The sequence below is a fragment of the Oncorhynchus keta genome, chromosome 11, assembly GCF_023373465.1.
Source record: "Oncorhynchus keta strain PuntledgeMale-10-30-2019 chromosome 11, Oket_V2, whole genome shotgun sequence".
NCBI classification, from domain to species: domain Eukaryota; kingdom Metazoa; phylum Chordata; class Actinopteri; order Salmoniformes; family Salmonidae; genus Oncorhynchus; species Oncorhynchus keta.
Window position 1 is genome coordinate 37960423 of NC_068431.1, and position 60948 is coordinate 38021370.

A 60948-nucleotide genomic window follows, 5' to 3' on the forward strand; every position below is an offset into this window, starting at 1 on the left:
ACCAAGACGCTTCCTAAAGCTGGCCACCCAGCCAAACTGAGCAATCAGGGGAGAAGGGCCCTGGTCAGGGAGGTGACCAACAATCCAATGCTCACGGAGATGGGAGAACCTTCCAAAAGGACAACAATCTCTGCAGCACTCAAATAATCAGGCCTTTATGGTAGAGTGGCCAGACTGAAGCCACATGATAGCCAAAAGGCACCTAAAAACTCTGACCATGAAAAACAAAATTCTCTGGTCTGATGAAACCAAGATTGACCTCTTCGGCCTGAATGCCTAGCGTCACCTCTGGAGGAAATCTGGCACCATCCCTACGGTGAAGCATGGTGTGAAGCATCATGCTGTGGGGGTGTTTTTCAGTGGCAGGGACTGAGAGACTAGTCAGGATCGAGGCAAAGATGAACGGAGCAAAGTACAGAGAGATCCTTGATGAAAACCTGCTCCATAGGGCTCAGGACCTGGGGCGAAGGTCCACCTTCCAACAGGACATCAACCGTAAACACACAGCCAAGACAACGCAGGATTGGCTTCGGGACAAGTCTCTGAATATCCTTGAGTGACTGCGCCAGAGCCCGGACTTGAACACGATCAAACATCTCTGGAGAGACCTGAAAATAGCTGTGCAGCGACGCTCCCCATCGAACCTGACAGAGTTTGATAGGATCTGCAGAGAAGAATGGGAGAAACTCCCCTAATACAGGTGTGCCAAGGTTGTAGCGTCATACCCAAGAAGACTCGAGGCTGTAATTGCTGCCAAAAGGTGCTTCAACAAAGTACTGAGTAAAGGGTTCAGTTTATTTGTAATAAATTTGCAAAAATATCTAAAAACCTGTTTTTGCTTTGTCATTATGGGGTATTGTTTAATAATTTAATCAATTTTAGAATAAGGCTAACTAGTCCAACGCAATTTATTTTTAATTTTTATTATTATTATTATTTTTTTTACCCTTATTTAACTAGGCAAGTCAGTTAAGAACACATTCTTATTTTCAATGACAGCCTAGGAACGGTGGGTTAACTGCCTCGTTCAGGGGCAGAAAGACAGATTTTCACCTTGTCAGCTCGGGGGATCCAATCTTGCAACCTTACAGTTAACTAGTCCAACGCAATTTATTTTTAATTTTTATTATTATTTTTTTTTAACCTTTATTTAACTAGGCAAGTCAGTTATTATTATTATTTATATAGTTAAGAACACATTCTTATTTTCAATGACGGCCTAGGAACCGTGGGTTAACTGCCTGTTCAGGGGCAGAACGACAGAATTGTACCTTGTCAGCTCGGGGATTTGAACTTGCAACTTTCCGGTTACTAGTCCAACACTCTAACCACTAGGCTAACGACCTGCCTCTCTCTCAATGCACTCCACAAGGAGACGCCTGTTACGCAAATGCAGTAAGCAAAGGTCAGTTGCTAGCTAGCATTCAACTTATCTTATAAAAAACAATCAATCATAATCACTAGTTAACCTCACATGGTTGATGATATTACTAGATATTATCTAGCGTGTCCTGCGTTGCATATAATCTGACTGAGCGGTGTTAGGCAGAAACAGGCGCGTAAACATTAATTCAAACAGCACTTTGTGTTTTGCCAGCAGCTCTTCGTTGTGCGTCAAGCATTGCGCTGTTTATGACTTCAAGCCTATCAACTCCCGAGATGAGGCTGGTGTAACTGAAGTGAAATGGCTAGCTAGTTAGGGCGCGCTAATAGCGTTTCAAACGTCACTCGCTCTGAGCCTTCTAGTAGTTGTTCCCCTTGCTCTGCATGTGTAATGCTGCTTCGATGGTGGCTGTTGTCGTTGTGTTGCTGGTTCGAGCCCAGGGAGGAGCGAGGAGAGGGACGGAAGCTATACTGTTACCCTGGCAATACTAAAGTGCCTATAAGAACATCTAATAGTCAAAGGTTAATGAAATACAAATGGTATAGAGGGAAAGGGTCCTATAACTCCTATAATAACTACAACCTAAAACTTCTTACCTGGGAATATTGAAGACTCGTGTTAAAAGGAACCACCGAATTTCATATGTTCTTACATAGCACATATTGCACTTTACTTTCTTCTCCAACACTTTGTTTTTGCATTATTTAAACCAAATTGAAAATGTTTCATTATTTATTTGAGGCTAAATTGATTTTATTGATGTATTATATTAAGTTAAAATAAGTGTTCATTCAGTATTGTTGTAATTGTCATTATTACAAATGAATGAATAAATATGGCCCCCACCCAGGCAGTGGCAGTGCTGGCAACACTAGCTGCAGTAACCCATGGGCAGGGGGTCACTCGGACATTCAGAGGGGGCATATTATTGTGGCCATGGTGGCACAAAATCAAAGGTCTGACTGCACAGAGATGCTTGAGAATATGGTCACAACGGGGGACCATGTGTGGCTGTTTCAGGGGAACGGGGTGTATCTGACCTCCATCACCTAGGACGTGACAATGGTTAATCAAATCAACTCATTTTTGCCTACTTTTTGCTCAGTTTTGCCTGCCTTCTCAAACAGCTGCAACTCTATATGCATTCGTAAATCACTACCTTTCTTGAGTTAGGCTCTGGGATGGTGCAACTGTTGAGAATCTGAGACTATGTTTGGTAGTGTGTGTGGGTGGTGCGTGTGTGCCACAACTGTTGCGAGGGAGTAAAAGATGTTAGGGACAATATAGGATGAATCACAATAATTGCTTGCCATAATGTAATTTTGGTAATGGTGAGACTGGTGGGAGGTAAAAATCCTTTGCATAAACCGCCTACATTACTACAAATATTAATTGCTAATTATGGAAAATAACAGGATTTTTAAAAATACATATATTTTTTCATGGCTCTATATAAAATCCAAATCGAGGTGAGGGTGATGGAAGTGCGTTTGATCTGCTTCTGTTCTGTGGGTGGCACTGTGTGCTCGTTTCGAAGGATGGGTTCCAGTCTCTCCGGGGCCCTGGGATCCGGGGTGGTCTGCCGGGCATTGGGATGACAACCCAACTCGGGATGATGAGTGGTTTTAGTGGGTGGAATAATGGGGACCAATTGGAGATTTACTTAGTAGCAACGCAAATATCATGGTACAGCTATATAGACACTCAATCATCATGTTACTTTTTAATGGTACGTTTACAAACATATATCATGATAAATAGAATTGAAACTTGTGTCTCATTATGGTAATTAGTGAAATAAGTATAGCCAGTTATAATTGTAATGGCTTAGCAGACGATAAGAGAGGACAATTTGACCTGGCTACAAGAGACATTTACAGGAAACTCATTCAACAATTTTAGATAAAGTTTTGTGGGAAAAGGACTGGGGGGGATAATATATTTCTCCCATGGGTAAAGAAATTCAAAAGTGGTGATGATATTAATTAACAGTAATTTTGATCCAAATGAGCAAATTGTCCAAACAGATCCTCAAGGTAGTGGATGATTTTAAATATGTTATTAGAACATAAACAGATATGGCTTACGGTCCGAATAATGATCCAAGCTTCTTTGAAAATATATAATAATTTATCAACTATACCAAGCAACACCAAATCAAATAAAAATGTATTTGTCACATGCGCTGAATACAATAGGTGAAACAGTGAAATGCTTACTTACAAAACCCTAACCAACAATGCAGTTTTAAAAAATAGGGATAAGAATAAAGAGATAAAAGTAACAAGTAACTAAAAAGCAGAAGTAAAATAACAAGAGACACACTATATACAGGGGCTACCGATACAGAGTCAATGTGCGGGAGCACCGATTCGTTGAGGTAGTATGTACACTAGACTTTATTATGGTGGGAGATTTTAATATGTTTGTAAATACCTCCACGGCCTGTAAAGGAAATTACATTAAACTATCCCCCTCACGCACTTAAGGAATTCATTAATGTCATGGATATATTGGAATTAGTGGATATACAGAGGCTTAAATACCCTGACCTAGTGAGATATACATGGCAGGGGCTTAACTTGTTATGGCTGGGGACAGTATTGAGTAGCTTGGATGAATAAGGTTCCCAGAGTAAACTGTCTGCTACTCAGGCCCAATTGCTAATATATGCATATCATCAGTAGATTTGGATAGAAAACAATCTGAAGTTTCTAAAACTGTTTGAATTATGTCTGTGAGTATAACAGAACTCATATGGCAGGCAAAAACCTGAGAAAAAAATCCAACCAGGATGTGGGAAATCTGAGGTTGGTCGTTTTTCAACTCATTCCCTATTAAAGATACAGTGGGATATTGGTAATGTTGCACTTCCTAAGGCTTCCACTAGATGTCAACAGTCTTTAGAACCTTGTTTGATGCTTCTACTTTGAAGTGGGGCCGAATGAGAGGGGAATGAGTCAGAGGTCTGCCAGAATGCCTTGCACTCGTGACGCACGTTCACGTGAGAGCGAGCTCTGTTCCATCGCAATTCTACAGACAAAGGAATTCTCCAGTTGGAACATTATTGAAGATTTATGTTAAAATTATCCTAAAGATTGATTCTATACATCGTTTGAGATGTTTCTACGGACTGTAACGGAACTCATTGACTTTTCGTCTGCTCTTAGTGATCGCGCGTCATGATTTTGGATTACTGGGCTAAATGCGCAAACAAAAAGGAGGTATTTGGACATAAATTATGGACATTATCGAACAAAACAAACATTTATTGTGGAACTGGGATTCCTGGGAGTGCATTCTGATGAAGATCAAAGGTAAGTGAATATTTATAATGCTATTTTTGACTTCTGTTGACTACACAACATGGTGGATATTCCTCTGGCTGTTTTGGGTTCTGAGCGCCGTTATCAGATTATGCTTTTTCCGTAATAAAAATAAAAAAATCTGACACAGCGGTTGCATTAAGGAGAAGTTTATCTTTAATTCTGTGAATAACACTTGTATCTTTTATCAATGTTTATTATAAGTATTTCTGCAAAATCACTGGATGTTTTGGAATCAAAACATTACTGCACGTAAGGTGCCAATGTAAACTGAGATTTTTGGATATAAATATGCACATTATCGAACAAAACATACATGTATTATGAAACATGATGTCCTATGAGTGTCATCTAATGAAGATTATCAAAGGTTAGTGATGAATTTTATCTATATTTCTGCTTTTTGTGACACATATCTTTGGCTGGAAATGGCTGTGTTTTTTCGACTTGGCTATGATCTAACATAATCATATGTGGTGCTGTCGTTGTAAAGCATTTTTGAAATTGAACACGATGGGTAGATTAACAAGATGTTTATCTTTCATTTGCTGTATTGGACTTGTTAATGTGTGAAATGTACATTTCTAAAAAATATTTTTGAATTTTGCGCGCTGCCTTTTCAGAGGAATGTTGTCGAGGGGTTCCGCTAGAAAGGTTAAAGTTATGTATAGTAACCCTAGGTGTAAAATAGTAAATAACGGCTACATCTAAGAAAGTTTTAAACTGTCAAGATGAGTAAAACAAGGTTGTACACTATTGGCATATCTATTTGTTATTGCCATTGAAATGTTAGCTGTTACAATTTGATCCAACAATAATATTAAGGGATTAGAAATCCATGGCTTAAAAACAAAAAGGTGTCATTGTACGCTCATGATTCATGTTTTCTTTTAAAACCACAATTAGAATCCCTCCACAGCCTCAGAGGATCTAGATACTTTTTCTAACCTCTCTGGATTAAAACCAAATTATGATAAGTATTACGTATTGGATCACAAAGAAAATGCTACTTTTACAATACCGTGTAGTTTACCAATAGAATGGTCTGACAGGGATGTGGTCGGTATACATATCCCGAAAGAAAGACATTTTTATAGAAAGTTAACAAAAATAGATCTTGCTACTGTGGAAAGGAAAATATTTCTCCATTTGTGGAAAAATCTCCCTGATTAACTCTTTAGTCATATCACAGTTTACCTATTTGCTTATGGTTTTGTCTACACCTAGTGACCTGCTTTTGAAATTATGTGATCAAACAATCGTCAATTTAATTTGGAATGGCAAGCCAGACAAAATTAAAAGGGCCTATTTATATAACAAATATGTCCTCTCACTAAAGGCATCAGTCATACAAAAGTTATACTTAAATGCGAAATGATTCTCTCGTAAATTCGTATGAATGTCTCACCCCATGTTCAAGAATGGCCGTTTTCCCTTTATCAGATTACAACTGCTCACTTTCGTTTATTTGAAAATAAATCATATCCAAAATATCGTTATTTTTTAAACAAGCATTGGATTGTTGGATACAATTTCAGTTTAAACCACATGAAAACACAGAACAAATTATACAACAAATATTTTGGTTAAACTCCAATATACTAATGGATAAAAAAAAACATATGTATATATATATTTTTTTAAAGGGTAAAAATCTTTGTAAATTATATCATAAATAGGACTGGTGGAGTTGTCACACATGCAGCTAACACAGACATATGGAAATGTCTGCTCTACCCAAAATTACAACCAACTAATTCCAGCATTACCACAAAAATGGAAGAGAAAAGTAGAAGGGGAGAAAAGCAAGGAACTTGTCTGTTGGCCCTGCATTATCGTCCAAAAATGGTTAAAGAAAATTGTGATAAACAAAAATATATACCAGTTTCATTTAAGGACCAAAAAATGGACAGTTGTGCCGTATAAATTGCAAAATAGTTTGATGGACCAAATGGCGTGGCGAGAATCTGTCTCCTCACCACGCGCCCTCACCACTGGTGTCCCCCAGGGCTCTGTTCTAGGCCCTCTCTTATTCTCGCTATACACCAAGTCACTTGGCTCTGTCATAACCTCACATGGTCTCTCCTATCATTGCTATGCAGACGACACACAATTAATCTTCTCCTTTCCCCCTTCTGATGACCAGGTGGCGAATCGCATCTCTGCATGTCTGGCAGACATATCAGTGTGGATGACGGATCACCACCTCAAGCTGAACCTCAGCAAGACGGAGCTCCTCTTCCTCCCGGGGAAGGACTGCCCGTTCCATGATCTCGCCATCACGGTTGACAACTCCATTGTGTCCTCCTCCCAGAGCGCTAAGAACCTTGGCGTGATCCTGGACAACACCCTGTCGTTCTCAACTAACATCAAGGCGGTGTCCCGTTCCTGTAGGTTCATGCTCTACAACATCCGCAGAGTACGACCCTGCCTCACACAGGAAGCGGCGCAGGTCCTAATCCAGGCACTTGTCATCTCCCGTCTTGATTACTGCAACTCGCTGTTGGCTGGGCTCCCTGCCTGTGCCATTAAACCCCTACAACTCATCCAGAACGCCGCAGCCCGTCTGGTGTTCAACCTTCCCAAGTTCTCTCACGTCACCCCGCTCCTCCGCTCTCTCCACTGGCTTCCAGTTGAAGCTCGCATCCGCTACAAGACCATGGTGCTTGCCTACGGAGCTGTGAGGGGAACGGCACCTCAGTACCTCCAGGCTCTGATCAGGCCCTACACCCAAACAAGGGCACTGCGTTCATCCACCTCTGGCCTGCTCGCCTCCCTACCACTGAGGAAGTACAGTTCCCGCTCAGCCCAGTCAAAACTGTTCGCTGCTCTGGCCCCCAATGGTGGAACAAACTCCCTCACGACGCCAGGACAGCGGAGTCAATCACCACCTTCCGGAGACACCTGAAACCCCACCTCTTCAAGGAATACCTAGGATAGGGTAAGTAATCCTTCTCACCCCCCTAAAAGATTTAGATGCACTATTGTAAGTGGCTGTTCCACTGGATGTCATAAGGTGTATGCACCAATTTGTAAGTCGCTCTGGATAAGAGCGTCTGCTAAATGACTTAAATGTAAATGTAAATGTAATTCCATGGCACGTGGTTTATGAATTGACAAGCAAAACGACGCAAGAGTCAAAACGGTGCATTTTTCTATTTTAATTATACAAAATTCTTGCAACATATAGAATGTTATATATATAGGGGATACAACCTTCCCAGCTCTGCAGATTTTGCTGCAAGGAGGCAGAGTCATTAGATAAATTATTTTGGTATTGTCATATGTAGCTCGTTTTTGGTCACAGGTCCAAGAATGGCAACATTTACCTAGAACTAACGCTGCAGATAACAATGCTGGGTTATTTGAAAAGTCATAGTCATAATCAATAATATAATTACTATATTTTACTATTTTAGCAAAAATGTTTCTTTAATTTACAGTCTGTAGTAGCTATGAGAATAGAAAGGTTCAGTACTTTTGTGAAGCATCACAGCACAGTTGAAAAATATATGGCAAATAGAAATCCAAAATGGATGGTGTTCAGAGATAGATGGGAGGGGTTGAACAGAGCTGAAGGGTGTGACTAATAACAATAAGATAAAAGGAAACAAAGGTTCAGACATTTTGTGAAATAGCATAGTTACAAATAGATAAACTGGATCGACATCAGAAATAGAGGAAGGCCAGGACTAAAAACTAAAAATACAACTATTGTAAAATAGACTGTGTCTGTAAAATGTGTATAGTATGTATAAACTAAAGGTAGAAGCCTAAGTGTTATTGTTTATTAGTTTACTCCAATTGGGGGAAAAGTTGTAGGGTTTGCGGGGAATAATAAAAAGGTATATTAAAAAAAATGCAAACATGCATGTACAGTTGAAGTCAGAAGTTTACATACACCTTAGCTAAATACATTTAAACTTTCATAATTCCTGACATTTAATCTTATAAAAATCAGTTAGGATCACCACTTCATTTTAAGAATGTGAAATGTCAGAATAACAGTAGAGGGAATGATTTATTTCAGCTTTTATTTCTTTCATCACATTCCCAGTGGATCAGAAGTTTACATACACTCAATTAGTATTTGGTAGCATTGCCTTTAAATTGTTTAACTTGGGTCAAACGTTTTGGGTAGCCTACAATTTTGGCCCATTCCTCCTGACAGAGCTGATGAAACTGAGTCAGGTTTGTAGGCCTCCTTGTTCTCACACACTTTTTTATAGTTCTGCCCACAAACCTTCTATGGGATTGAGGTCAGGGCTTTGCGATGGCCACTCCAATACCTTGACTTTGTTGTTCTTAAGCCATTTTACAAGTATGCTTGGGGTCATTGTCCATTTGGAAGACCCATTTGCAACCAAGCTTTAACTTCCTGACTGAGGTCTTGAGATGTTGCTTGAATATATCCACATAATTTTCCATCCTCATAATGCCATCTATTTTGTGAAGTGAATCAGTCCCTCCCGCAGCAAAGCACCCCCACAACATGATGCTGCCACCCCCGTGCTTCACGGTTGGGATGGTGTTCTTTTGCTTGCAAGCCTCCCCCTTTTTCCTCCAAACACAACGATGGTCATTATGGCCAAACAGTTCCATTTTTGTTTTATCAGATCAGAGAACATTTCTCCAAAAAGTACGATCTTTGTCCCCATGTGCAGTTGCAAACCGTAGTCCCGCTTTTTTATGGCGGTTTTGGAGCAGTGGCTTCTTCCTTGCTGAGCAGCTTTTCAGGTTATGTCGATATAGGATTCGTTTTACTGTGGATATAGATTATTTTGTACCCGTTTCCTCCAGCATCTTCACAGGGTCCTTTGCTGTTGTTCTGGGATTGACTTTCACCTTTTCTCTAGGAGACAGAACGCGTCTCCTTCCTGAACGGTATGACGGCTGCGTGGTACCATGGTGTTTATACTTGCGTACTATTGTTTGTACAGGTGTTTGGAAAGTCCCAGGGATGAACCAGACTTGTGGAGGTCTACAATTTTTTTTCTGAAGTATTGGCTGATTTCTTTTCATTTTCCCATGATGTCAACCAAAGTGGCACTGAGTTTGAAGGTAGGCCTTGAAATACATCCACAGGTACACCTCCAATTGACTCAAATGATGTCAATTTGCCTATCAAAAGCTTCTAAAGCCATGACACCATTTTCTGGAATTTTCCAAGCTGTTTAAAGGCACAGTCAACTTATTCTATGTAAACGTCTGACCCACTGGAATTGTGATACAGGGAAATATAAGTGAAATAATCTGTCTGTATTGTTGGGAAAATTACTTGTGTCATGCACAAAGTAGATGTCCTATCGGACTTGGCAAAACTTGTTTGTTAACAAAACATTGGTGGAGTGGTTGAAAAATGTGTTTTAATGACTCCAACCTAAGTGCATGTAAACTTACAACTTCAACTGTACACACACACATACCCCAAAAATATATGGGGGATTGGAAATGATGCAGACAATTACATTGATGGAAGCAACAATCTACTAAAGCTGGTCCATCCCATATATATATATTTTTTAATTATTAAAAAATATATATATTAAAACAAATATATATATATATATATATATATATATATTTTTAAATATATATATTTTTTAATAATTAAAATTTAGAACAAGGCTGTAACATAGCATTTTGAAAAAGTCAAGTGGTATGATTACTTTCCGAAGGCACTGTATATCTAGAAAAACAAGACAGATGCTGATTCTGTATAGTGCATCTTTACTAACCAGAAAATAAGAACTACATACACATCACTCCAGATACTGTGCGAGTCTATGTTTTCACTAAAAGGACTATTGTATAGGCCACAAAATCCTCAAAACGCATGGCAGGTTTTCTGGGATGACAGACATTGCAGACAATGAGAGGACTTCAACAAGGCCATACATACCATCATGTCACTGAGGACGCTAGCAGCGAGGTCCAGCTTGAAGTTCCCTTGTACGACATGCCAGCAGAGTTCATACAAAGCAGCCTGTATATCTACAGAATGAAGGGATGAGGCAAACGGGAAGAGAATTATTCCCAATACAATGTGTCAGTTTTAGACCTACTCACAAACAGTCAACCGTAGAGTTGTTGAGATATAAGCTTGGTATGATGCTATAAGAACATTAGATGACACGTGACATAGCGAGAACCCATCATTGAATGAATAGTACATCTTAATTTCACGTAGCAATTGTACTCAATTGTATCAAAACTAACATGCATACTGTTCTTTCAAATATCACAGAGCGGTACATACCTTTTATTATGCTGTCATGATTGGTTTTGTCTGCAAGATTCTTACATAGTTGTACACTGAACAGAGAAGGGGAAAAGGTGACTTTATATTAGCTAGTTTATTTTCAGTGACTAGTTATCTAAATGATCATAGCTGGTACAGTTAGTAGTAGTGTACGGTAGTATATACATAATGTGTAGTGTATTGCAGACAGCTTAATGTCAGCCTCTAATAATAACACTGCATATAATACTGTAACTAACAGACGTTATTGTTTTATGAGGACGCCATTCTGAGCATTGTTTCATATGGCAATTTAAAACATTGTCAAAACTGGAATGTCCAGTTACTAGAGAGCTTGAAGACTAAATACTTACCAATGCCAACTGGTGTGCCCTTGAGCAAAACACTTAACCCTAACTGTTCCTGTAAGTAAATTATTAAATCAATCGAAATCGCCCCCATACAAGCTAACTCAGTCGACGACATGTTTTCAATTCAGTACCGTTAGCTACCTAGCTAGTTAGGGATTACCATAAAAATTACCATGATGATAGAAAATGTGTAGACAAAGTGATAACTGCCTGGGAACCATGTATTACCTAAAATATCAGAAGCGTGCTCGTTAATCCATACAGGTGGTGGCTATTCTAAACAAAGTGGCTAACGAGCTAGCTTGCTAATGTTTTCGTGTAGCAAGAATCAGAATGAGGTGCCAGCATAATCAGCTTGCTGGGTGTGCGTCGCTAGCTAGTTAGCTTATTATGTGATCACCAATTGCACGTTGTGTGATGCAGTAGCTAGCTCACTGTTCATGAAGTTATCTTACCAACTAGCTAGTTAGCTACATTGGGTAACTACTAGCTAACGTTATAATGTACAGGGTCAACTACCAGGCTAACCTGCATCATTAGCTGCTTAGCTAACGTTAACTAGCTAGCCTACTGGCTTTCACAGCAATACGCAACTGTAGCTAGTTGCTTCGGGGGACTGGCGGCGGACTCGAAAGTTAGCTAACTAATTAGTTCGTATCGAATGACCCAGGCCAACTGTGTTAAATTAATTGTTATATCAATTCCATAAGGAATCTGTCGAATTCTGTTCCAAACTATAATTTCTAACAACATTATTGAACCCCAGCAACGGTATCTTGCTATTGTGAAATGGCCTCACTGTTTGAAGTAGGGTTAGCTAGTTAGCATGCTAGGTTTGCTAATTCACATTGCCCAGGTCTCGTACGAGGATAACGATGGGAACTGGTTGCATGGCTCAACAACCCTTATGGAAAACGAAACAAGACATTCGTCTTCACAATTTAACAATATAGTACAACTTACAACTCGTGTTTTCCAGATTTTTCCCAGTTTTTGATCCAATCAGCAGGCAGGATAAGTGTCGCCATCTTCCCCAAAATACCACACATAGCCCGGATGTCTAGCTGAATGCCGGGTCAAAGAATGCAAACCAGTGCATCGTGGGACGCCAAATACATTTCAGGTCTTCCAGTCAAATTTAACCACAAATAACTGTTGGAAGCCTAAAATGACAATGCTACAATAAAAAAAAGATATAATATGACGTATACTAACTAGTGTAAGGATAACAAATGATGCTGTACAGCTCCACTGGGTTGTAGGCTTTCTTGAGCTTCTCTATCACTTCAGAGCATATGACATGTGTTGAATACATGTGATGATTATGGGATGCTGGGAGCTTCTCAATTTCAGTGTATCAACAAATTCGGGGCAGTGAAGGTCAAATCCAGTTGTTAACGTATCACATTGCCTATCATGTCTCCATGGAGGATGTGTGTATGTGCATACATAGAAGTCTCACAACACCTCAAATATGACCCATATCCCCATTATTGTAACATTGGCTTCCTTACTCTTTAAAAAGACCCACATTCATCCTTTAGTGATCTCCATGATCACCATCCCAGTGCTGACACCAGTGTAGCAACCCCTGAGGCAGGTGATTCAAACCAGGGTTACACAACCAGTGACGACTATACTGCACTCGTCCCGTAGTAATTTAAGTGTAAGAGAGAAATAGTAATGTCTTTTTGTAGGCACTAACTACGCCATGGTTCTTTGGACAAAGCCTATAGAGAAAATATTTTTGTATGTTTTTTTTGTATGGGTTTTAGATTAACGCAGAAAATAAGGTCTGTGGTAAACAGGCTTAGGAGATCTTATACATTTAGTTCTATAAGATAATCTTCATGAGCTAATGTCACATTGTGAATTTTGAATGATGTTATTAGAAACAACAAAGGCTGCATAATTAAAGTGGATGTTGAATGCTATTATCTTATAAAACAAAACGGATAAGATCTCCTAAACCTGTGTTAACCTCAGACTTTATTTCCTGTGTATATTCCAAAACCCTGTTATTTTTTCCCATAGGGAAGGCTGAACAAACTAGAGTTAACTCATTTCTGGGTTTTGGGAATACCAGCTGGTGAGCTCTATAGACCTACTAAAAACTGATAACACTCAAATCATCACACAATTGCAGGGGGTTTATTTTGTTCAAAAAGTTACTGTCTCCAGACATAAATACAAACCATAAATGGTACAGTGGACACTTTGTAAATAGAATAAAAAACACATATGTATATACATTTGAATATATATATCTATGTGTGTATACATACACATACAGACGTATGCACACTTTCAGCAGTTCAATGCAAGGACAACAGAAAGGAAAATATCAAAATGACAGTATGACGCATACATCAAATTTAAGTGAAATTATGCATTTCAATTATTTATTTATTTACTGTCTAACCTTGCTACAATCTAAATAATGAAAAATATGAAACTCTGGTTTGTAGTTTCGTATTTAGATTTTGATGTGACATTTTTGCTTTTAAAAAGGAGGCTGTGTTTTAAGCTGTTTATAAAACTATAATTTACAATATTCATGATTACAATTGTATTCCTCCAAAAAAGCTTGTTGGGAACCACAAACCAACCTAATGTACATAGAGGTAAAGAAAAGTTATTCAAACAAGAATCCTTAGAAAAGAGAAAACAAAACCATACAAATACAAAGGTAAATTCTTATACATAACTGCACATTAGTTAGGTTAATTTAAACCAGTTTACATTCTATTGAACCTTTTCCTAAATTGGATTTCAAATTAACAAAAACTGAACTAATATAAAATGAGCACCGATTCACAATATATTACACATTTTTATAACTGTATAATATGTAATTATATATTTACTTATATATAATAATATATTATGATACCATGATAGCTAATCCAAACTCTTAAATGTTGTGTTTTAGAAACATTCTATAACAAGCTTTCTCTCTACAGACAACAGAGAACATTTCGACCGCTCTTTTATACAACCCCTCTGCACAGTATACGTTTGTACCACTCTTCAAAAAGTCACACAGCATTCAAATCATCAAACCTTTAAAAGCAAATCAGAATTCAAACTAAGCCTGTCAATTGGTCAAATGGCATTTGGGCATTATCAGTTCATCAAGAGGTCTCATCTATAACACTGGAAAAAAAGAAATAAACTGCAGGCCACATCTGTTGTCACCCACCAGAAATTCCATTACAAAGGTCATTTCTGTACTCTCTATGAGTAATAACATGATTATAAAGTACTGATTTACATCTGATTGTCATTACAAAATATCTATAAATCAAAGTATTCTATATGTTATAAAAGCAGAACAGATTAACCTTTAAAAAAACACCATGACTGGTATTTCATATTTGCAGTAAGGAGTTCCAACAATATTTGCGGTAAGGCCTTCCAACAATATGAAGACATTTCACATTTTCTCTTACTGTATATGTTTTAATATATGGCTACATGCCATGCCAGATTTTATCTTTTAAAAGTATGTCAGACACTACGTATTTACATGACACAAAAACCTTGACAAAAGTAAAGGTGAAATTCAAACATGATGTCGAAAGGGCATCCATTGCTGCCTCACAAGCAAATAGTCCCATGAGCTTATCTTAAAGCAGTTCTCTACAGAGAATACTTCTTGTCATCAAAAAGGTTTTCGGTGACAACAGTGTCCTCTTCATGCAGATCAGCTTAGAACATTGAAACATTGAGGACCTAAAAGGAAGGAAAATCCATTTTAGTTTTTAAATTACTTGCTGTATATTATGGAAAAGTGAATTGAAGAATATGAATATAGCGTTTCCATGAGCATATGTATCCCAAAGACACTAACTAGGTATCAACATGGCCACTATTATTGTAAATCATATGGTTTGTTGTACATTATCTTTGACAATGTAGATATCATTTTACTCTCAATAACAAACCAATACCCACCGAATCATCCATGATGGAAGAAGGGTCAAAGTAGTCAGGCTTCAGCTCCGATCTCTCTCTACGATTTTTCGATGGTGGCTAAACAATAACAGCAGAGTAAGAAGAAACACCAAAGCAGTAATATTCATAAATGCACTAGTAGTGAGAAAATAAACATAATTGAGTGTATTTTACCAGATCAATATCCATAGTGTCGAAATCCATGCCCTCGTTGAGATCTTCCAAACGGTCCTCTGATGACATCATTACATCTTCTACTATTGGCTCCTCATCGTCCTCCATGAGTCCTGAACTGCGGCGGCTAGAGGGTCAAAGACATGGCCACGAATAACTAAATACATTACACATGGCAGCAAATGACTATGTACTACACTGGGGTTGAAACACCACTGTGGTCTGGAAGAGAAATGCCGTTTTACATTGCATGCTGCATGTGGCTTCTCATCTTGGCATACTGCATGCTGGCTCGCTCCTGCTGCTGCCGGGCCTCTGCCTGCTGTCTCTGGGCTAGCATCCAGGTCACCTGGGTACTGAAAACAGAGACCGAAGCATTAATACAGACAGTCATACTTATTCAAACAAGAGGTGAACTTCAGCGGTTTCATTGAATATATCATTAATTGTGATAACATCGCATACGTAGATAAGTAACATTACAATGGCTAGGGTGTCCAATCAAAAATGCATCTTTTGGGGAAAAAAGCTAGCAAGAAAAAAAAATATGGAAAATTGCATCGCGTAAAAAATAGGTTGGATTCTATGCAAAAATGAAGGCTACTGGCTACCTGACAGGCTCACTTTCCCGTTGAACTCCTCATCTTTCTTCTCGAATCCGCAGGACATAAAACAATATAGAGGTAAAATGGATATCGATATTCAGATGTGACATGTAGTATTTTCATATTTTAGAATACGATTTTCATATTAATAAAAATTCCTGTTAATTTTAGAAGATTTCTCACAAAAACAAGCGTCTCTGAAATGTCAACGGAGCACTGAGCCTATACCTAGCCATTTATTTACAAAGCCTTTTACATTTAATTCAGCTCGTGTCATGCTAATTTAGCTTTTTGTGACCCTTCGGAAACAACATTGAAGACGACGACCACAAAAAGTTAAATCCTCAAAATTTGTTATGAGAAACCTGCACTGCTATGTCAACAGAGCTCAGTGCTTATTATCAGATGTATTAGGTTATAAAATCAGAGTTTTTGTATATAACGCTAATGAACATGAACAATCATATGTCTTGGTAAAACGTATTTTATAACTAACATAAGAAAAGAAATGTAATCATCAAAGCGCATTTCACCCACTCTGGACAGAGTGGACACCCTACAATGAATAGCCAAAGATACTCATGAGAATCAAAAGGTGTTGAGCCATAGAAAGGTGTTCCGTACTTGTAGTCCATGGGGGTCTGATGGTGCTGCTGCTGGGGGGGCAGCGGTTGTTGCTGCTGCTCGGATGTTATGCTGTAGACGCCCATGTAACTCTCCTCCGGCCTCATTTTCTTGGGGTCCCTCAGCACAGTGGAGCTGAGATGCGGCGAGGGCATCATCACTGGCGTTTGCACATTCTGCTCCCGGTTCATCCACACAGCGTCTGTGCTGCAGCTGCTACTCTCCTCTGTTGCAATAGCAAGGGTTTCATAGGGTTTAATGAGGTTGTTATACAGTGGGCGGACTACTCAATGCTCAGATCGAGACATCTTAGAGACATATTTGGCTCGTGGGTGGTTTTATTTGGCCACCCCAAGTTTTCTGAGCAAAATATATATTTTTGTTGTTGGACAGACTAAAAACACTAGGAAATCAGCTCCAAGTGATCTTAATTTAAGATATCTGTTCCCAAGTAATCCCATTCATAATAGAGAGAAACGTGATTGTATACAAATGTAGATCTGTTTGGGCTTCTTGCGGTCAATTTGCTGCCAAAAAATTATTTGTAATTATGTTCCTGCCCCTGACCATCCGCTCAGAATGAAAAAAAATAATAATTGCCCCGCGGCTGAATCTAGTTGATGATCCCCATCTTAACGGACTGGCTTTTTATAATGCCAACATCTCATAACGTCTAGCAAACACTCACCTCAATTCATAAATATCTCATTTCCATTCAACAAGTTATTCCCAAGTGAAAATCTAATTGATCATTTGGCTAGATTTATTGTATTGCTTGGACAGGCTTTTAGCATCTGTTTGTCCCTGATCAATGATCTGACATTGTGCTGCAGGTGCCAGATTCAGGAACACAAGTTGTTGTGTATTTCATATCACTAAACATTGAGCTTTCAGGTTTAAATGCCTGTGTGTCATAGTATGTTGCCTGTGCTGTGGCTCTGTGTCGTACCCTCACCTTCAGGCAGTTTCCTCTTCCCGGTGCTGGCTGGCTTAGCCTTCTTGCTCCTGATGCTGGAACCTCGGCTGCTGTAGCCGCTGATGACGGACATGGTGTCGTCGTCCCCTCCGGCCTGCAGGGAGTTCCTGTAGGAGATGAGGGGCAGCCAGCAGTCCTCTCGCTGCAAGGCCATCTGGAAGGTCATAAACCGCTCCAGGTAGAGGTGACTGCAGGGGACAGAGGACCACAACTCAACATCCATCATCTATTGCAGTGGTAGTCACCAATATCTCAGAGGGAGCCACTCTTGTAAAACAAAATCACGGTGCAAGCTCCCATACCCATCGGAGGATGGGGGTTGGGAGGTTCCAAAGTCAAATGGATTCATACTTGATATTAAATAGATTTATACATGATATTTAAGATACTATTAACATGGACCATCAAGCTATTTGATTATCTAATTCTCTATTTTAGGACAATTGGTGAATGTTTAGATTCTGACCTTATCGCTATTATCTCAATAAAAGTTATAGTAGAAGATATGTCAAAACGGGTAATGGCAAATTTCAGTCTGAATGAAGTATTCTTTGGAGTGATCATCATAAAAGTATTGGAAAGTTATTTCAATATGCCCTAGAAACTGATTTTACAGCTCCATTTGTCCCAGTTGCTAATAAGGTAATTCATGTAACCATGGTTCCATGAACTAAGCAGCACATTCAGCTGAATGAGGAAAAAACAACTAAATGTTTTTACATTATTGCCACAAGCCGCCAATTAAGTCGCAGAGAGACACATGTGGCTCGTGAGCTGCGCAATGACTATGCCTGATCTAGTATAGCTGTGGTCTGTCTGGCTTCGGATAAGACAGTCACTGACTGCACAGAAAAATAAGTAGAACAGTTTCCTCTGACTTACACAGTCTTCTTGTCCTGACGCAGCAGTTTAGAGGAGAACTCGCTGAGAATGTCCAGGAAGGCTAGGTTGAGAGGAGGGTTTCCCTCTCCCTGGGGACTGGGCTCCTTGAAGGCAAACTCGATTCCATCCCTGCAGCAAGTGTAGCACAAGACAACATGTTTAGGAAGGAATTGATTGAAGTATTGAGCTGTAAATACTTTAATAGTTCTGGGATGTTGAGAAGCCTCAAATTAAAGCATGCCTACAGAACTGTTAAACCTTTGGGCCTATTGATTTCTACTCAGAGGATGACTTTTACATTTTCTGCAGGCTTACTTGTGTAACATGGCGATAGCCTCTCTGGTCTTCAGCTGATCCAGGCCAAAGGTCAACGAGAAACGTCGGGCCAGTTCTTTAATGCCGCAGAAGGACGACGATGAGCGGTCAAAGTTGCAGCCGAGGTCAGATAACATCTCATTGAAAAGCTGAAAGAGAAAAGTGTTGCAACTTTAAAATTGATCATCCAAACACTCACAATGTATAAAATGAAGACAATACTTTAAATGAACGTTAATGTCTCCAAGGCTCTTACCTGCTGCAAACTCAGAATGAGGGTCTTGGCACACTGGATCTTGTCAATTTGTCTTGTTTTACTCATCGTTTCCTTGATGATATCTCCATAGTCGTTGTAGTACTAGAGAGAAAAACACATGTAATCGATTGGGAATAGCACATGAATGGTTTTGTTAAGGGATAAATATTGTAGGAGGCCAGACATACCCTCATGTACTGCTTGAAGATATCAGCTCCAGTGTTCATCTCCACTACATTGTAAATTATCAGTTTGCAGTACGCTGCCAGCAGGTTCCGCCTCTTGTGTAAAGCCTCGATTTTACTGGCTTCATCATCATGCTGCCCATCTGATAAAATTAAGAAAACCAAAATCACACATTTTTTTAATTATTTTTTTATTTCACCTTTATTTAACCAGGTAGGCCAGTTGAGAACAAGTTCTCATTTACAACTGCGATAACTAACCCCTTGCAAAATGTCATCATTCAGGTCTCCATATAAGGTGTTCGCTTCAACTCAGAAAGAGCTCTGGTGTTCTACTACATATTTAAGACGTGTGTTCACATTAAAAGCCCTTCTCAGCTGTCTCCTTGTGTTGTGACTAGCTGCCAGGTGGGCTGAGTTGATGTCTGACTTGTGCTGCCTGAGGGTGGGCTGTTTGGCCTGTATGGTGACTGTCTGAGGGTGGGATATGTCTGGCCTGTATGGTGACTGTCTGAGGGTGGGCTGTTTGGCCTGTACGGTGACTGTCTGAGGGTGGGATATGTCTGGCCTGTATGGTGACTGTCTGAGGGTGGGCTGTTTGGCCTATACGGTGACTGTCTGAGGGTGGGATATGTCTGGCCTGTATGGTGACTGTCTGAGGGTGGGCTGTTTGTCCTATATGGTGACTGTTTTGAGGGTGGGATATGTCTGGCCTGTATGGTGACTGTCTGAGGGTGGGCTGTTTGGCCTGTATGGTGACTGTCTGAGGGTGGGATATGTCTGGCCTGTATGGTGACTGTCTGAGGGTGGGCTGTTTGGCCTGTATGGTGACTGTCTGAGGGTGGGCTGTTTGGCCTGTATGGTGACTGTCTGAGGGTGGGATATGTCTGGCCTGTATGGTGACTGTCTGAGGGTGGGCTGTTTGGCCTATACAGTGACTGTCTGAGGGTGGGATATGTCTGGCCTATACGGTGACTGTCTGAGGGTGGGCTGTTTGGCCTATACGGTGACTGTCTGAGGGTGGGATATGTCTGGCCTGTATGGTGACTGTCTGAGGGTGGGATATGTCTGGCCTGTATGGTGACTGTCTGAGGGTGGGATATGTCTGGCCTGTATGGTGACTGTCTGAGGGTGGGATATGTCTGGCCTGTATGGTGACTGTCTGAGGGTGGGCTGTTTGGCCTATACGGTGACTGTCTGAGGGTGGGATATGTCTGCCCTGTATGGTGACTGTCTGAGGGTGGGCACTGTCTGGCCTGTATGGTGACTGTCTGAGGGTGGGATATGTCTGCCCTGTATGGTCACTGTCTGCCAAGGGGCTGTGTGACGGTGGGGGCTGTCTGGCCTATATGGTGACTGTCTGCCAGGGGACTGTGTCTGACCTGTATGGTGACTGTCTGAAAGGGGACTGTGTCTGACCTGTGCTGTTGTTGTCGTCGTCCTGGTCGATGAAGACGTGGTCCAGGATGAAGTTGAGCAGCTCAGCCTGCAGGGACTGTCTGAGGGTGGGCTGTTTGGCCTATACGGTGACTGTCTGAGGGTGGGATATGTCTGGCCTGTATGGTGACTGTCTGAGGGTGGGCTGTTTGTCCTATATGGTGACTGTTTTGAGGGTGGGATATGTCTGGCCTGTATGGTGACTGTCTGAGGGTGGGCTGTTTGGCCTGTATGGTGACTGTCTGAGGGTGGGATATGTCTGGCCTGTATGGTGACTGTCTGAGGGTGGGCTGTTTGGCCTGTATGGTGACTGTCTGAGGGTGGGCTGTTTGGCCTGTATGGTGACTGTCTGAGGGTGGGCTGTTTGGCCTATACGGTGACTGTCTTGAGGGTGGGATATGTCTGGCCTGTATGGTGACTGTCTGAGGGTGGGCTGTTTGGCCTGTATGGTGACTGTCTGAGGGTGGGCTGTTTGGCCTGTATGGTGACTGTCTGAGGGTGGGATATGTCTGGCCTGTATGGTGACTGTCTGAGGGTGGGCTGTTTGGCCTATACAGTGACTGTCTGAGGGTGGGATATGTCTGGCCTATACGGTGACTGTCTGAGGGTGGGCTGTTTGGCCTATACGGTGACTGTCTGAGGGTGGGATATGTCTGGCCTGTATGGTGACTGTCTGAGGGTGGGATATGTCTGGCCTGTATGGTGACTGTCTGAGGGTGGGATATGTCTGGCCTGTATGGTGACTGTCTGAGGGTGGGATATGTCTGGCCTGTATGGTGACTGTCTGAGGGTGGGCTGTTTGGCCTATACGGTGACTGTCTGAGGGTGGGATATGTCTGCCCTGTATGGTGACTGTCTGAGGGTGGGCACTGTCTGGCCTGTATGGTGACTGTCTGAGGGTGGGATATGTCTGCCCTGTATGGTCACTGTCTGCCAAGGGGCTGTGTGACGGTGGGGGCTGTCTGGCCTATATGGTGACTGTCTGCCAGGGGACTGTGTCTGACCTGTATGGTGACTGTCTGAAAGGGGACTGTGTCTGACCTGTGCTGTTGTTGTCGTCGTCCTGGTCGATGAAGACGTGGTCCAGGATGAAGTTGAGCAGCTCAGCCTGCAGGGAGGAGTCTGGCGTGTAGATCAGAGCCTCCAGCTGCTCCCGGCTCGACGACACAATCTGGTGGCTGAAGATCATCAGGGCGTCACACAGGATGGTGAAGGCCTGGAACACAGTCAATCAATCAATCACATTTAGTTACAAAGCCTTTTCACATTAACAGTTGCCACACAGGGCTCAGTGTTGTCCATAAGCGCTGGCCATCGGCTAAATAGCCGATAACAGACTTGTTGTAAGCTGCCTACTTTTTCCACTTGATAAATTAACTAGGCTTTATTTGCTTCCATTAAAACATTTCAATTCGCTAATCAGAAAAGTCTGTATACCCTTCTCCCAATAAAATGAACGATATACATCTTCGAGTGATCTATTGATAGAACAGACACCTGTCAGTAATAAAGTGGGCGATGACAGGGAAACTGCTGGTTTGTCAGTCTGCCGTCTGTCCTGCCTCTCGATACCCATGTTATTTATGTACGCTGTGGTTGGCTGCAGTCAAATTTCATTTCAGAGGATGATGCTGCTTCATCGTTTCCTGTGAGTGAACTGACACGTCCCGTAAGATGTAATGATGAGTTGAAATCCACTTATTGTTTTGTGGCGGAATCATTTATTTTCTTTTGCGTGTTTCAGAGGCCTACACAGCCAGAGTCGGGGCGCATCGGCTATTACTGTGGTTTGATTGACGACAGAAAGAACAAGTGTTGACTAGTTTATTATTAAAGGTGTCAAACTGACTGAATAAAGTCAATCTCCTATATCCTTTTGCTTAAATCATACAACGTAGTGATATGTCACATTAGGAGTAAACCAAAGATCTTGTATGTTTTTTCCAAAAATTCAAAGCCCATGTTGAGACTTGCCAGTGACCCGCTAAAATGACTCGTCAGTGTAGTCTAGTGATGGGTTGTTCCCGAAGAAATGGCTATTGTTTGAACAGATGTCAGGTCAGCGGTAACCTTCCTTTGAGTCAAGATCACTTTCGCAGTCAAAAAGCAAGCAGAGATCTACCGCTCAGATAAAATAAAAACATAAAAAATGTAAACCAATGCAACGTTAGTAAAAACAGTCTGCAGGAATGATCTTTGTGCAGTAGGCTTATTGGCTATATGCTTGGCATGCCAATATTGTTCTTCTCAGACCATATTATATTTAAAAACTCGAGCTTTGAAAACAAAATAGATCAGCTGTTGTATCACTTGCGAGACACAGCTGAGCATGAATTGAAATAAACTGTACATGCTTGGCACAGTGATTTGAGCTATCCGATTGGCCAGCGCAGTAGGCAGACTTGATGGTCTTCCGGGTAGGCAGAGTTTGTCCCTTCAGACAAATTAAATGGTTCAGAATGGAAACCTTATGCCTAACCGGCACAGAGGGTTTCTGAATCAAGTGCACCTTCTGAATTAAGCACAAAGTCAAAAAAAGAAAATTATAATAAAGGAACGCAAGCTTTTGTCATTGACTTTTCTATAGAAATGTCTGGTGAGCGACTAGGAATGCCTAGTCGATCACCAGACCGAATCGCATCAGTTAGAGAGCCATTCATTTGGTTCCCTAACTTCCATACTGGTAGACGACTAACACTTTTGGCGATTATCTGCAGATAAATTTGGAAAGAATTAGACAAAGATGTTGACTCCTCACTGCAGGAACAATAGTAGTGGAGAGAGAGCCTCATTCTGGTCCAAATTATACAAGAAAACAGATTGAAAGCTATAACAGCATATTTTATGACACATGGTATGGTATTATGAAATATATTAATACAGGCCTATTGATTTGATTAGTGTCGACAATGGAGTAGCCTAATCAACTGCTGCTTTCTGTGTAGCAAAGCCCATATTTAACACCTGCTTCATTCTACAATCATACCTGTAGGTTTATTCATTGGCGCCTGATTTGTGTATTTGTGAGAATGCACAATCTGGCAGGGGTCCAACCCCTGACAATATTTGCATTTAAAACCATTTTCCCACAATTCTATATTGTTTCTCATGACAGAGCAAACTTTTTTTCTTAGGTTTTTGCCACAAAAAAATAAATTGAAATAGTAATCTAAACTAGTTTCTGACTAGATTACTAATCTACCGGTTTCCCTCAAAGTCCCACCCATGGTGATTGATTGACAGGTCTGAAACCCTACCAACTCAGTGACTCACAAATATCCTGCCCCCTCCCCTGACAATCCCACCCCCAGTGATTGCCTGACAGGCCAAACTGTCAAATTACAAAATGACACGTTGGTTTCCTTACCCTAAGTGTCCACAGCAGCAGAGCCAATAAAATACATAATTTGAATAACAAACATCATTGTGGCAATTCATATCTTGCAGAAAAACTGTAAATATGACTTTCATCAAGAGAAGACAGGTTTAATGTTAAAAAAGGTTATCTTACTAAGGAAATAGTCCTGATCATAAAGGCCTAGGTGATATCCAAAACAACGAACCAACTCAACTCATTCATTTTCAGTCATGTCTTTCTACTCAATACCACAACACATTTTTACCAATCTGGGAGGTAAAGTCATTAAAGTATTCAATAATTCAGCTGTGTATTTCAGATGGAATCAAGGCATTAGAAGGTAGAGATAGTTCTGAAAAATACAATTCCAGGTGGGCATGTACCCCCTGCACCCCCCAGCCCAGAACTCCCTGGCTGGCTACTTTTTCTATTTGGCTGGCTACTCCATGTACTTAAGGGAAAACACTAAGTGCTTTATGCCTCGATCACACCGACAGCGTCATTGTGTTTGGTACTGCAGTGGAACGCTGCGTGTGCCTTCCAGCAATGCGTTGCAGAGGCAGTTGCAGTGCGTTCTGTGTGGTGCATACGTTGGATTTATTCAACACATGCATCAGACTGTATGTGTAGACGGCTTGACAGAAATGGTAGCAGGTGAAGGTGAATGTTGAACTTTTGTTGCACACATATCCAGATGATGCTACGTACCGTTTTACGCAATGACGCTGTCGGTGTGATCGAGGCATTACAGTAATCAGCCAGCACAGCAACTTTTTAGCACTCACTGAATGATGAACACACACCTTATGGGAAAATGTGTCTAAGTCCAAGCGATCCGACATGATGTAGGACAACCCACCTGCTCTTTGACGGTGGTGTTGACACTGGTGAGGTAGCTCTGGCACATCAGACAGAAACCCCTCATCTGCTTCCTCAGGGTCACCATGTCCGCCTGGAAACACAACAGATATTCTCAGTATTCAGTGCTCACTATTTAAGCAGTAAACCACATTCATTATCCAGGCATAATTGTCACTAGCATTTGTAGAAAGCGGATAGTCATTAGTCACTGATAACAGTGTATTTACCTTTGTGGAGCTGCCCCCGGAAACCTTGGCTAGGTGCCACAGGATGACATAGTGTGTGCACTGCATCGCATGAATGACAATCTGGGAAAGAGAGTATTACAGGGTAAGTGATAGTAAAGAATTGAGATTAGGTGAGTTCAAAGGGATAACAGGGTTATGCTTTAGGTACCTGCTCAGGCATATCACCATTCTGAAGTCCTGTGTTTAATAGCTTATAGTTGCTGGTGAACAGGTCCCATTTAGAGAGGTCATGTGCACTGCAGAGGAGAGAGAAACACAATCTAGTCAGATAAGGACTTCTGATTTATCTACCGTTCACTGGCAAATGTTTGGATTACACAGTAGTCGTTAAATCTTGATCGGGGCCTTACTTGTGAAACGCAGTGATCCTCTTCAGTGTGGACAGGACCTGGTAGGCATCATCCTCATCTGGTTCCTCACCCTGAAACAACAGATAACTGTCTAGTGAAATCCCACTCAAATGTACAATTCCAGTCTCAATAGAACACAAGTACTACCTTACAAAATTACAATTACAAAACCCTACAAGAAATACTCAGAAGGTTCAGTGTCCTGTAGTCTTTAAATATCATTAAATCTGACAAACAGTTGTAAATCTGATCTCAAACAGGCCCTGAACCACGAAGCCATGTGAGCCCACCTCTTGTAGGAAGTCCTCAAGGAGTCTGTTGAACTTGTCCACCAGCTCGTCCAGTAGCTGGGACCTGGCAATGTCCACCCTGTTGAAGATGGTGAACTCCTCGTTGCAGAGAGCGTGGTAGGTCATGGAGCACGCCTCCAGCACATCAGTCTCTGTGTGCTTCTCCACCACCTCCCTGATCTGACGCAGCAAAGACTCCAAGTGCTGCACACAAACAGAGGGCAAAGGGATGCGAGGTCTCAAACTACATTCGGCCGCAATGACAGTGTGAATAACTTATCGTTAACAATCTAAGGTATGGTAGGATTAGTTGAGGTCCAGAAATGTCAGACAATTCACACACCTTTTCCAATCGACCAGTGGTGTAGATTTCCAGGTCAAAGAACTGCGGCAGCTGCAGTAAGTTGGTCACCTTCTCAGCATCAACAGAGTACTGTGAGGAAAAGATGGAGAGGGTGAGGGGAGCTACAAGATACTGAGGGTTGAGTAAGAGGTCATCTATCTGGCAGTCCCAGGGGATGAGTTCTATATAGCAGCTGTGTGTAACTGTCAAGTGACAGTCGTTTAGATGACTTGAAAACTGACCTTAGCCAACAACAGAGGCAACGCCACAGCGAAAATCTCAGTGATTCTCGTCCGGTCATCCAGCTGGGCTTTCTTCTCCTTCGCTGTCAAGACCTAGGATCATTTTCAGAATAGCCAAATTACATCACAATCATGTTATATGAAAGGTTTTCATATAACCTCAGTCATCGGAGTGAATGTTCACAGATGGCTTCTGAGAATAGAGCCTTGAGAGCTCACTAGTACTGGAGTTGACCACTGAGGGGCTTACATTGGTATATGCCAAGCAGCACTCACCCTCTTCCCTGTGCCTCTGCCCACTGGAGGGTGGCACTCACAGGCCTGGCGGATGGCACACAGCATGATCTCTATCAGAGCAGTCTCCTGGTGGTCAGTCAGGGCTGGACAGGGACAAACATGTTGATGAGATATGACAGTGTGAACAACAGTGTGTGTTTGTGTGCAAGTGCTTGGTGCTCCTCCTTACCCTCCTCCCCTGGCATGGGCTCATCCAGCAGCAGGCTGATCATGCTCTCCCAGTCTTTTAGCAGCTCCCCTGCACACTCCCAGAGACTGTCCACCAGGTAGGCCCCGTGCTCATGGAGCTGCAAACGTTCAGAGATTTTCACAACCGAAACATGTGCCCCATGTAGGTCACTTCAAACAGACAGAGACTCTACATGGAGCCTGAACACACCTCACTCTCCAGGAAGAAGAAGACGGTGGTCTTGATGAGGTTCCCATTGACGCTCTGCCTGCCCCTCCTGGGCATCCCTTCCTCCTCTGGACCTCGATGGCTGAAAAGCCTAAGAACAGGACAACATTGAGGTCAGGCTAAATGCTGCTGGATAACTCTCAAACTAACTTCAATTTCTCAGCATGGAGGCATTTCCAAACCAAATAGGACTTTAATCACAATTCAGCTTCCGACAGCCGGTGTGAGACCTACTTCTTATAGAGGAACTCTCCTGCAGCCACAGCCACAGGTCGATGAGCAGAGTAGACCAGATGGTAGACACTCTCACAGTCCTCTGCTGTCAGGACCTCATCACTGCTACTGCAATGTGACAACAACAGAGACAGGGCTGTAAGGTCTCAACGGGGTCAGCGGAGGGTCAGGGGTCACGGAGTACTGAACACTAATACATTTGCAATATTAACATGTTTTGCAGAATACTTACTGCAAGACAAGAGTCAGAAGTTTTATGGCTTGCACTGCAACATCATACTCCTTATCCAGAGTCATCGACACAATGCGGTCCTGTCAATGACAGGAAAGTCAACATCTGGCCAACCACGATGTGGTATGTTATGTACAGGATTTCCCAGTCAGTGGTGAGATGGTTGAGTGCCTGACCTACCTTGAAGCGGCTGGTGAAAAGCTCCAGTCGAGTGTTGAGCTCCCGGTTATAGTACAGGCCCTGGAGCGCAGTCAGACACTTGAGACGCACTTCACCTTGCTGCAGTCACAGGGAAGACAATGTTGTAACCACAACGTTCAAATCTCAATGCTGTAGCTCAGTGGTTCCCAAACTGTGGGGGGGCGCGGGAACTCAGTGCGGCTTTAAACTGACTCTTGAAAGTTGTAATAGTAGAATGCACAAGGTGCAATTTCGAAATGAGGTAGTGCATCATCAGTTCCTCTTGTCATGTTAGTCATTACATACCTCTGTTGGCTTCTGAAAATATGAAATATACTTCATGTCACTGAGGGAGAGAAGGCAATGTGTAACATTTATATTCTGTCTGAAAATGTAATTGTTAACCATCCGGGATCATATGGGAGGAGAAGAGACTCAGTCTGGTGCAAGTCAACATGACAGCCGTGAGTTGGGGAGGAGTGAGCAATTTGGGGCCGAAGTCAGGTCAGATGAAGTGAGGAAGAACAGATATCACTAAGGTTCTGTCTAGCAACATAGATGCATTGGCTGTTCAGATGTGTAGAAGACTCAGCATAGGAGAAAGGGTTAAATATCAGTTTGTGTGTGAATATGTATTTTGTCTTATGCAGCTGTATGATGACACAACGGGTGAAAAAACTTGGTTTAAGCTTTACTAATCGTCCGTGAGTTTTAATAGGTTCATTTAGAACCTAACACCTTAGAGAGCCATGTATAACTAGCCCATGTCAGCTAATGTTTTTGTTACTGTAAATGTTTAGTCACTCAAATATCACAAATATACATTAGACATGGCAAAATATATACATTTGCAAAACAATTAGCTTTCAAACTGCAACATTTTCTTTGCTCCCCATAAAAAAAAAAAAGTGTAGAATTGCAGGAAATAAGATTTTAAATCTGCAAAATTCTCTCCACCAACAAGAAGGGGGTGAACAGTTTGTGTCATGAACAGTGCTTGTGCCCATAGAAATAGACATGGCGTGTGTTTAGAGAGGGGCGCGGGATGTTCCCCAATGCTGGAAGGAGGGCCCCAAGTGAAAAGGTTTGGGAACCTCTGCTGTAGCATTTCAACCCTGATAATAAACCTACTAAAATATATCACTAGCCACTTTAAACAATGCTACTTAATATGTTTACATACCCTACATTATTTATCTCATATGTATACATATATACTGTACTCTATATCATCTACTGCATCTTTATGTAATACATGTATCACTAGCCACTTTGTTTACATACTCATCTCATATGTATATACTGCACTCAATACCATCTACTGTATCTTGCCTATGCCGCTCTGTACCATCACTCATTCATATATCTTTATGTACATATTCTTTATCCCCTTACACGTATGTGTATAAGCTAGTCGTTTTGGAATTGTTAGCTAGATTACTCGTTGGTTATTACTGCATTGTCGGAACTAGAAGCACAAGCATTTCACTACACTCGCATTAACATCTGCTAACCATGTGTATGTGACAAATAACATTTTATTTGATTTACTACTGAAATACACAGTACATCTTACTTGAATACGAGAGACTGTACTGGCAACGCTTTACCACTCCCACAAATGCGATTTGACATATTGCATGGCTCACCTTGTCATGCATGGTCCATCCGACATACTTCAGATAACTGTCATTGAGAAAAGCATCGCTGTACATCTTCATCCATACCCCAATCTCCTCAATGCAAATTGCACGGATTTCAGCTATGGCATCACTGATAAACAGAAGAAATGTCCAGACTTATTCACAGACCCATCATGCTCACTGGTCAATTCAATTATTTGATACCTTATGGCAGGGCAGTAAAAGAGGATTCATTAGAAAAGCTTAAGTGGTACAGCCAGAGGCAGTTTTAAAAGCCTACTTAGATCAGATATCAGTGGCACATGCTGTGCCATGATGAGCTGTTCTGCCTTAGCAACCGTTGCTGCCTGTTTAGCACAAGAGGGCGCCACAGAGTCTTGGAACAGCTCAGTGAAAGACCAGTCTGCACATCTCACCTGCTGTATGCCTTCCATGCCACAGAAGTTGATTTCCACATTGAGAGATCTAACTCTCTGACATCTAGTGAATGCACCCACAGTTCTCGTTTTAGACCCCCTAACTTTAATTTAAAAAACTAACTACATAAAAAACATTCATAATTTCCGCCCTAAAACAATACATGATTGTAAATATAACGCATAATCCATGACAGTTCTAATTGGATTCATTGTTCTGCATGTGGAAAGATGACAAATTACAATACATACCGATATCTGTGAACAAACACTCCTTTGAAAATCGCATTCATCATGTTTTCAATTTCGTCTTGATTTTCTTGAAGCTGAAAATAGAGACATTTCAAATAAAAAATGCCTTTAAGATTTCTAAATGGAAAGAAGAGGAGGGTGCACAACCAACGCGAGTCGAGGAGCAACAAAATAAAAATCAGAATTGAAAAGGCGCATCGCTCGCTCACTATTACAAGTCTGACGTTCAGGACTTCATCAATGGCCTTCATCAGAAACTGGTTCGGATGAAGGCAATTAATGAAGGCCAAAAACGTCAAGCTTTTAGATGTTAAAATAAAATAATATGCTTTAATTGGTGAGCGAGCGATGCGCCGTTTCCCTTTGAAATATACATATTTAAATGGTCAGGTTAGAATTGTTAGGACCAGGTAACAGCTCAGGCACCATAAGATCAAATCAAATCAAATTTATTTATATAGCCCTTCGTACATCAGCTGATATCTCAAAGTGCTGTACAGAAACCCAGCCTGAGCTGGGAGGAACCTACTCACCTCTTTACGCTTCTGTAAAAGGAGCTCCAGCCTATCATTGGCCCTCTTGGCCATGACCTTGTTCCTCTCTGCCTCGTACTGCCTCTGAGTGTTGTCCATGTTGATGCTCAGGTTCAGAGCCACGTTCACCAAGGCGGTCATCAACTTCATGGCTGGTAGAGACAACAACTGACTTGAGTGACATCTACTAATTAATAAGGCACTATTAATGCAGACTGGCCATCAAGTCAAGGTATATTGAACAGGCCTACATATAGACACACAACATATCCGCCATAAAATATAGCATTACATACGTCAAGCTAGTAGTTTAACAGTGCTTAAACTGCAGCCCTCTCTCAACTGCCCAGTGTCTATGTTGTGTTAGTACTGACCTGCCAGGGTGCTGGTGTGTCTGAAGGCTCGGACCTGTGAGTCAGACAGGCCCGTGAGCAGCGAGATAACCGTGTCCATCATGTACTCATCATAGATGATGCTGTACTGACACTGCCGCACCAGCACCCCGATAAACTCACAGAAGCTCGACTTGAACTTCTTCCACAGTGGCCCTGCCATGGTTAACGGGTAGTCCCCGCTGTCCTATATGATCACACAGAGAGAGAGAGAGAGAGAAAAATAGAGAATAACGTGTAGATTGACCCTATAGACAGAGGCATAAATAACGACGTACAGTAAGTGTACCATCAGACAGTACCTCGTCAAACTCCTCAGTCATCTTCCTGATTATTTCAGAGTTTTGCATGTGCCTGAACATCTCTGCACTGACAGCACCTGGAGAAAAATAAAACAGAATAACCATAAAATCTTAACTCGCTCAATAATCACAAGTAATGGATGCAAAATGATTTAGAAACTACTTTCTCAGGGTTTAGTATTCTATTCAATCCACCCTGGGTGCCTACCTTTACAGCCGGAGCACTGGATGAAGAAGTTGATCAAGTCCAGGAGTGCAATGTCTCGATCGTTCTTGTAAGACTCAATCCAGTCATCAACGACAGACTAAAAGAAAAGACACCCATTCACCATCACTTTAATATGAAAATACTATAATCTCCAACATGCTTTGAGAATTACATTGTCTAATAAAAAAAGTTTGTACCAACCTGCGTGGCACTCTTCCCCATTTTCACCACCTCGAACAGGGTCATGTTCTCCATCCCATTCTCCTGGTGGTGACCATTCACCCGGCCAAGGCCAGCACCCTTCGCTGCCCCACCCTTTCCCTTCTCTCCAGGGGCTTTCTTCCCCTTCTTCCCCACCTAGAACAGACAAGGATACCATGTAAAGTGTCAGTGTACATTGTGTGTGCACAAATGAATAACAGTACGTGGCCATAGCCAACTTATTATGGCTTTCTTGTGTTGATAGAGGATTTTAGATGCAATTCTCACCTTTCCTTTCCCAAGCTTTGCATTTTTGACATCAGGGTCCTCAAGGTCTGTGTCAGAGGACAACTGTGTATCAGCCTCCCTGTTCAGAAACCAAAATGAGGTCTTAGCAAGCTTTCATTGAGTTCCGTGGTTGCCATGGCACTGTAAGGAAGCCTTGGCAGACAGCTGTGTAAACATTGTACACTGAACAAAAATATAAACGCAACATGTAAAGTGTTTCATGAGCTGAAACAAATGACCCCAGAAATTTCCACGTGCACAAAAAGCTTATTTCTCTCAAATGTTATGCACAAATGTGTTTACATCCCTGTTAGTGAGCATTTCTCCTTTGTCAAGATAATCCATCCACCTGACAGGTGTGACACATCAAGAATCTGATTAAACAGCATGATCATTACACAGGGGTACCTTGTGTTGTCACACCAAATAACACACCACAGATGTTTCAAGTTTTGAGGGAGCGTGAAATTGGCATGCGGACTGCAGCCTACCAGACGAGCTAAATGTCTTTTATACCAGCTTCGAGGCAAGCAACACTGAAGCATGCATGAGAGCACCAACTGTTCCGAACGACCGTGTGATCACACTCTCCGTAGCCGATGTGTGCAAGACCTTTAATAAACAGGTCAACATTCAAAAAGCTGTGGGGCCAGACGGATTATCAGGACGTGTACTCAAAGCATGCGTGGACCAACTGGAAAGTGTCTCCACTGACTTTTTCAACCTCCCCCTGACCGGGTCTGTAATACCTACATGTTTCAAACAGACCACCATAGTCCCTGTGCCCAATAAAGCGAAGGTAACCTGCCTAAATGATTATCGCCCCGTAGCACTCACGTCGGTAGCCATGAAGTGCTTTGAAAGGCTGGCCATGGCTCACATCAACACCACCATGCCGGAAACTCAAGACCCAGTCCAGTCCGCATACCGCCCCCAACAGATCCACAGATGACAATCTAAATCGCCCTTCCCCACCTGTAGAAAAGGAACTCTGTGAGAATGCTGTTCATTGAATACAACTCAGCACTCAACACCATAGTACCCACAAAGCTCATCACTAAGCAAAGGACCCTGGGACTAAACACCTCCCTCTGCAACTGGATCCTGGACTTCCTGACAGGCCACCCCAGGTGGTAAGGGTAGGTAACAACACATCCGCCATGATGATCCTCAACATTGGGGCCCCATGGGGGTGCATGCTCAGTCCCCTCCTGTACACCCACGACTTCATGGCCAAGCACAACTCCAACACCATCATTAAGTTTGCTGATGACTCAACAGTGGCAGGCCTGATCATCGACAATGATGAGACAGCCTATAGGGAGGAGGTCAGAGACCTGGCAGTGTGGTGCCAGGACAACAACCTCTCCCTCAATGTGAGCAAGACAAAGGAGTTCATCGTGGACTATAGAAGAGGCAGGGCCAAACAGATCCCCATTAACATCAATGGGGCTGAAGTGGAGCAGATCGAGAGCTTCAAGTTCCTTGGTGTCCACATCACCAACAAACTATCATGGTACCAACACACGAAGACAGTTGTGAAGAGGGCATGACAACACCTATTCCCCCTCAGGAGACTGTAAAGCTGTGGCATGGGTCCCTAGATCCTCAAAAAGTTATACAGCTGCACTATCGAGAGCATCCTGACCGGTTGCATTACTGCCTGGTTGGCAACTGTTCTGCATTTGACCGGCGCTAGAGAGGGTAGTGTACATCACAAGGGGCCAAGCTTCCTGACATCCAGGACCAATATTACTAGGCAGTGCCAGAGGAAGGCCCAAAAAATGGTCAAAGATTCCAGTCACCCAAGTCATAGACTGTTCTCTCTGCTACCGCACGGCAAGATGTACGGGAGTGCCAAGTCTAGGACCAAAAGGCTCCTTAACAGCTTCTACCCCCCCAAGCCATAAGACAGCTGAATAATTAATCAAATGGCTATTTATATTGACACTATTCACTGTTTTCCATCTATGCATAGTCACTTTACAAATGACCTCAACCAACCTGTAACCTCGCACATTGACTTGGTACCCGCAGGTAGCCTAGTGGTTAGAGTGTTGGGTCAGTGACCGAAAGGTTCCTGGATCGAATCCCCGAGCTGACAAGGTAAAAATATGTTGTTCTGCCCCTGAGCAAGGCAGTTAACCTACTGTTCCCCGGGCGCCGAAGACGTGGATGTCAATTAAGGCAGGACCCTGACCTCTGATTCAGAGGGGTTGGGTTAAATGCGGAAGACACATTTCAGTTGAAGGCATTCCGTTGTACAACCAACTAGGTATCCCCCTTTCCCTATCCCTGTATATAGCCTTGTTATTGTTATATCATTTTATTGTGTTACTTTTAGATTTTATTTTATTATATATTTTTTTACTCTAGTTTATTTAGTAAATATTTTCTTAACTTATTTCTTGAACTGCAATGTCGGTTAAGTATTTCACGGTAAGGTTGTATTCGGTGGATGTGATAAATAACATTTCATTTGCAGGAACGCTCACCAAAGCTGTTGCCAGAGAATTTAATGTTAATTTCACTACCATAAACCGCCTCCAACATTGTTTTACAGAATTTGGCAGTACATCCAACCAGCTATACATCTGCAGACCACGTGTAACCACGACAGCCCAGGACCTCCACAGCTGGCTTCTTCACCTGCGGGATCGTCTGAGACCAGCCATCCGGACAGCAGATGGAGGAGTTTTCTGTCTGTAATAAAGCCCTTTTGTGGGTAAAACTATTTCTGATTTGCTGGGCCTGGCTCCCCAGTTTCAGGGCCTGGCTCCCAAGTGGGTGGGTCTATAACTTTCTAGGCCCACCCATTGCTGTGCCACTGGCCAGTCATGTGAAATCCATAGATAAGGGTCTAATTAATTTATTTCAATTTACTGATTTCCTTTTATGAACTGTAACTCAGTAAATTTGTTGATATTATTACATGTTGCGAACATGGGACCAACACTTTACATGTTGCATTTATATTTTTGTTCAGTATATATTTTATATATTTGATTTTTTCAAGCAACTGAGATTCTGTATGAAAAGCGCTATATAAAATAAATATATTATCATTATACACACTGAACTAGTTTGAAGGTCTATCTATGCAATACAATGCTGATTATGTCCACTGCATCTTCACCGTTTACATTTTTTAAAGTGGTGACACTTTTCACATCTAAGTTATACTTACTGAGGAAACTGAAACTCTGTGTGCAACTCCTGTGCTGCTATCATTTCTTTAACATTTTCTGGGCCCACTCTAGTAAGTATGGACTTCTCCCCTTCTCAGGATACACCAAAATGTAGGGTAATACAACCTAGAATATATGAAAAGAAATGAGGGGTTAGTTCAATTGAGAAATCTATTGTGTTTCATAGAAGAGCCCTTCAGATTACATACTTTGAGTGGAACACACTGCCCTCCTCTGAACAGATTTTCCTTCATGGACAGGTTTCAAACTTTCAAATGGACAAATGCAGTAACTTAAACATAGGCGTAAAAGCATCATTAGACTGCTTATGTTCGACCATGTAGACCAATTATTTTTGACTCATCACATACACTGCTGCTTATTATATCCTGTTGCATAGTCACTTTACCCCTATCTAAATTACCGTGTACCGCTGCACATGGACTCGGTAATGGTACCCTGTGTATATAGCCAAGTTAGCGTTCCTCATTGGGTATTATTATTATTTTTCTCTCTGCATTGTTGGAAAGGGCTCGTAAGCATTTCACTGTTAGCCTACACCTGTTGTTTACGAAGCATGTGACGAATGGAAATGTGGGCACCAACTTGCAAGCCAGCTGCAATTATAAGAAAGTTAGCTAAGATAACTAAGATAGTTGCTACTAGAGGAGGGGTCCCCAATTAAACTCATCCGCAGGTTGATTTTTGTATCTTGATCAGAGCGCTGAAACATAATTATAAGTAATATGTATACTGGGGCAGCAGGTAGCCTAGTGGTTAGAGCGTTATACTTGTAACCAGAAAGGTTGCAAGATCGAATCCCAGAGCTGACAAGGTAAAAATCTGTCATTCTGCACCTGAACAAGGCTGTTAACCAACTGTACCTAGGCTGTCATTGAAAATAAGAATTTGTTCTAAACTGGCTTTCCTAGTTAAATAAAGGTAAATAACACTGCAAGAAGCGCAAACAGATATAATATTTGACTAAATAATTTGAATTTCAAACCTTGATTACATTGGAATACAATACATGTGCCTCTGTGTTTGTGTGGGAAAACTTGGGAACAGATGTAAGATGATTTGCTGGCGATTTTACAGAAAGTTGAGGGGCCAAATAAAATCGCCAGCTGGCCCAACTCGGCCCGCCCTTTGGGGAACCCTGATGTAGCTAGCCAGCCAGCCTAGTTCGTTGCTTTGCTAAGTAGCTTGCTAACCAGGTTTTAAAGCTAACGATGCTTCAAGATTAAGGCCATTCGCTAAGCCGCGTTAGCAAATTTCTTTGCAAATGAGAAGAATGAACGAACTAACTAGTTAGATACTTCGGCTTTGCCTCCATTTTGAGGCCTGCTCCATGTAAGGCCAGCAATAGACGTTCTTAAAATACTCCATCTTTGTTCATTGGTTGATGTCGGCGAACACAAGCTAACGTAGTCTAGCATTCCGAGGTTGTCAGAACTGCAATGGTAACAGTAAATGTAACTAAGTTAATAGTTAAAAGAAACTACCCAACAAGTACGAACATTTGTCATACTAGCTAGCCAGATTTCCAATATCTACCTAGCTACTCCCAACAACAAGCTACCTAGCTAGCTTCCGTGTAAACAATGTTCGACGTCCTCCATCTTTGCCAGCAGCTAGCTAACGTTAGCTGGCTAACTATCATTATTATCTAGCTGGCTATCTAACTAGGTAATGGTTGACGTTAGATAAACAAACACTCATGATGGGTTTTTGGTGAGCAAGACGATTAGGTAACGATTCCGACTCAAAATCAGGCAAAGTCGCTGCACACAATCGTAGAAGAGCAACATAACCTAGCTAGGTTAGCAAACGTTACCGTGTTGTTACTACTGTTAGCGTACTAACATTAATAGTTAACTTCACAGCAAATGTATTTATCCTTGTCATAGTCAAGTGAAACGTCTATATGGTTTGATGAAAGCTGAGTTAACACGACACAGCTAATTTGCGATGTAACCGCTACTCCAAATCCAAGTTCCTTATTGTAGCTAGCTAACATGAGTTGTCCTACATAATAACGTGCTAGTGTATTCAACATTAATAGCAACACAGCTAGCTACCGTTAGCTCGCTGGATAAAACGACAAACTGCCAGAATCGTATCCGCCATTTTACAACTTACCTCGTTTGAATCAAACACTGTAATCAATCCTCAAAATAGTCCAGATGTTTCTGAAGTTGTCTCGCTCGAACTTTTATTAATTATTGAATATATACTTGGCTATTCATCACACTCTGATTTTTTTTCTTGTTGTTCGGTCTGATTCCTGACCTATGGCTACTCTTTTTTTTTTTTACTGCTAGCTAACGTAACTAGCATGGCTCAGTTTGTTGTCGATGGATTCCTGTTGCTGATGTCGCACCACCTGTCGGTGAAATTGAACACTACACTTGACCGCAACCTAATTTTCGTTCAACAATCATGTAGATAGGACATTGCCATAACACGTACTGTTGATGATACATAAACCACTGAGAACCAGTATACACATGATGGTATAGGTTTGCACAGCGAAAATAAGAATAGCTTTTTACGCACAACACATGTTTTATGTACGAACCACAACAGATCATTGAATTATATTTGAAAGGGTTTACATCTCTAGTCTACCAGTTTCCACAACCATAAACTCCATTCTCTCACATAATTAAACAATCATGTCAGGTTGTAGGACAGAATCAGAAATCACGTTGGACAGTATCCACTTTTTTTTCTTCTTAATTTCTGTTACTCGCCATGACTCCAAGTGAGCCCTATAATAAAGATTTACATTTGATGTGAGCCCTACACTATCTATTTAAATGAGGAACCAGAATCGTTCATCACCTCATACCTTGGGCGTGGTTTATATTCAGTCATTATCCTTGAAAGATTTGCAAAGCTTGCTCCAATGATAGGGAGAATCTCTCTTTCTTTACAGAACTGTGAAATAATGTGGTAGATTTAAACTAGTGAACCTAATTGTATATCACTGAACAATACTTAATATTAGTCTGACACTTATTCAAATAATATTTATTTTTTTACAGTGGGCAGAAAGCTTTAATATATTCATATAAAAAGTACATGTACAGAAAATTACTTCACCAGAATGTACACACTGCCCATCCCTTATCACACATTGTTTCATACACTTAACAGATTTTTATAAATAATACAAATGAGCTGACAAAACATCAATATAAACCAATGAAGATAAGTGCTTCACAATTAACATAAGATGAAATGTTCTCAAAATAATTACTACTGCAGTGCATTCTTGGTTGATGTATAGTTAACCCTGAGTGTAAAAAATGATAAAACATTGACAAAAAACATATAGTGGCTTTTTGATCTTTCTCACTCCTATTGGAACAGGGCCGTGATATGACATAATGGATTAGAGTCGTATCATGGCTAATTGTAACAGTGTCTTTGTTTTATCCCAATGTGTTGGCCTAGTTCAATTGTATTTTATGATATGAATGCATCCTGGAATATACATTTTTGGCATTAATTTGCATGTTTCAGTTGGTCACGACACCATAAATTCCCTCTTACTGCATTATATGTGACATTAAAAAGCTTCAGAATGCGATAACTCATTAGCTTTGAATGGCTGTACATTTGAAGCAAACTTGCCTATTCACAGCATTTTCGTCAACGTTCCACACAAAGTTTCAAGAAGCACAATTGTGACCTTTAAACAATTCAATAGTATTAAATTCATTTTTTTTTAAATGGCTCAAAATTTTACTTGACCTTAATGTAAATGCATACAAAATCTTTACATTCAAGTTTTATTTACACATGCTACTCAATTGGATTTAACAGCATCTAAAAAATTGCATTGAATTATATTGAGTATTTCATATCTTGATAAATATACAATTATTCAAGAGCATACAGACTATTAAATTGGCAGATCCAGAGGTCGGAAATGTAGAAATATTACATTATTAAGAAGACTTGAAACATATAAACGAAGTCTATAAATATTGTACACTATACAAAAACAGAGGTGTCGGTAGAGATCAGCATGAAACAAAGAGGCGAAAGGACTATCTTCAAACAGAAATGATAATCCATTCTGTAACATAGCAAGAATGATATTCACCATACCAGACCTAGTACCTGAAAAATCCAAAATATAACATGCTTGGGTTGGGTTGTGTCACCATGACAATGTCATGAGCAGGTTCAAAACATGAAAACCAAAATTAAAACAAGCACAGGTGACATAAATTTCCAAAATTACACTCAGGTTTCATTTTTGTGCAATAGCCTGAAGGATTGTGGGGTCCCAGCAGTCTTGTGGCAGTAATGTGAACCTATGTATACAGCAGCACTGTGGGGGCTTGCACACTAGGGGGCAGCATAATGTTTTATTTTCATCATACTTCCAGTAGGTTAGCAGGTATGGGCAACATTGATGAGAGTGGGGGCCACTCTGAATTTATCCTGATGGGCCACAGTGGCTTGCGGATATGCGTACTCACATCCATACACATACATGCAGTCAACTGATTTGTTCAATCAATCAATTTGTGCAGTTCATTTACTTAAGAGAGTTAAGTAGTTTAACTGGAGTGGTGAGGAGGACGCTCCCGTGTCTGGAAGAGACTTCACCATTCATTTTATGGATTCAGTTTTACTCAAATATCATTTTAAGCTTTGTTTTACGATTGACAGTTACAGCTGATTTTTGGATTGTATATCAATTTGCTCTCCTTAAATTTGTGCCATCTGATGTACTCGTTTCAGTGTCTGAATTGTTTAATCTAACTTTCCCCCACCAGCTCCTGATATTAGGGCATAAAAACTACAATCTCTGTGTCCTGAATTAGCCTAGTGCACATGTGCGCCCAGCTATATCCTGTCCAGAGCTTGTTTTCCATGGTTCTCCCTTTTTGCTAATATTGTCTTACTTTTTAACTGTGCATTGTTGGGAAAGGGCTCGTAAGTAAGTATTTCACAGTGAAGTCTACACTTGTTGTAGTCGGCGCATGTGACAAAATTTGATTTGACTAAACTAGCTGGCTATAACTATGCTAGTTTGGCTGGATAAATTACTTCCGAAGAGTATGGGTCCACAAAGCTACTCCTCACCACTTTATTCCAGTAGCCAGGGCCAGACCTTTATTCCAGTAGCCAGGGCCAGACCTAACCTTTTGGGGGTCCTCAGCAAGATTTGACAGTGAAGAGAAAAATGTACATTTTACAGCATATTTCCCGCAATTCTAACCATTTTGCTATGGGGGAGAGAAATCTTTACAGTTTTAAAGCTAATTTCCTGAAATTTTACACATTTTGCGAATCGATATACAATCCTGAAATCAGCTATAACTGTATTTGAGTGAGAGTGATTAACTAAATCAATAGGAGCCCTGGTCACATACCTGATCGGAATTCGACCACGATTACTACAAGTTTAGAAAGTTGGAAAGACTTCATCTAAAAATTGTTAGCTGACATGGCTAATTGAGTGACTGTTGGTGACTGATAGAATAACAGAACAACTACTGATGCACACCAAATTTAGAAATTGCACCTTGTGTATTTTACTATTCTAACACTCAAGTGGGGCCCCCGAATGAGTCCCTAAAATGTTTTTATAATGAAAATACTTAAATAAATATTTTTTTATGGGGGGCTGCCCTGTGTTTGGAAATTGATCTGGGGCCGCCAATTGCCCAACTCTGTCTTACAGCTACAGGAAATTTCTAAAATTGACAATGGCCAATTCACAAGACATTATGACACCTAACTCCCTTAGACAAAAAAAATTATACATTCCAAAGGCAAATTACAATATGCAAATACAAGACTTGCATTGCCAATTGCCCCCAAGCATGGAGACAACTACATGTACACAAATAGCTGTAACTAACCAGCTGATCCCTCTGTGCTGGACTTTATGGACTGACATTCATAATTTGACAAAAAATATGGCGTGGAACGACAATTCAACAGTTCACAGGCATAATGCTTTGAAGCATATGCAAACACACGCGAGCATATATACACACACACACACACACATTTACACACATTCCGAACTATGGGGACTGAGCCTTCTGCTCCCTAGTCCCTCTCCTATGGAATGCTCTCCCTGACGACCTGAGAGCCTCTCCATCACTCTAAACTTTTAAAACAGGCCTTAAATTCCACCTCTACAGAGTGTCTTTTTCAGTCCTAGTCCGTAGCAAAAAATAATCGCACCTCGACCACTATTGCTATTTTACCTGCCTTGATTCTAAATGTATGTCGTTTTTAAACACAGAGTGCACAGATATTAGGAACACCTGCTCTTTCCATAACATAGACTGACCAGGTGAATCAATCCCTTATTGATGTCACCTGTTAAGTCCATTTCATCAGTGGAGATGAAGGGGAGGAAACAGGTTAAAGAAAATATTTAAACCTTGAGACAATTGAGGCACAGATTATGTATGTGTGCCATGCAGAGGGTGAATGGGCAAGGAACAATATTGAAATGCCTTTGAATGGGGTATGGTAGTAGGTGCCAGGCGCACCGGTTTGAGTGTCAAGAACTGCAACACTGCTGGGTTTTTCACACACAACAGTTTCCTGTGTGCATCAAGAATGGTCCACCACCCAAAGGACATCAAGCCAATTTGACACAACTGTGTGAAGCATTGGAGTCAACATGGGCCAGCATCCCTGTGGAACACTTTCAACACCTTGTAGAGCACATGCACTGACGATTTGAGACTATTCTGAGGGCAAAACGTGGTGCAACTCAATATTAAGAAGGTGTTCCTAATGTTTTTTTACACTCAAGTGGGTCTTTTTCTGTAGAGCTTAGAGATAACTCTTATGAAAAGCACAATACAAATAAATAGTATTATTATTATTCAGACACACATCACTGGTGAAAGTTGTAAGGAAACTGTTCTTTGGTCAGATCAGATGGTGGCTCTACTTCCCTCCGTACATTCTCTCTATATCAGTCTGAAAGTGATTCTTCAGCTCCTTCCTCTTCAATTTGAATGCATCTGTCACCAGGCCAGTCTCAGGGGTCCAGGGCTCTGGGCTTAGACGCACTTTCACTGGGATCTCAAAACGCTGCAGTTTGACTGGGGGGCAAAATGGTTAATATAAAAGGGATATGCATGGCATGAGCAAAGCCCTCGTCACACTGAAATTGTGTCTATTAATTCTAGGTTATTGTCCATCTGGTTAGTCAAGTTAACAAGATATGTATCAGAGTAGGTTTCAGCCTTACTTGAGGCAGCCACCTCTTTGATGGCCTTCAGGACCTCCTTCTCCATGGCTGGGTGGTTACAGATCTCCTCCCAGGCAACACTTATGCCGTTGTTATTGGCCAGAGTTGTCAGCTGCTTCTGGTTCGGTACCACAAAGCTTATCACGTAGTTCTGGTCACTAAAAGCAAGAGAAAATAAAATGATAGACTAGACTTGAGCATGCACATTGAATATGTTTTAGGGGTGATACATGTAGAATAACTACTAAAACATAACCAAAAACGCATTTGGTATCAATGTAAAACCTACAGTACCGTTCAAAAGTTTGGGGTCACTTACAAATGTCCTTGTTTTTTGAAAGAAAAGCTAATTTTTTGTCCATTAAAATAACATAAAATTGATAAGAAATACAGTGTAGACATTGTTAATGTTATAAATGACTATTGTAGCTGGAAACGGCAGATTTTTTATGGAATATCTACATAGGCGTATAGAGGCCTATGTAGATAGGTAACCTAGTGGTTAGAGTGTTGGACTTGTAACTGAAAAGTTGCAAGATCAAATCCCAGAGCTGACAAGGTCAAAAAAAATCTGTTGTTCTGCCCCTGAACAAGGCAGTTAACCCACTGTTCGTAGGCCGTCATTGAAAATAGAAGGCCAGCATCCCGGAGTCGCCTCTTCACTTTTGACGTTGAGACTGGTGTTTTGCGGGTACTATTTAATGAAGCTGCCAGTTGAGGACTTGTGAGACGTCTGTTTCTCAAACTAGACACTAATGTACTTGTCCTTTTGCTCAGTTGTGCACCGGGGCCACCCACTCCTCTTTCTATTCTGGTTAGAGCCAGTTTGCACTGTTCTGTGAAGGGAGTAGTACACAGCGTTGTACAAGATCTTCAGTTTCTTGGCAATTTCTCGCATGGAATAACCTTCATTTCCCAGAATAGGAATAGACTGACGAGTAGCAGAAGAAAGGATTTTGTTTCTGGACATTTTGAGCCTGTAATAGAACCCACAAATGCTGATGATCCAGATACTCAACTAGTCTAAAGAAGGCCAGTTTTATTGCTTCTTTAAAATCAGCACAACAGTTTTCAGCTGTGCTAACATAATTGCAAAATGGTTTTATAATGATCAATTCGCCTTTTAAAATGATCAACTTGGATTAGCTAACACAACGTGCCATTGGAATACAGGAGTGATGGTTGCTGATAATGGGCCTCTGTACGCCTATGTAGACAATCCATTAAAAATCAGCCATTTTCAGCTACAAGTCATTTACAACATTAACCATGTCTACACTGTATTTCTGATCAATTTTATGTTATTTTAATGGACAAAAAATGTGATTTTCTTTAAAAAACAAGGACATTTCTAAGTGACCAGTAGTGTATGTGGTATAATAAAGCAGACAGAAGAGTTACCTGTTTGCATATGCACAGATGTTGTCAATAAGGGGGCAGTTCTTCAGAGCAGACTCCACTTTCCCCAAGGACACATATTCTCCAGCCTGCAGTTTGACCAGGTCCTTCTTACGGTCTACAAACAAAGCAGAGAGGGTCAGTGAGAAGACTGAAATATGGCAGGATAGCACTGAGAGGTTTTATGGCAGTTAGCATTGTTTAGATCAATTTGAATAGTTTATGACAGTTTTACTTCATGGTCATAAAGTCTTGAGGCAGCTGTTGTGCAATGAACAGTGAGCATGTTTTTATTATGTGTTATTACTCAGATGTTCTCCACCTCCTCTCAGCCACTCACCCACTATCTGCAGACAGCCATCAGAGTGGATCTCCCCCACATCCCCGGTACAAAACCACCTCTGGCCCTGCTCATCTACCCAGAAGTCATTGTTCAGGTGCTCGCTCTTATAGTAACCCATGGTAACGTTGGGCCCACCAATCATGATCTCTCCACGGGGGTGGGGTTGGTCCTGGCTGGTGTATCCACCTTGGAAACACAGTGGGAAGATAAGAGTGAGGCATGGTGGTAGAGAATAGCTGAATAAAAGGATTGTTTGGAACAGGACGAAACTAACCACATGGAAACTAATCAAGGCACATAATGAGAGCCACATGCAAATACGGTAACAACAAGCAAAGGAGGCAAACAGGGCAGCTACTGAACGAGGATGTCCAGGTCATCCATGATATGCATACTAAATGTGTGTGGAAAACATCATATTCACACTCCTTTACTTTTTCTACATGTTGCTGTGTTGCAGCCTGCATTTAAAATGGATTAAATAGAGATGTTTGGTATCTGGCCTACACACAATACCCCATATTGTCAAAGTGTTTAGACAGTTTTACAAATTAATTTAAAAAATGAAAAGCTGAGATGTCTTGAGTCATTAAGTATTCAACCCCATTTTTATGGCAAGCCTAAATAAGTCGAGTAAAAATGTGCTTAACAAGTAACATAAGTTGCATGGACTCTGTGTGTGCAATAGTGTATAATAGTGTTATTGACATTATTTTTTAATGACTACCTCATCTCTGTGCCCCACACATCCAATTATCGGTAAGCTCTCTCAGTCGAGCAGTGAATTTCAAACATAGATTCAACCACAAAGACCAGGGAGCTTTTCCAATGCCTCACAGAGAAGGGCAACTATAGTATTGGTAGATGGGTGAAAACAAAGGAGACATTGAATATCCCTTAGAGGATGGTGAAGTTATTCATTACACTTTGGATGGTGTATCAATACACCCAGTCACAACAGAGATACAGGCATCCTTCCTTACTCAGTAGTCAGAGAGGAAGAAAACAGCTCATGGATTTTTACCATGAGGCCAATGGTGCAGCCACCCCTATGCTTGAAAATATGGAAAGTGGTACTCGGTAATGTGTTGCATTGAATTTGCTCCAAACAAATACTTAGTATTCATGACAAAAAGTGAATTGCTTTTCCACATGTTTTGCAGTTTTACTTTAGAACTTGTTGCAAACAGAATGCATGTTTTGGAATATTTTTTATTCTGTACAGGCTTCCTTCTATTCACTCTGTCAATTAGATATTTCTGTATTTCATTTTCAATACATTTGCATTGTCCAAAAATACATTTTCACTTTGTCATTATGGGTTATTGTGTGTAGATAGGTGAGAATTATTTTTGTTTAAATTCAGGCTGTAACAACCAAATGTGGAAAGAGGCAAGGGGTATGAATACGTTCTGAAGGCACTGTATGTATTGGTTCTCTTAGAGGGATGAAAATGTAATGAATCAAACGATATTTGTTGATGTGAAAATCAAAATGTACAGATTTTAAGGCTGTGTTATTTGATTTTGGGTGTGATCGCCAGAAATTCTGGCGGGGAAAAAATGGGGTTCTGAGAAATGTCATTAAAAAAAAATGGGTCCCTGCTGAAAAGGTTTGAAAACTGGTGTAAACAATACAGTACATTTTTTACTTGCAAGCTCTCCTCAACAGTGCAGTACACTTTATCAAAAATGTTCATAAATAAGTGTGTGTTTCTATAGGCTTACTGTCTTACCCTCAACCCAGTCTCGTAGTTTCACCTCACAGCAGATGAGGGGGGCTCCTACTCTCCCAGTGCTGTAGTCTGCAACTGGAGTCAAAACACACAATCACAGATAAATAAAGACACCACGTAGAGTTTAATACTTGATGCCAGTATTAGGCTGTAACCCAGCCCACTAATCAAATCAAATTTATTTATACAGCCCTTCGTACCTCAGCTGATATCTCAAAGTGCTGTACAGAAACCCAGCCTAAACCCCCAAACAGCAAGCAATGCAGGTGTAGAAGCACGGTGGCTAGGAAAAACTCCCTAGAAAGGCCAAAACCTAGGAAGAAACCTAGAGAGGAACCAGGCTATGAGGGGTGGCCAGTCCTCTTCTGGCTGTGCCAGGTGGAGATTATAACAGAACATGGCCACTGTTTCACACTCAAATACTGCTGCATAGCGTCTCACAAGCATATCCTTCTACATTCAGAATGGACTGAAAAGTGACAAATACCTGCATGACCTAAACAGCAAAGCCGATTGAAGTAAAATAGTTATATTTAGTATAGCTGCCATTCCTCTGCCATCAACAATCCCAGTATCACAGAACCTTTCACAGGTTGGTGCTTGAACAAAGACATTTACCTCAGAGTATGTGTGTTTAAAGAAATTAAACTCTCAGGGCAACTCAATAGATTAAAAAGAAGCCTGAGCAATAGCATGCTCTCAAATACCTGTCTTGGCTAAAGCCCAAAATTGCCATAGCATGCATAGGTATAATTTCCTAAAAAAAACCACAATGGTGAAGATTCTCAAATGACAGAGCGCCCACCATTCTCCTACACACTACTACTACGATTAAAACATCTACCTGCCACTCAGATTTTTTACCAGCCAAAATATTAAATTAAAAAAACAAACACAAACGGATGACCATGCTCTGTAATGTTTCTAAAACAAGAAATGTATTAGTAAGAAGTACCATGGTTTATTACTCAATTTCAGTACATTTTTTGTGACCCGAGTCTTTCAATCAAAATATCAGGATCAAAATGTTCAGCTGCCCCTTTAAGGGTGGGAGGTTACAGTGGTACCGTGGCCACTCGAGTCCTGTCACGTGTCTGTGAGATTTAGGATAGGGCGTCTCTTTGCTATAAGTTGAAGCAGCAGACTCAAACTTATGTTTAAAAACAACCGAGCTTGTGAACATAATAATGTAAATAGCCAAGAAACACAAGGACAAAGTCTCACTTTACTTTGTAGACTTTTGAGTAAATTAGACAAACTTGTATGCAAGTGTGCAGCGCCTCCAAAGATTAATATATCAGCACTTCACCCATTGCGCACAGGTCCCCTGCCAGGCAATGTTTTTTTTCACGAGGTGGGATATACAGGTTTCCTATGTCTTCATGCAATTAGCAGCTATGAATCAAAACCGAAGAAATACTTTGAAAACAGCTACTGCAGCAGTTTTCTAACCCTAACTCCACATGTGCTCATCCTGGACTTTTTACTATTTTTATTCGCAAATGTAATGATTTCACTGTAGAGCACTGCACATTGACCACCCACCAATGTGGGTTGAAATATACATTCTTACCCACCAATACCAAAATCTACCCGCAAGTTACGGGTGATCATTTTATGCCCTGACCCCAGTAGTAGTAGTCCATGCCTGTGCCTGCCCTGACTCACCCTCTGTGATGGTACCTGCTCCACAGGTCTCTGTGAGGCCATAGCCCTGTCCCACGGGGCAACAGAAGCAGATGTTCATGAAGCGCTGGGTGGCGGAGGACAGGGGCGCTCCTCCTGACAGCATCATCCTGATGTTCCCTCCCAGCAGAGCCTTCACCTTCTTAAACAGCAGCCTGATGGACAGGACAGAGGAAGGAAATCAACTTCGACCTTAACCATTAGTTCATGTTTACTGATGAAATTTCACTCTGATATCAAATAGAGCTATTTCGTAATCACCCCTAATCAGTCAGAAGGACACCCTGATATCTGATAAGCAGCATTGACTGGCAGACACAAAAATATGGTTTCCTCCAAAACCAGTCAAAATACACACAAGCATACATACAGTACACTTAAAATACACAGATTCCAGAGGTAACCTGTCTAAATGACTACCGCCCCGTAGCACACACATCTGAAGCCATGAAATGCTTTGAAAGGATGGTCATGGCTCACATCAACACCATCATCCCAGATGAACAGCTTCTACCCCCAAGCCATAAGACTGCTGAACAGTTCATCAATTGGCAACCCGGACAATTTACATTTACCTCGTTTAATATTTATTTATTTATCTCCTCATATATAGCCTCGTTACTGTTTTTAATGTGTTACTATTTAGTTTTTATATTTAGCAAATATTTGTCTTCGTTTTTTAACTCTGCATTGTTGCGAATGGGCTCATAAGTAAGCATTTCCCTGTAAAGTCTACACCTGCTGTATTCAGCGCATGTGACAAATTACATTTGATTTATGCACTAATCTTGTATCAGGGATCTGACCTATAGAGATAGCTATGTGCATGTCACAGGATTGTGTATGGCAGATAGAAACATGCTGCAGTGTGTGTGTCCTTGTGTACTCACATGTTGCAGAGTGGGGCATCGTAGCCCATTTTGATCTGTTCCAGTTTGTAGTTGTAGCCCAGTTTAAACAGAGTCCTCTGCACATAGCTCATCTCTTGCACCTTGTTCATCACATTCTTGTAGATGCGGTCCATTATTTCCTGACAGATAACAGATAAACATCTTATATCTCAGCTTCCACCCTCTACAGAGGACATCAATGCTGCGGGATAGTTATGAAAGAACAAACATAACCTGTTAGAAGATGTCCTCTAGAGCGGACTTCTACAAATCTCTAACGGAGCCTTTTCATAGAACACTAACACATCAGCGATAAGCAGACAGGTTAAGGAAGGATGCTTGTTCTTACCGGTACAGCTGCCATCAGAGTAGGCCTCAACACAGAGCAGTCTCCTTTACTGCCCTTCTTGATTTTTGTTGACTGCAAAAGAGAAGATATCAAAATAACAGATTGTTGCCAACATTGCAAAAAAAACATTTTTTTGTTGTTGAAATATGCATGATCAATTCTATCGTTTTAGATCAAACTGCTGAGTCTATTACCTGGTCAGAGAGTGTTTGTGGAGAAGAGTAGCCAATCCTGCAGCCATACGTCATACATGAGATTTCAGCAGTCATTTCCAGCACATGAGCTAGAGGCAGGTAGCCAATGTAGGTATCCTTTGGCCTGCACATGGACACAAACATGACTTAGCAATATGAAGATGAGACAGCACTTTACATCATCAATATCTGTAACGCTGCACCACAGTGGTTATGCACTTCCACAATACTGTTTATCTAATGATCGAGTTCAGTCAAGAGTGCATGATTAATCATGTTCAGGCAAGGGTATCATCAGTACATTACACTGTTTGTCTGCTGTTTCAAAACATTGTGTCTGACATGGGAATGTGACGCAGAGACCTGACTAGCCTAGTTAAATGTTGGTTATACACTTGATAGAGGCGCTGCAGTAGAGTGCTCTGCTCACCCCAGTCCTGGGATCCTCTCACACTGGCCCGTCATGCCAGCGATCAGGTTGCTGTGGATGATCATGACTCCTTTGGGTCGTCCTGTGGAGCCGCTGGTGTACATGACCACAGCCAGATCTGTGGGCTGGGGGCGCTGCACAGCTACACTCACTGCCAGGAGCACAGGGGGACACGTCACTTAATAATACTTAGAAAATAAATGGTACAGTCCAAGCCAGTTTCCCACTACGCAGTGGGAAACTAAACTTCCAGCATATGTGTAAACTTCCAGCATATGTGACCCAACAGTGTGACCTGTGTTTTGTATATGAAAAGTGCTGTTGATGTGTTTTCACATACAGTTGTCAGGTTTGGCTCCCAACTCCTGTACTGCCTGCATGCTGTAGATCTGAATGCCCTCAGGGTAGCCCGTCCGGCTGATGCTCTTGTTGTCCACGTATATAACGTGCTTCAGGTTGGGCATATCTGGCAAAACATTCTGTCAGACACATAGGAAGACATCCTTATTTGGCATGACTTTGAACATGAGTAATCTCAGCCCTTTAGGGTTCATTCAAGTTTTGATGATATCAGGGGTTTGTTTTTCAGGTGAACAACACATCTCAGTTCATACACAAACACCCCATGTGTTTTTAACTTCCTCCTTCACCTACGGAGGTGATTACACTCATCCCGTCTGAAAAGATAGCTGGGTCGTTCCTTTTGAGAAGTGTAACTTGGTTTAACAAAAAAATCTTTAGATTTCTCCTAATTTTAACATTCTGTAATAAAGAGCACATATTCAAATTCATTAAAAAAAAACATGTTTTTTCCATCTCAAGAGGTTAATTAAATAACAAACATTACAATGGTAAGGGCCACATAAGGTAACAGGGCTGAATGTAACAGGGTTGGTGATTTCATGTTAATTCAGCCATAAAGCCCCTCGCGTGACAGGAGGAATGGAAGCTTGTGTGCAACACTGAGTGGCAATTGAATGCCAGTTTCAACCCCCCCAAAAAATATTGCTAAAACATCTCTAGTCTATCTAATGTTAACAGGGTTGACGTGTTATGCTCGACCCGCTCAGTTTTCCACCACAAAAAAAAATAGCCAAAAAGAGTAGAACCAGCTCACCTGCTTTTACACTGTGATTATTAGATGTTCAATGTTTCTTTAAACATTTATCTTTAAGTAATAGGAACCCTATCATATTAAAACAAGAGTTCAGTTCATGTAATAGGGTTCACCTTAAAAATGAGGGAAAAGCTTAAATGAATCACTGGGACTTTATCAAAGCAACAGAAATAACTAGGGCTGATGGTGAAACTTGTTGAAATGTTTGGATTCCATGGGTTGAAATCTTCCTAGACGTGGCACAGGGTGGACGGAGGGACACTTTAGCAAGCCTTTATTCAGATGTATTGAATTGTCCATGTGGTCTATATTAAAGGGCACTTCATTTAGTATAAAGGGGTTTAAAATGTAATATTCGTGCACAATTTCTACTTAAAATATCAAAGGGACGCAAAAGGCACCCATTTGGTGGAAGGACCAAGCTCTCTTTCCCACTGAGAGAGGAGATGAGAACAGTAGTGTGTAGTTAGGCTGGAATGTGAACCATTAATTTCCCCTAATATCTCCAACCTTGAGTTTAGTCTCCAGTAGCTCTGTGCTGGTGATCAGGTGTGTGGCCCCACACTCATTAAGCCCAAAGGCCACCGCTTCCTCCCCCAGGGTGGCATACAGAGTGACCACTGCAACACAACCAAACATGTTGTTTAAATGCAAACACACAGCACAATGTTATCAGAAATATTAATGTTCTATTACTTTATATGCTAGTGTTACATCATTAAACAGGGAGATGTGTTGCAGTCAATGCCTACATGGAAAGTTGCGTCTGAAGCAGGCCTGTGCAGTGATCATCCACTCTGCCCGTGTCTCACAGAAGATGGCGATGGTACTCTTGGGCTGCTGGCCCAGGGCTGCCAGTCCACTACCTAGATGGCTGATGATCTGGTCCACCTCGTCATAGGACAGCCACCTGTACTCCCCCAGGATCAGCTGCAGCAGAGGAGAGAGCACAGGAACAGGCTATTAGGGTTAGTTCTACTAAGGGCCTTCAGTTCACTGGAGAAAATCAAGTTATTTCCTGTGAAAACGTTTATGACATTCGATTCAATTACTCCACAAGAGGGGATTTAATCTAGGACAGTTAGATGTTATATGAAGTTATACAAACATGCTTCAGGTCGCATAACCGAAGTAACTTATTTCACAGAACCTTCACTACACTCTAATTAGTTTCTGGTGCGATGGAGTGTGTGTGATCACTCTACCTTCTTAAAGATCTTGCCGCTGGGTTGCGTCTCGTTCTCCTCATTTAGGAGCTCCCTGGTACCCAGGCAGTCTGTGTTGCCGAAGCGCTGCACTGCATGCTCAAACAGCTTGTCGAGAGTGTCCTTTCCCTCAAAGTCCTCTCGGGCCAGGTTGTCAAAGTTCTCCACACAACGATAGGGGCCCTCTGCTTTGCCTGTGGTGGACTTGGCTTTCTCTCTCTTGGCCATGGCTTTCTTCTTTCCAGCATTAGTGAGGAAATACCATGGGATAAACGTGATGAGAGTGTACAGCCACATCAATAGGTACACAGGCAAGAAGACTATGTAATGCATGTCAACTTTGAACATCATGGTTGAAGGTGAGGCAGAAGTGGAGAGAAAGAGAGACTTGAGGGAGAAGTGTCTGCGTCAAGGAGAGTTCAAACGGTTCAGCTCTCAGGTCGTGGAAAGATTGCCACGGCAGGTGGCAGTAATTACAGATGGGACAGGTAGCAGCACATGCACCCAGACGACTCAATGGAAAGGCTTGACACAAGAGGTCTGTGATGCTAGCTCTATAGACAGCAGGGTGATTGGTCGAGAATTGTTCAGCATAGGGGAAGAAGAAAAAAAAAATAGATAGAAAGAGAGAGTTGGAGAGAGAGAGAGAAGCATGTTAGTCATATTGAAGCACTACAGCTAGGAGCTAGCCAGTAGCCACAAGTATGCACTGTGCAGAATGCAAAATCTAATTTATAGACAAGCCACACTGAATGACTATTTGTTTTCAGAGGATTTTTGAATGTGTTTCATGTCAAAGCATATATTCCAATGCATCAAACCTAGCTGCATTTTATATACATCATTATAGTTTTTATATTGCTGGACAAAATAGCTGAGTTTCAATGGAGCACTGCAATGGCTGATGCAGCTGTACACAAACATCTAGGCCAATGTTTGGTCAATGTTACTTAAGATTTGACAATCTTTTATCTTATCTATAATTGATGCTTGCAGTGTGCAATAATTTCCTAGCACTGGAAGAATGTTAGGTCAGTGTTTTAAAAAGCTGAATGAACACCTGTATTTATTTATGCCAATTGGTGGTACCTTGGCTAAGACAGAAAACAATGATAAGGTAGAATAATCAGAATGAGCAACAAGTTGTTAATAAATAAATAATAATATTAATAACAATTTGGGTGCTTATATTTGCCCTATTATACACGTGTGAATTGGAAATGTGTTTTTGCATATCCCAACTCTCCTTGAGAGGTTGGGGACACTGCCAGGGTATGACATTATCAATGGCGACCCTGGAGAAATTAGGGTTAGGTGCCTTGTTCAAAGGCATATCGACAGATTTTCCACCTTATCGGATGTGGGATTTGAAATAGCAACCTTTTGGCTACTGGCATAACGCGTTAACCACTAGGCCTAAATGGAAAGACTGAAATACAAAGAAGACAGAGCTCAGCAGAATGGTTATGAAGCCAAAGAGGTTAGGCTAGGTTAAGTTAAATGGGAGATAGACAGCATAGCCTACATGAAACCTTAACCTTTTACTAGTAAAATATTTTAAACATGTAAGTAATATCAGTAACGCATTCATTTACTTTCTTATTTCGCTTTTACCTTCACCAAATTTCTGGTGCCACTTGGCAACCCTTTGGACCTAAAGGTACCTGCCAAAATAAAGGAAATACAAGTATATCGAAAGCAGGTTCCATGTAAGCCAAAGAACACATTATTTCATTGCGCAAGATTCTAAGATGGCAACTGGCAAGAGCAATACCAGCACACTAGAAAATGTAAAAGTGTCACAGAATGTTATTCAGGACTTTATCCAAGCCTAAACAAAAATTGTATTTTAAGCCCTGAACAAAGACAATAAAGAGTTGAGCCCTATCCTCAAGTCCATATTCTTCTTTATATCCACTATTCAGTAAAACATTTAGACCAAACCATATCAAACCATGTAATACCATATAATACAATGAGAGCCACAATGTAGCCTAATGGAGGTCAGCTTGACATCAGAGGAACACAGTGTCAAAAGACCTACATTGCATTGAAAAGTTAATCGAATTGATCTTACTGCTGCTACTGTAACTAGCAGCTGAGCATGCCTCGACAGAATCAGAACTTGTAAAATGTTTCCTGTTGTAATGCTTGCATCATGATCTGCTATGTTGCCCTGATGATGAAATGCTTGTCACTTGACATCCCTCCAGACAGTAGTCCCTGTTGATGTACTAATGAAGGCTCAAGTGCTTATCATGCTCATGTGCCACTGATCTGCCTAATTCCTTTTACTACATAGGCACAACAACACTCAGGCATAACAACTCCGAAAGGAATCAGCCAGGACAAATTCCTTCTTCAATCAATATTATTATTCAGTGAGAGAAAAAATATCTTCCTACCACTTTCAAATATCCATTATAAAAAGGCAGGTATCAGGTATATCAGCCCTTGAAACAGAATCAGAATTGTGGGAGAGCATCATGCATTTGGCAGAGGAAAGACCACATGCACACACTTCTGAAAAACACTACACCGGTGAAGAGCAGCCCGAAACAATTCAACCCTTTTGAGAGAATGAACAAGAGAAGAAATTGGTTACCTTACCTACTGTTCTAAGGCAAGCTAACAAAACACGGGTCTTCCTCTTTTCCTGAACAAATAGCCTAGTCCAGGCAATGTTTATTGTACACAAGACGACTGTAGATTATTCACCCCTAGTGTCAGCTCTTTGGTAAACTCAGCTGCAATCACAGAGCTAACATACATTCTCCTGCTATCACCCACAACTGCTCTAATCCAATAGGAGATTGTATTGGACAGGAAGTGATGAGATTCCTCTCTACAGTCATAGAGGGGACAACAGGACAAGACTTAATTAGGTACTTTACACCACTGCGTAAAAGCATGCCATTGGTAAATATATTCACCTTGAGGTGATGTCAATGACCTTTCACACACTGAAGAATACTGTGTGACGCATGAAATGTGTGACCAAGACTTATGGCAAGGCTGTGTTGTAAGAAAGGATAATCAATGCTACTGCTATGTCTATAAAAACACATGCCAGAAATAGACAAAACTAGCAATACAAGCCTTGTACTGTAGCTCAAGCCTTCCGGCACCGACAGAGATGGCCGCCTCGCTTCGCGTTCCTAGGAAACTATGCAGTTTTTTGTTTTTTTACGTGTTATTTCTTACATTGGTACCCCAGATCATCTTAGATTTCATTACATACAGTCGAGAAGAACTACTGAACATAAGAGCAGCGTCAAACTCACCATCAGTACGACCAAGAATATGACTTTCGCGAAGCGGACCCTGTGTTCTGCCTTTCACCCAGGACAACGGAATGGATCCCAGCCGGCGACCCCAAAAAACTACTTAGAAAAAGGGGAAAACGAAGCGGTCTTCTGGTCAGACTCCAGAGACGGGCACATCATGCACCACTCCCTAGCATTCTCCTCGCCAATGTCCAGTCTCTTGACAACAAGGTTGATGAAATCCGAGCAAGGGTAGCATTCCAGAGGGACATCAGAGACTGTAACGTTCTTTGCTTCACGGAAACATGGCTCACTGGAGAGACTCTATCGGAGACGGTGCAGCCAGCTGGTTTCTCCACGCATCGCGCCGACAGAAACAAACATCTTTCTGGTAAGAAGAGGGGCGGGGGCGTATGCTTTATGGTTAACGTGACCTGGTGTGGCCAAAACAACATACAGGAACTCAAGTCCTTCTGTTCACCTGATTTAGAATTCCTCACAATCAAATGTAGACCGCATTATCTACCAAGGGAATTCTCTTCGATTATAATCACAGCCGTATATATTCCCCCCCAAGCAGACACATCGATGGCTCTGAACGAACTTTATTTGACTCTTTGCAAACTGGAATCCATATATCCGGAGGCTGCATTCATTGTAGCTGGGGATTTTAACAAGGCTAATCTGAAAACAAGACTCCCTAAATTTTATCAGCATATCGATTGCGCAACCAGGGCTGGAAAAACCTTGGATCATTGCTATTCCAAATTCCGCGATGCATATAAGGCCCTGCCCCGCCCTCCTTTCGGAAAAGCTGACCACGACTCCATTTTGTTGATCCCTGCCTACAGACAGAAACTAAAACAAGAAGCTCCCGCGCTGTGGTCTGTTCAACGCTGGTCCGACCAATCTGATTCCACACTCCAAGACTGCTTCCATCACGTGGACTGGGATATGTTCCGTATTGCGTCAGACGACAACATTGACGAATACGCTGATTCGGTGTGCGAGTTCATTAGAACGTGCGTTGAAGATGTCGTTCCCATAGCAACGATTAAAACATTCCCAAACCAGAAACCGTGGATTGATGGCAGCATTCGCGTGAAACTGAAAGCACGAACAACTGCTTTTAATCAGGGCAAGGTGACTGGAAACATGACCGAATACAAACAGTGTAACTATTCCCTCCGTAAGGCAATCAAACAAGTTAAGCGTCAGTATAGAGACAAAGTAGAATCTCAATTCAACGGCTCAGACACAAGAGGTATGTGGCAGGGTCTACAATCAATCACAGATTACAAAAAGAAAACCAGCACCGTCACGGACCAGGATGTCTTGCTCCCAGGCAGACTAAATAACTTTTTTGCCCGCTTTGAGGACAATACGGTGCCACTGACACTTCCCGCAACTAAAACATGCAGACTCTCCTTCACTGCAGCCGACGTGAGGAAAACACTTAAACGTGTCAACCCTCGCAAGGCTGCAGGCCCAGACGGCATCCCCAGCCGCGCCCTCAGAGCATGCGCAGACCAGCTGGCTGGTGTGTTTACGGACATATTCAATCAATCCCTATCCCAGTCTGTTGTTCCCACATGCTTCAAGAGGGCCACCATTGTTCCTGTTCCCAAGAAAGCTAAGGTAACTGAGCTAAACGACTACCGCCCCCGTAGCACTCACTTCCGTCATCATGAAGTGCTTTGAGAGACTAGTCAAGGACCATATCACCTCCACCCTACCTGACACCCTAAACCCACTTCAATTTGCTTACCACCCAAATAGGTCCACAGACGATGCAATCACAACCACACTGCCCTAACCCATCTGGACAAGAGGAATACCTATGTGAGAATGCTGTTCATCGACTACAGCTCGGCATTTATAATAATAATAATAATATATGCCATTTAGCAGACGCTTTTATCCAAAGCGACTTACAGTCATGTGTGCATACATTCTACGTATGGGTGGTCCCGGGAATCGAACCCACTACCCTGGCGTTACAAGCGCCATGCTCTACCAACTGAGCTCTCCAAGCTCGTCATCAAGCTCGAGACCCTGGGTCTCGACCCCGCCCTGTGCAGCTGGGTACTGGACTTCCTGACGGGCCGCCCCCAGGTGGTGAGGGTAGGCAACAACATCTCCACCCCGCTGATCCTCAACACTGGGGCCCCACAAGGGTGCGTTTTGAGCCCTCTCCTGTACTCCCTGTTCACCCACGACTGCGTGGCCACGCACGCCTCCAACTCAATCATCAAGTTTGCGGACGACACAACAGTGGTAGGCTTGATTACCAACAACGACGAGACGGCCTACAGGGAGGAGGTGAGGGCCCTCGGAGTGTGGTGTCAGGAAAATAACCTCACACTCAACGTCAACAAAACTAAGGAGATGATTGTGGACTTCAGGAAACAGCAGAGGGAACACCCCCCTATCCACATTGATGGAACAGTAGTGGAGAGGGTAGTAAGTTTTAAGTTCCTCGGCGTACACATCACAGACAAACTGAATTGGTCCACCCACACAGACAGCATCGTGAAGAAAGCGCAGCAGCGCCTCTTCAACCTCAGGAGGCTGAAGAAAATCGGCGTGTCGCCAAAAGCACTCACAAACTTCTACAGATGCACAATCGAGAGCATCCTGTCGGGCTGTATCACCGCCTGGTACGGCAACTGCTCCGCCCACAACCGTAAGGCTCTCCAGAGGGTAGTGAGGTCTGCACAATGCATCACCGGGGGCAAACTACCTGCCCTCCAGGACACACCCGATGTCACGGGAAGGCCATAAAGATCCTCAAGGACAGCAACCACTCAAGCCACTGCCTGTTCACCCCGCTATCATCCAGAAGGCGAGGTCAGTACAGGTGCATCAAAGCTGGGACCGAGAGACTGAAAAACAGCTTCTATCTCAAGGCCATCAGACTGTTAAACAGCCGCCACTAACATTGAGTGGCTGCTGCCAACACACTGACTCAACTCCAGCCACTTTAATAATGGGAATTGATGGGAAATGATGTAAAATATATCACTAGCCACTTTAAACAATGCTACCTAATATAATGTTTACATACCCTACATTATTCATCTCATATGTATACGTATATACTGTACTATATATCATCTACTGCATCCTTATGTAATACATGTATCACTAGCCACTTTAACTATGCCACTTTGTTTACATACTCATCTCATATGTATATACTGCACTCAATACCATCTACTGTATCTTGCCTATGCCGCTCTGTAACATCACTCATTCATATATCTTTATGTACATATTCTTTATCCCCTTACACTTGTGTCTATAAGGTAGTAGTTTTGGAATTGTTAGCTAGATCACTTGTTGGTTATTACTGCATTGTCGGAACTAGAAACACAAGCATTTCGCTACACTCGCACTAACATCTGCTAACCATGTGTATGTGACAAATAAAATTAGATTTGATTTTTAAACACAAGTCTACATCAAACATCAGTACGAATTGTAACACAAACACCCGATCAAAACTATTTAGGGTGATGACTGATTTGAAGTGTGCCCACCAGACTTTGCATTCCTTTTCTCTCCTGTTATTAGGACTGGTACTGCAAATTAATTTATCGATATCACAGTTTGTTCTTGGTGAATAAACCATATCATCATATCACCATCACGTGTGGTGTATATATAACTCATATATAAACTTGTATATAACCCACATCAAATAGTTTGTTCAAACGTTCATTAGCTGTATACAATTGGGAAATGTTACATGCCTTTGAGATGGACATCTATAAAATATACTTTTTTTTGTTTTAATCCAGTGAGTGAAGCCATATCCGTGTCTGACCGAGTAATCCCTGTCAACTCCCTTGACATAGTTTCGTATCTGAAAGTCGTGCTATTAATCCCAACAAATGTACGATCATTGTTCACATAAGGAAAAGGGAAAAAAAACGGGCAACTGTTATACTCCAATACATATAATAATGTTTGAAAACTGAGACCCACGCGGCACTGTGCAAGACACCCATGATGTGCTTCATGTATTTGACATGAATAGGTGTCGTTGCTGAATAAAAATGTAAACGACATGTCCGAGAAAATAACCATGACGTTTTGTCGGATGCCTAGCAAATAAAACATACTAGCAACAAAAATGTCACATTGTGGCTTCTAGCGAGGCAGCGTGCGCTGGCCAGATACCATAGGCGCATCATCATAAACAAATATATGAATGAAGTTGGCATAGATAGCTTTCTTACATTGGATATAAAAAATACATATAAAATATTGCCACATGTATGTAAATAAAATGACGATAACAGATTATCTAGCAGTTTACTGAGCCATTTCCCTAGCTAGTATACTTACCTCAGAAACCGAGACGTCAACCGGACAGCGTCAGGATGGATGACCGACAGTAACCTCCAACGAAGAGACTAACCCGGAAACTTTACGTCATATGAGTCCATCTCTCGGAGCCAATGAGAATGGGTCTGAAGACCATACCTATTTGATGCTTTCGTTTAATTTAGGTTTGATTATATTGTCACAATTTATATGCGTAAGCATTTCAACCAGTTATAAGTAATTAATCTCATCTGACTCTAGTTTACACTTGTGAATGAGGTGAGTCATAATGTAATACAAGATCCCTGTAGACGAAGCAATACATTTTATTGTATGAAATATACATTGCAATTAAATCGATATTCAGACATTACACTCTGCTGCATTGTGAATGAAAATACTGGTAATGGAGGATATTTCTCCCCCTCAAATGTTCAACATAGGAAAAGCTGCTTGAATGATCAATCTCCCACATATATTGAAAGCAGCCAACTTAAGTCTGTAAATTACTGAAAGAAATAGTAAATACTGGCAGAAGAGATAAGTTGTATCAGTAGTCATTTTAACTTGAAGTTGTGAATGTTATGGTATCTGAAGACACCTTTGTGTAGTGTGCTAAAGACGACAACAGTAGTAGGCCTGAAGACCAACAATGACGAGACAGCCTACATGGAGGTGAGAGCCTTGGCATAGTGGTAGCAGGAAAATAACTGATCCCTCAAGAGCAACAAAACAAAGGAGCTGATAGTGACTACAGGAGTCATCAGAGAGCACGCCCCCATTGAAGGAGCTGATCATGGACAACAGGAGACAGCAGAGAGCACACCCCCATCCACAGACAGGGCGCAGTTGAGTGGCTCAAAAGCTTCAAGTTCCTCTGTGTGCACATCCCTTGCGACCTGAAATTGTGCCTTCACACAGTGTGGTGAAGAAGGCGGAAGAAATTAAATTTGGCCCCTAAGACCCTCACAAACTTCTGCAGATGCACCATTGAGAGCATCATATTGGGCTGTACCACCGCCTGGTACGGCAATTGCACCATCCAAAACCGCAGGGCTCTCCAGAGGGTGGTGCAGTCATCCCAACGCATCACCGGTGTCTCAGGAAGGCCAAGACGATCATCAATGACCTCAGCCTGTTCACCAACTACCATCTAGGTCTTGGAGACAGTACAGATGCATCAAAGCTGGGACCAAGAGACTGATAAACAGCTTCTATCTCCAGGCCATCAGAATGTTAGTCGCCACTAGCCGGCCTTTGCCCAGTACCCTGCCCTTAGTCACGGTTAATAGCTGGCTACCACCCGATATTTTACCCTGCACCGTAGAGACGGCTTTGCCCAATGTACATAGAGTAATTGATCACTGGGTCACTTTAATGTCTACATACGGTTTTACCCACTTTATATGTATATACTGTATTCTAGTCATGACTCATCCTATATAAACTAATGCTGGCCTCCCGAGTGACGCAGTGGTCTAAGCTGTCCCACTAGAGATTCTGGGTTCGAGTCCAGGCTCTGTCACAGCCGGCCGCAACTGGGAGACCCAATGGGTGCACAATTGG

At 41.6% G+C, this 60948-nt stretch overlaps 3 protein-coding genes across 13 annotated transcripts in view; all 3 read right to left on the minus strand.

The window, feature by feature from the left end:
• Nucleotides 1–12556, minus strand: part of LOC118390195 (THO complex subunit 2-like) — a 70363-nt gene extending 57807 nt beyond the window's left edge. Inside the window, exons 1-3 of one of the 4 annotated variants that reach the window (XM_035780521.2) lie at nt 12286–12556; nt 10970–11025; nt 10613–10704 (exon numbers count right to left, since the gene is read on the minus strand). In XM_035780521.2, coding sequence (XP_035636414.1) covers nt 10613–10704; nt 10970–11025; nt 12286–12371 — 234 coding nt within the window. In that variant the 5' untranslated portion in view covers nt 12372–12556. The remainder of the gene's footprint in view (nt 1–10612; nt 10705–10969; nt 11026–12285) is intronic. The other 3 variants (XM_035780520.2, XM_035780519.2, XM_035780518.2) reach the window with 3 other exon arrangements.
• Nucleotides 12557–13457: 901 nt separating this feature from the next.
• On the minus strand, nt 13458–37569 carry LOC118390197 (cohesin subunit SA-2-like). The gene is made up of 34 exons (XM_035780522.2): nt 37331–37569; nt 35188–35314; nt 32001–32079; nt 31713–31868; nt 31512–31608; nt 31304–31380; nt 30984–31188; nt 30610–30761; nt 30077–30150; nt 29415–29538; nt 27766–27864; nt 27586–27665; nt 27354–27461; nt 27102–27210; nt 26892–27009; nt 26702–26805; nt 26426–26518; nt 26184–26273; nt 25841–26044; nt 25551–25621; nt 25349–25436; nt 25180–25260; nt 24951–25043; nt 21775–21949; nt 19300–19439; nt 19112–19213; nt 18856–19004; nt 18541–18669; nt 17638–17846; nt 16683–16908; nt 15699–15809; nt 15454–15580; nt 15280–15357; nt 13458–15057 (listed from the first exon to the last, which is right to left on the minus strand). Exons 2-34 carry the CDS (start codon nt 35229–35231, stop codon nt 15034–15036), a joined length of 3816 nt encoding a protein of 1271 aa, XP_035636415.1. The 5' UTR covers nt 35232–35314; nt 37331–37569; the 3' UTR covers nt 13458–15033.
• Nucleotides 37570–38208: 639 nt separating this feature from the next.
• On the minus strand, nt 38209–59494 carry LOC118390198 (long-chain-fatty-acid--CoA ligase 4-like). 8 transcript variants are annotated; one of them, XM_035780527.2, is made up of 16 exons: nt 59404–59456; nt 53399–53448; nt 51785–52018; nt 51332–51509; nt 51090–51199; nt 49803–49941; nt 49463–49613; nt 49033–49156; nt 48839–48910; nt 48490–48629; nt 47582–47754; nt 45914–45988; nt 44176–44364; nt 43839–43953; nt 42438–42595; nt 38209–42288 (listed from the first exon to the last, which is right to left on the minus strand). In XM_035780527.2, exons 3-16 carry the CDS (start codon nt 52010–52012, stop codon nt 42131–42133), a joined length of 2010 nt encoding a protein of 669 aa, XP_035636420.2. In that variant the 5' UTR covers nt 52013–52018; nt 53399–53448; nt 59404–59456; the 3' UTR covers nt 38209–42130. The 8 variants fall into 8 exon arrangements, with proteins under 8 accessions (XP_035636420.2, XP_035636421.2, XP_035636422.2 ...); XM_035780528.2 differs by having other exon boundaries at nt 51785–52021; XM_035780529.2 differs by having other exon boundaries at nt 53380–53448; nt 59404–59446.
• Between the last annotated feature and the right edge of the window lie 1454 nt (nt 59495–60948).

Excerpts from the sequence above, each read along its gene's own strand:
- LOC118390198 (XM_035780526.2), bottom strand. The coding sequence starts at position 52,135 with ATGATGTTCAAAGTTGACATGCATTACATAGTCTTCTTGCCTGTGTAC. Across the intron at positions 49,942-51,089 it reads TACTGGAGACTAAACTCAAG|AATGTTTTGCCAGATATGCC; the intron begins GTTGGAGATATT and ends TGTGTCTGACAG. Across the intron at positions 44,365-45,913 it reads ACTACGAGACTGGGTTGAGG|GTGGATACACCAGCCAGGAC; the intron begins GTAAGACAGTAA and ends TGTGTTTCCAAG.
- LOC118390197 (XM_035780522.2), bottom strand. The coding sequence starts at position 35,231 with ATGATAGCAGCACAGGAGTTGCACACAGAGTTTCAGTTTCCTCA. Across the intron at positions 30,151-30,609 it reads TTTTACAGAAGCGTAAAGAG|CTTCAAGAAAATCAAGACGA; the intron begins GTGAGTAGGTTC and ends CTCTATTTTCAG. Across the intron at positions 25,261-25,348 it reads ATGGTGATATGCCTGAGCAG|ATTGTCATTCATGCGATGCA; the intron begins GTACCTAAAGCA and ends TCTCTTTCCCAG.